General features: G+C 39.3%; 1 protein-coding gene across 1 annotated transcript; it reads left to right on the top strand.

Annotated features, from left to right (window-relative positions):
• The first annotated feature begins 7181 nt into the window (after nucleotides 1-7181).
• Nucleotides 7182-42598, top strand: LOC126281420 (uncharacterized). Its single transcript, XM_049980363.1, has 4 exons — nucleotides 7182-7381; nucleotides 14329-14481; nucleotides 27431-27584; nucleotides 37849-42598. Exons 1-4 carry the CDS (start codon nucleotides 7330-7332, stop codon nucleotides 37976-37978), a joined length of 489 nt encoding a protein of 162 aa, XP_049836320.1. The 5' UTR covers nucleotides 7182-7329; the 3' UTR covers nucleotides 37979-42598.
• The last annotated feature ends 23925 nt before the right edge of the window (nucleotides 42599-66523 follow it).

Here is a 66523-nt window from a genome sequence, read left to right as displayed (position 1 = left end):
GTTTAAAAATTGCTGCAGTGAGCATACAGTAATGTGTGCTTATTATGCATAGTGTATTGTGTTACAGTGCCTTATTTTGGAATAACTGTATAGTGGCAAAAAGCCCTTTTACTATTCAAAAACGAGTAATAATAATAATGAAACCAGCTACACTTAGGAGGCCTTGTAAGAAATTTTTCAAGGAATTTAAAGTTACAACTCTTCTATTTGTATATATCTACAAAAGTTTCCACTTTTTGAAATCTCATCTCCAGTTCTCTTTTTTTTAAGCACTGAGTTCCATGACTATTCAACAAGACACAAAAATGATTTTCATAGAGCAGTTGGTAAGAAAGCCCAGCATCACAAAAGTGTAATTTCTAATCCCACATTTTTCATTAATGCTCTTCCCTCAGGAACTGAAAGGATAACATAATTGCACATTTTTTTTAAAAATGAGCTTAATAATGACAATTAGTGAAAGTTTTTTTAGTGTTAAGGAGTACATGCATTTTCTGTATTTCAGTACTTCTATCTCACAATTTAAAATACTGTAGGTGTGTGTCGCTGTGCATACTGACTGGGATGAGACACTGAGTTGCTACAGAAGTTGGTTGTTCATAACTATCAATATTATTACCAAGTGCTGCTTAAGGCAGTGTCAATGATGTGATAAAGTATTCAGTGTAATTTTCTCATTTTAAGTACATACAAAAAATGAATTCATCTACCAATATAGTCCATTAAATAAGTAATTATTTAGTGGGAGAATCTATGATGTGATAAAACGTTCAGTGTAATTTACACATTTTATGTACATATAAAAATTAACTAATACAAGTATAGATTATTAAATAATTAACTATATATGGTTTCTTCTCATTACTGATTATATATATATATATATATATATATATATATATATAGGATTCACTGTTTTATTTCATTACTGTATCATATAAACTTTAATTTGTTTGTTGTTTGGTCTATATATTTGGTTTTTAAAATATGTACACTTACACTGTTATATAAGATACTTTTATTATTTTTTTCTGTATCAGCATATGACAAATAGCGTATTATTGTGTACAATAAAATGGATGCTCAACAAATAGTAATTTCTACAATAAATAATTATGATGTGAAGCAAGTCAATTTTTTCAGTACTTGCTTTGCTTTTAGTCCGTGTTTTATCGTAATTTTATTTTTTTCAGTTTTATTGGTATTAAACTGACAGCATTTATCAGGTTACCTTCCATTAGGAAAGTTGGTGCACTCAGCGACTGTGATATTATTTATAAATTATAGAGTGCAGCAATCAGTCGATTCTTTGTTTGCAAGTTTTATTTGGCAAATCTAGATGTAGGCTAGATCCTAGCCATTATCAATGAACTATTTCCTAATCTCGATTCATATCAGTTCCCTGTTGTTTGCGAGTCAGTCACAGTTCTGACTGTGACTTTGCAACAAGGGTTACCACAATGACTTCATCAGCAATTGACCATGTGGCCACAAATATGGACTGGGAAAAATGTGATGTAGCTGTAAAAGATCTCGGACTATCATACCATCTCTGCCAAATAACAATAGTAAAGTCAGGCATCGAATCATTCCCTAAACTACAAACCAAGACATGATATCTATGAGAAATCAAAATAAAAGATTTTTGAAAAGAACTAGAAAAACTTAGCTGGGATTAAATGTATAAGGAAACCAATGTGAATATGAAATTCTCTTAAATTCTCCACATTGTTTACATTGAACTATGAAAAGGAATTTCCAAAAGTATGTATCAACGTCTCACAAAAACAGATGGAAAACAGCGGGTGTTAAGAAGTCCTCCCAAACACTTAAACACGTCAGTTCCACGAAAAAGATTTGGAATTATCCAGAATTCTTACATTTCTGTCATAGATACAAAAAGATCTATGGGAAGGTGCCGATTGCAGTAAAAAAGACTTTTAATGGCAAAACAATATATAATACAGATAATAAAAGCAAAGCAGTCTGGAATGTTATAAAAAAGGAAATGAGGAAAGGCAAATAAATGCAGAATAGCATACGGCTGAGGGTGAGGGATAAAGTAATAAATGATCCAAGGCACTTATCAAACTATGTAAACGAGCATTTTTTAAATATTGCAGAGAAGTTACAGCAAAAATTCCCCCAAACAAATATAACACTTGTAAATAATGTTGCACTAAATACAATGATGTTACTTCTGGCCACAGAGAATGAAGTCAGTAAAGCAATTCAAAAACTAAAAAATAAAAAGTCAGTACACTTAGATGAAGTACCAATGTGTGTACTGAAACAAAGCATAGGGATTATACAAGGCCCCTTAACAGATATAGTACATGAATCCTTCACATCAGGGACATTTCCAGAGTAGTTAAAACAGGCCTTTGCTTAAGAAAGGTAATGCAGCAGACATACAAAATTACTGGCCCATTTCCCTGCTGTCAGCATTCTCAAAAATAATAGAAGCAATTATGAAAAACAGAGTAACGAATTACCTGAATAAATACAATAATTTAAGCGAATAACAGTTTGGTTTCCGAAGTGGCAAAAATATGGAGTCAGCCTTAGTAGAATTCACAAAAGTTGTACTTGATGCTCTTGATAAAGATGAGTGTGTCGCAGGCATATTTTTGGATCTTTCTAAGGCGTTTGATACAGTCGTCCACAACATTCTATTTAATAGATTAGAAGCATTAGGAATAAGAGGCATAGCTAATGACTGGTTTCGATCATAGCTGACAGATATGGTACAAAGAATAGAGATAACACACACTTCAAATAGATCCAAACATTTAGTAAAACACTTATCAGAACCAAAATACATTGATATAGGGGTTCCGCAAGGTATCTTATTATGACCAATACTGTTCCTGATATACATCAATGACTCTCCCAGTAGTGTTACTCATTGTGGAAAAATCGTCTTCGCTGGTGACAGCAATATTATAGTCACTGAGAAAACAAGAGAACTCCTAGCCAAGAAAGCAAATGAAACTCTCAAGGAAGTTTATGATTGGTCAATAAGTAATAAAGTGACATTGAACATAAAGAAAACTAATGCCAATAATTTCAATTTGCAGAGGAAAAATGACAATGGTAAATTAAATGTAGATGGCACCTCTATAGACTGTGTAGCAAATACAAAATTTCTAGGAATGAATATTGATTCTCAGTTGAAGTGGTGTGAACACACAAAGGTACTTGCAGACAGAACGTCATCAGCATGTTATGCCCTTAGAATGCTATCGTCAGTTTGTAACATGCATGTCTTTTAGTTACATATTATTCATATGTATACTCAGTTCTTAGAATTCGCATTCTTTTTTGGGGAACAAATGCACAAAATATGAACACAATTTTCAAACTCCAGAAAAGAGCTACAAGAATAATAACCAAAAATTCTAGTAGAGATCACTGTAAATATCTCTTCAGAACACTGGTGATTTTAACTGCTCCATGTGAATACATTTAACAGTCAGTTGTTCACATCAGAAAGAACATTGGCATTACTGCACAAACAGCTCTGTCCATGACCATACAACAAGAGATAGAATCAACTTACATTTACCAAGAAAAAAATAAACATAAAAGTACCTGTTATGCAATACATTTTATATATTGAAGAATTACTTAGCTAAAACAGAGTAGGGGTATGATAAAATTGTTATACAAATAAATAATAATAATAATGATTATAAAATATCCAAACTATTTATCATCCATGTTTCACTTCCATGCATGGCTGCACTCCATACAAATACTTTCAGAAACGACTTCCTGACACTTAAATCTATACTCAATGTTAGCAAATTTCTCTTCTTCAAAAACGCTTTCCTTGCCATTGCCAGTCTACATTTTATATCCTCTCTACTTCGGCCATCATCAGTTATTTTGCTCCCCAAATAGCAAAATTCCTTTACTACTTTAAGTGTCTCATTTCCTAATCTAATTCCCTCAGCATAAGCCGATTTAATTTGACTACATCCCATTACCCTCGTTTTGCTTCTGTTGATGATCATCTTATATCCTCCATTCAAGACACTGTCCATTTCGTTCAACTACTCTTACAGGTCCTTTGCTGTCTCTGACAGAATTACAATGTCATCGGCGAACCTCAAAGTTTTTACTTCTTCTCCATGAATTTTAATACCTACCCCGAATTTTCCGTTTGTTTCCTTTACTGCTTGCTCAATATACAGATTGAATAATATCGGGGAGAGGCTACAACTCTGTCTCACTCCTTTCCCAGCCACTGCTTCCCTTTCATGCCCCTCACCTCTTATGGATGCCATCTGGTTTCTGTACAAATTGTAAATACCCTTTCGCTTCCTACACTTTACCCCTGCCACTTTCAGAATTTGAAAGAGAGTATTCCAGTCAAGATTGTCAAAAGCTTTCTCTAAGTCTACAAATGCTAGAAACATAGGTTTGCCTTTCCTTAATTTTTCTTCTAAGATAAGTCGTAAGGTCAGTATTGCCTCACGTGTTCCAGTATTTTTACGAAATCCAAACTGGTCTTCCCCGAGGTCGGCTTCTACTAGTTTTTCCATTCATCTGTAAAGAATTCGTGTTAGTATTTTGCAGCTGTGGCTTATTAAACTGATTGTTCGGTAATTTTCACATCTGTCAGCACCTGCTTTCTTTGGGATTGGAATTATGATGTTCTTCTTGAAGTCTGAGGGTATTTCGCCTGTCTCATACATCTTGCTCACCAGCTGGTAGAGTTTTGTCATGACTGGCTCTCCCAAGGCCGTCAGTAGTTGTAATGGAATATTGTCTACTCCGGGGGCCTTGTTTCGACTCAGGTCTTTCAGTGCTCTCTCAAACTCTTCATGCAGTATCGTATCTCCCATTTCATCTTCATCTACATCCTCTTCCATTTCCATAATATTGTCCTCAAGTACATCGCCCTTGTATAGACCCTGTATATACTCCTTCCAACTTTCTGCTTTCCCTTCTTTGCTTAGAACTGGGTTACCATATGAGCTCTTGATGTTCATACAAGTGGTTCTCTTATCTTCAAAGGTCTCCTTGATTTTCCTGTAGGCAGTATCTATCTTACCCCTAGTGAGATAAGCCTCTACACCCTTACATTTGTCCTCTAGCCATCCCTACTTAGCCATTTTGCACTTCCCGTCGATCTCATTTTCGAGACGTTTGTATTCCCTTTTGCCTGCTTCATTTATTGCATTTTTATATTTTCTCCTTTCATCAGTTAAATTCAATATTTCTCCCTTTACCCAAGGATTTCTACTAACCCTCGTCTTTTTACCGACTTGATCCACTGCTGCCTTCACTACTTCATCCCTCAAAGCTACCCATTCTTCTTCTACTGTACTTCTTTTCGCCATTCCTGTCAATTGTTCCCTTATGCTCTCCCTGAAACCCTGTACAACCTCTGGTTTAGTCAGTTTATCCAGGTCCCATCTCCTTAAATTCCCACCTTTTTGCAGTTTCTTCAGTTTTAATCTACAGGTCATAACCAATAGATTGTGGTCAGAGGCCACATCCGCCCCTGGGAATGTCTTACAATTTAAAACCTGGTTCCTAAATCTCTGTCTTACCATTATATAATCTATCTGATACTTTTTAGTATCTCCAGGGTTCTTCCATGTATACAACCTTCTTTCATGATTCTTAAACCAAGTGTTAGCTATGATTAAGTTGTGCTCTGTGCAAAATTCTACCAGGCGGCTTCCTCTTTCATTTCTTAGCCCCAATCCATATTCACCAACTACGTTTCCTTCTCTCCCTTTTCCTACACTCGAATTCCAGTCATCTATGACTATTAAATTTTCATCTCCCTTCACTATCTGAATAATTTCTTTTATTTCATCGTACATTTCTTCAATTTCTTCGTCATCTGCAGAGCTAGTTGGCATATAAACTTGTACTACTGTAGTAGGTGTGGGCTTTGTGTTTATCTTGGCCACAATAATGCGTTCACTATACTGTTTGTAGTAGCTTACCCGCATTCCTATTTTCCTATTCATTATTAAACCTACTCCTGCATTACCCCTATTTGATTTTGTGTTTATAACCCTGTAGTCCCCTGACCAGAAGTTTTGTTCTTCCTGCCACTGAACTTAACTAAATCCCACTATATCAAACTGTAACATATACATTTCCCTTTTTAAATTCTCTAACCTACCTGCCCAATTAAGGGATCTGATATTCCATGGTCCGATCCGTAGAACGCCAGTTTTTTTCCTCCTGATAACGACATCCTTTTGAGTAGTCCCCGCCCGGAGATCCGAATGGGGGACTATTTTACCTCCGGAATATTTTACCCAAGAGGACGCCATCATCATTTAATCATGCCCTCGGGAAAATTTACGGCCGTAGTTTCCCCTTGCTTTCAGCCATTCGCAGTACAGTACCAGCACATCAAGGTCATTTTGGTTATTGTTACAAGGCCAGATCAGTCAATCATTGCCCTTGCAACTACTGAAAAGGCTGCTGCCCCTCTTCAGGAACCACACGTTTGTCTGGCCTCTCAACAGATACCCCTCCGTTGTGGTTGTGCCTACGGTACGGCTATCTGTATCGTTGAGGCACGCAAGCCTCCCCACCAACGGCAAGATCCATGGTTATCCTTGTAAAAAGAGATCCACTGATGAATAAAGCTACTACTACTGGACGTGAGCGACTCCCGCTCCTTCAAGATGATCTTCAGTCGCTCTTGGTCTTTCCATACTGTCCTCTTTGCGCAGAGGTGCACAAACAAAACTGTTTGAGTTGCTCTTTCATCTGATGTCTTATTTATAATGTACATTGACTGCGTGGAATACTAGAAAGCATTGTAACAGCTTGTATACTGAAAACGGTTGAGGACTCCATGCGAGTTGAGATTAAATGACTTGAATTGACATAACATATAGTATGAATACACCCTAACGTGACGGTGCCGTAAAGCCCAGTGTGAATTGGCCTTAAATAGATAGTGATAAAAGTGAGGTATTAACGACATATTTAACAATTGCTTTGCCTTAGTCATGCAATTTTACATGTTATGGTTGAGACTTCCTTAGCTTCACCGTACAGTATCAGAAAAACATCGTGAAAAACATAATATTTGTTGTATCCGTTCTCATCGATATTCTCGACTTGGTTAACGATTTTGCCGTTTCGATAGTTACAGATTAAAGTCGATAGAATTTGAATATTTCGATGCAGCGATTACAATAACTTTGGAGGACGCTTGTTGCTTGTCTCGTTGAGTCACAACGGGAGGGTGGAGATGTGTTTTGTTTATGTTTTGTAGGTAGGAAAAGACCAGGTGGATAATCACTCGAAGGATCGAATTGACGAGATATTCCACTAACAAAAATGCACAAGTTATACATATTTTACGCCGTTTTGGCTACCGTATTCTCTGTTGGTATGTTACGTTAAGTAAACATCTTTTATATGGGTGTGGTGTGTCACTAAAGTGTTTGTAGCATTTGGCGCTAGCGTTTGTATTCTTGTTAATGTGCATGACAGTCTTTAAAATAGTACATGTTAATAAAGCGAGTGATTAAATTTCAAAGAGTCGATGTTTTATTGGCTTGACATTTAGTTGTGTGTTATGATATTAAAAGACGGAGCGATAAACGAATATACCTTAATCTCATAGACATTTCTGATCTCATCGATGTATTATTTACAAATAATAACTTTTGAAAATGTAAACAGATAAATGTTTGAGGGTCTCATTCCATGGTTGCGAACATAAAGTGTTAGAGACGTGGCTACCCTCTCAATGTGAGATCGAATTTTACCTTCGTGGTCTTTTTGCGAGCTGTACATAGGAGGAAGTAATATATTGGATGACTCTTGGAAATCCTTATTCTACAGACCTCAAGCTGACAAGCAATATCCAAGTACTGATCAAACAATTGTTTTGTAAGCTGCCTCCGTTGTGGGCGAACAACATTTTCTTGAGGACTCTTCCAGTGAATGTCAGTCTGGCATCCGCCCCACCTACAATTAGTTTTATGTGATGGCTCGACGTTAATTCATTCCACATCCACACACCTATGATTTTTGCAGTGACTGCTTTCACTGATTGTTCTGGAATCATGTAAGCCTAAACATACACTAATGACTAATGGATTCTTCTGCCTACTTAGCTCAGTGTATTATATTTTGTTGTTGAGGGTCAACTAATAATCTACTCACCAAACATAAATCCTCTGCAGGTCTTCCTGAATTTGCTACAAGTTTTTAGTGTTGTGACTTCTCTGTTTACAACAGTATCATCTGAAAGCAGGTTCATAGAGCTTCTGGAACTCGCTGAGATCATAATGTTGGGCATAATGATCATTAACTGTTCCCTTTGGGTACACCCTAAGTTAATTTTACGTCTGAAGATGTCTTTCCATTGAGAATGACATGCTCTGTTACGTTTGCATGAAACTCATCAGACTAATCAAACAACTGGTCTAATATTTTGTACATTAGGTGGCAATGTAGAAATGTTTTTAATGCCTTTGGAGGTCAAGGAACCCTGCATCAACCTTGATGCTGGCATCTAATGCTTTCTGGGTCTCTTGGACGAACTGAATGAGTTAGGTTTCACATGATCATTGTCATTGTTTTTGGAACCCGTTTTGATAACAGTCTCCAGAAAAGTCATAATACACTAGCTTAAACTAAATGTATTGGGATCCCTTCAGGTCCAGTGGCCTTTCACTTATTGAACAGTTTCAGTTGACTTTCTATCCTATGGTAGCAGTTTTATTACTTGTCATTTTGACATTGATGCAGTAATTTTGAGGAGGAACCACAGTACAATTTTCATCGGTGGAATAGATTTGAAAAAAGACGTTTAGTATTTCAGCTTTCTCTTTGTTGTCGTCTGTATTGGTGTCTGTCATTATGGCCGGAGAGTGTCTGGACAGATTGGATTTGATCTGGTTATAGATTTAACACACAACCAAAACTTCTTACGATTTTCTGTCAATGTGGTAAATGGAATTATACCTTCAAATTCATCGAATGCTTCATGCATGCTCTCCTTATTTTAAATTTGGCTTCATTCAGTTTTTGTTTCTCCATGAAGTTTTGGCTACGTTTAAATTTGCCGTTAAGCTCTCCTTGCTTTTGTAGCAGCTTTTTAACATGATTTTCAAACCATGGTGTGTCTCTTGTCCCTCACAACTTTTTCCGGCACCTATCTGCTTAAAATGCCTACTTTTGAACTTTGTCCATTCATGCTTGATTTTTCATGTTAGCTGCTCAGGTATTCTGAAATCAGTTTCTTGTTGCTCTTTCAAAGGAGAAATATTATCCTACCTTTCTTTACAGCTGTATTCGTTGAGGCTGTAAGGGCCTTGTGATCACTGATTTCTTTTTCTGTGCTAACAGAATCAAAAAATTCAAGCCTGTCAGTTTCCATTTTCACGATCCCCTTTCCCTGCTACCAAAATATCTGCCAAGCACTGTAACACAACCATAAAATTTATGGGAAATCCTTTACAAATTTCCCCTCAAATGTTCCACCACTATTGCTCGTGAGGTAGAGGTTCTATAAAAGCATCCGATGGCAATGTTTGATCCATTCTTAATATATACCATGCCTGCTTTACCTGAATTATTTGATATTAATTCTTCTGCAATATATAGGAAATTATTAGCAGAAATACTTGCATTTCCTGCATCACACAGTACATTCATTCAGATGAATGGTGATTTATTTTGTGCAGTAAAAGATTACTGCTTTCACTTTAATCAGTGTACTTAATTTTATTGTAAGAATTACATATTCTAGTCATTACAGGAAAATTTATGGGCCACTTTGTATTTTCATAGTTTTTGTACAATGCAACATTTACGACTTTTTATCTGTTATGGTTATGACAATTTAGTATGCAACTTCATTTAACTGATTTAGTTATTTGCAGTTTTGCTTGTTATACTTATCTGGTTGTAGGAAATAATTTACAAATAATGGCAGACTTATATGCAAAAAGTGAATTGATTTGTGAATTAGTTCTTGGTCCTTATATATAATAACACATTCTCTCTCCTTCATATTTTTCTCAAGCCTCCCCCCCCCCCCCCCCTCCCTCCCTCCCTCCCCAATCAAGCCTTCTGACTGGTTTGATGTGGCCCACCACGGATTCCTCTCCTGTAGCATCATCATCTCACAGTAGGACTTGCATCCAAAGTCCTTGATTATTTGTTGAATATATTTCAATCTTTGCCTTCCTATACAGTTTTTAACCACTACAGCTTCCTCAAGTATCGTGGAAGTTATTCCTTGGTGTCTTAACACAATTTCTCTCTCTCTGTCGCTGCTTCTTGTCAACTTTTTCCACCTGTCCCTTCTGCACCATATATGTGGACAACATCCTTATCTCATATGTTATCAGTCCGCATCCTTCTAGTGCACCACATTTCAAGCCTTTTGATTCTCTTCTTCTTAGCTTCTCCCACAGTTCATGCTTCGCTTCCGACCAATGCTTCACTCCAGACACACACTCATAGAAATTTCTCCCCCAAATTAAGGCCAGTCTTTTACTGATGTCTGCTTTTTATATTCTCCTTGCTTTGTCCATTGTGTTATTTTGCTTCCACTTTGTGGTCACCAATTTTAATGTTGAGTTTATCGCTGCTCTTGTTTCTGATACACATTACTTTTGTTTTCCCATCCATAGTATGTGCTCATTAGACTGTTCATTCCATTCAGCGATGTCCTGTAATTCTTCCTTGAGCGATGTCCTGTAATTCTTCCTTGCTTTAACTGAGGATAAGAATGTCATCAGCAAATCTTATTGTGATATTATTTCACCCTGTATTTAAACCCACTCCTGAACAAATCATTATTTCCATCATTCTTCTTTGAAGTACATTTGTGGAAAAAAACTACATCCCTTTTGTACATCATATTTAACCCAAGAGCTTTGCTCTTTGGCTTCAATTCATATTGTTCCATCCTGGTTCTTACACATATCGTTTATAACCTGTCATTCCCTATAGTTTACACCTATTTTTGAGAGGTTTTCGAATATATTACTCCATTTTACTTTATAAAGCACTTTTTCTATGTTACAAATTCTGTGATCTTACTTCCATTATCAAGGGGAATACCAGAACCGCCTCTCTGGTGCTTTTACTATCCATATAGCTGAATTAATAGTCAAACAGTTTTCTTTTCCATTCTTCTCTATATATTTTATTCTTGACAGCAAGCTGGATGCATGAGATGCTAGGCTGATTGCATAATAGTTATTGCATTTATCTGCCTCTGCTATCTTCAGTATCATGTGGATATACATTTTTGAAGGCATGGTGGTATGTGCCTCCAGACTCGTAGATTCAACGAACCAACTTGAACAGTTGTATGATTGCCTCTTCCCCACAGTTATTTTAGAAATTCCAAAGGAATGTTATCTATACCTTCTGTCTTATTTAATCACACTACAGATTCTGACTCTAATATTGCATCCAATATGTCATCCATATCAACTCCCACTTATTCTTCTATCATTAGATCATTCCTTCAGCATGTAGCAGCCTTCAGTGTATTCCTTTCCACCTATCAACTCTCTCCTTTACATTTAATATGGAAATTCCTCTTGCAATCTTAATGTTGATATGTCTGCTTCTGTCTTCACCAAAGGTTGTTGTGACTTTCCTACATGCTGAATCATGTCCTTCTGGCAACCGTATATTTTTCAGTTTCTTCACATTTCCCCTGCTGCCATTTCATCTTGGCTTTCCAGCAGTTCCTATTTATTTCATTCCTAAGGGACTTATTGCTGTATTCTTATATTTTCCTAAATGTTTCTGTACTTTTCCTTCTTTAATCAGTTGTATGTTTTCTGTTACCCAAGATTTCTTTGCTGTTAATTTCTGTGTGAGTATATTGCTCCATCCAACTTCTCTGATTGCCCATTTTAGAGATGCCCATTCTTCTTCAGCTGTACTACCTGCTGTGGTATTCACCATTTTACTATCGTCTGCCTTGATAGTTGAGTGGTCAGTGCGGTGCAACACCAAACAAAGGAGACCGGGTTCGATTCCCTGCTGGGTCGGAGATTTTCTCCACTCAGGGACTGGGTGTTGTGTTGTCTTCATCATCATATCATCCCAGTTGACGTGCAAGTGAATTTAAGTGCTGTCTTCTTTAGTACTGCCGAAGTGGCATCAACTAAAAAGACCTGAAGCTGGTGACCGATCTACCTGACAGGGGGCCCTAGCTACACAACATTTCATTTCATTTTGTTGTACTATCTACAGCCTTGTTAAGCTTCAAATGCACCTCTTCATCACTCAGTACTTCACATTAATTATTCTGAGCGATTCTCTTAAACTTCAACCTACTCTTCAGCATCACTGTTTGTAGTCTGAGTCTACTCCCGGATATGCCATACAGTACAATATCTGGTTTTGGAATCTCTACCTATCCTTCCCCTACAACAGCATTCCAGTCCTCCAAAATTTTTAGATTTACACCTCCCTTTACATAATGAATTATATGTTCTGTATCCTCATATACTTTCTTTGTTTCTCTGTGTTTTGTTTGTGACACCGGCATGTGTATCTGGACTATTGTTGTTGGTCCTGATGAGAGTAATCCTATCGCAGTATTGTTCAACGTATTTCTCTCTCTCTCTCTCTCTCTCTCTCTCTCTCTCTCTCTCTCTCTCTCTCTCTCTCTCTCTCACCTGCCTTTTTTTATTCATAACAAATCCTACTCCTGTTATAGTATTTTCTGCTGCGGTTGATATTAGCCTATATTTCACTGACCGGAAATCCTTATCTTCTTCCACCGACCCACCACTATGTCTATATTAGGCTTTTGAGTTTCCATTTTCAGACATTCTAACTTCCCTACCACATTACACGCTGACTCTTAAAATATTACCCATTTGTTGGTTAGAATGGGGGGCTATGTGAAATCATTTGCCAGTGAAGAGGTCATCATGACACTTTTTCAGTTACATTCCACATGTCCTGTGGTACACATTGTGTCACTTCAACCCAATGGTTTCCAATGTGTTGTGCATCATCGTGCCATTGACCATTGGTGATTCTTGCTGCTTTTAGAAGCAATTTCCCATCCCAAGGAGGAGAGGAAGCCCGTAACCTCCTTCCGTACCTCCACCATCTTTGACAAGGCCATTGGCAGAAGATTGGTATTTTCACTTGTGATGGTATTAATAAGCTCACAGTTTTACATGGTTAAATCTGTAAGATGCTGCAATATTCAGTTTCACTAGTTGTTCCTCGTGGTCATACAGCGCATTGACAGTGGATCACAGTTTAATATTTTATCAGGGACTGTCCATGAGTGTATATAGATTTTGATTTCTTCCTTACTTACGTAGCTCAACAAAATAACTTTGATCCAAATGTAGGAGAAGACTATACGAGAAAATTCTTAAACCTGAATCCACTTAGATCCACAACAACATGAAATTAGCGAAAGAAATACCCACAAAAAAAGTTCAAATACATACCACAAACTTAGACTACATGGGACACATGTCCATTGAACTAAACACTGTACTAAAGAAGACAGCAGTTAAATTCACTTACAAAACCAGACACAATCTCAACACATTAATCCATTCTGATAAAGCAAAACCATCACTACACACACAATCAGGCATATATAAAATAAATCATAAAAACTGTGATAAATTCTAAGTTGGAAAGACAGACAGAAATTTTGAAATTAGCAACAGAAAACACACAAGAATTAGTGACAGAAATCAATCCACATTCTTCAACCATTTAAAAACAGAAAACCACGAAGCTGATCAAATAACAAATGCAATGAAAATCTTACGTATAAAACCAATGGGGTTTAAAATGAACGAATTGGAAGAAATAGATCACAGTTTGTTTGAAGCGAGAGGAATGGGATAGATAGCCATGCACTCTTGATCATACATATAGGAATTGGATTTTTAAGGAATGGCATAAGTCCTACTGTTGTTAGTGTTGCAGTTGTTGCCCCCATAATTTGAGGGAACAATCAACTTTTGCAACATTGTGCACTCTCTTTCATATTTCTTAAAGGTCCCAAATCCCATTATCAAGTATCTTGATTGAGATTGGTTTGCATACTGCAATACTGGACTTGCATTCAGAGCACAGGACTGCAAATCCCTATCTGACCATTAGGTTTTTTTTGTGGTTTCCCAAATGGGGAGGTCCCTATAAAAATATTTCCTTCCCCTATCTAAGCTTGCGTTCCATCTCTAACCGTTGATGGACACCAAGGCCTAATCTGCCTTCTTTCCTGACTTACAAATTGCATAGTTTTATTTTGAATATGATTTAGAATTACACATAATTTTAAATTATTGTGATTTTTTATTCTTTTTGCAGGTAGTGGAGGTTGGAATCCTTTCAAGCTCTATTGTTATCGTTGTGTTTCTACTCACCCAGGTTGTGGTGACAAATTTAATTGGTTGTGGTACTGGGGTGAAATTTGCCCAGAACCTAATGATGTGTGTGTAAAGCTAATAGAAAGAAAAGGAGGTTAGTAATTAAAATAATTTATTTATTTTGTAATGTGCAGTATACTTTAAACGTAATTTATCATTACAATGGCCTCGTAGGTATAAATTTGTTGCAGTGTGGTTCACTTTTGTATGGAAAGTTCAAAATATCTGAACACACAATTTTTTTGTGTATGTTTAAACATTGAAAGTCCAGGATGCAATAACAACAATATTATGAGAAGGGAGGATTGCTAATCACTAATTAAAGGAGATGTTGAGCGTCACAGACAACCACAACAAAAAAAGAGTGCTATATATTTTAGCTATTGGCCAGAAGGCCTTCTTCTGAAGTAGCAAGCACACCACATTCACCCAAGCACAACTTGCGCGTGCGCGGACACACACACACACACACACACACACACACACACACACACACACACACACACACACACACACCTCTGGCTGCTACAGCTGGACTGTGTGTGTGGTGTGTGCGTGCGTTCGTGCATGCATGCGTTCGTGCGCCCACGCGCGTTTTGTTGCTGCACATGATGGGAGCCGCAATCCAGTGGTGGTTGTGTGGGTGTCTTGCTTTTTTAAATTTGTGTGCGCTTCCTACTTCAGAAACAGACATTTGGTTGAAACCCAAAATGTATGGCAGTCTTTTTGTTGTGACTGTCTGTAACTCAACACTGCCTTTTTGTGTGGTAAGCGATTTGTAACATACAACAAGTACTAACACAGTAATGCACTCTGTTTGTACAAGTCTTTTGTTCAAAGTAAATCGTACATCAAGTTAACTTCCATTAAGAATGTGTAATGCACTCAACAACTCTGATTTGACTTTCAAAATGATGGAGCACAGCAATCAGTCGTTCTTTCCTTGCACTTTTTATCAAAGCTAATCTAGATTTCAGCTAGTGCCTAGCCATTATCAATGCACTATTTCACAGTTTCACTACTTGTCCTAGTATGTCAGTCCCCTGTTGTTTGGACATCTGTTACAGTTCATTCAAGGCTCTTCAATTCTTTCAAGTGTCTTGAATGAACTGTGACAGACTCCCCAGCGGGTCCAGGGGTTAGAATAGGCCCAAAGTATTCCTGCCTGTCGTAAGAGGTGACTAAAAGGAATCTCACACGTTTCGGCTTTATGTGATGGTTTGACCTCCATTTTACAAAATTTTCCCGAAGAGCGAGCAAATTGGAGAAGGTTGCCTTATGTGGTGCATTGTGTCCATTGTGCGTTGAGATCTTTAGCCCACTTTCTCATTGTCGCATTGCAGTCCCGCCCATTCTCCATCTCTTGGGCGAGTACACCTTCCTGGGTGCATTTTCCACCATGCACTATGCAGTGTCACTTTCTGTGCCGATGATGACCAGGGACTTGTTTGCAACTCATATCCAGCTCGGTAACCATCACATTGTGGTAGGGCCGCCATGTACCCTATTAGTTGTAGACCCCTGACAACACAGGGATCGCTCTGCTGCTGCCTGTGCCATTAACTCCCCATGTATTCCAAGGAGTTGCTGCCCGTCACCCTGGGGCATCAGGACTCCCGGCAGTGGCCATCCTGCCAGGTGGCGTTTGCTGCGGCTGGGTGGCACCTGTGGGTAGGTCCCCTGATTGGAGGGGGTGGCATCAGGCCAGATGACATGTCATAAAGCATAGTACGTCATCTCTTGTTGGTGGTCTGCCACCAGCAGTCTCTAAGCAGGTGAAGTCTAACTTTAATGGTAAGAAATATGACCCCAAGTCACTCCCCTCCCTGGCCGCACCATGGGAGGAATGCCAGGCTAAGGATGGCAGTGAAGCTTATTCACCCCAGTACCTCTTATGTACGAGAGTTGATGGGGGATCTTTCATGTTCGTAAAGCCTCAGTTTTTTGTGGAGCCTTTGAAGGACAAGTTTGGAGAGGTCGAGGGCTTGTTCAAAATGCACACTGGATCAGTTCTGATAAAAACAGCATCCTCTGCCCAGTCATGGACATTACTTGCTTGTGGCAAGTTGAGGGATTTTCTGTTACCATCACACCTCATAAGAGCTTAAATATGCTCCAGGGTATTGTATTCCACAGGGACCTTCTTTTGCAGTCTGACAATGAGCTGCACACCAATTAAGAGTGGCGCAGTGTTTATTTCATCTGGTGCAGCCATTGGGGTCCGAGGGAAAACCAGGTTACCACCGGTGCCTTCATCTTGGCCTTCATGGGTGACACATTGCCCAAGATGGTCAAGGTGATGGTCTACTGCTGCAACATCAAGCCATATATCCCTCCCCCGATGTGGTGCTTTAAGTGTTGGAAGTTCAGCCATATGTCTTCCTGCTGTACTTCCAGCCCCGCCTGTCGAGATTGTGGATGTCCATACTCCATGTGCTCCGCCTCCCATCTGTGTCAACTGCGGAGAGCATCATTCACCTTTCTTGTCAGGCTGCAGGATTTTACAGAAAGAGAGGAAAATCATGGAATATAAGACCCTGGATCGACTGACCTACACTGAGACTAAGAGGAAATTTGGTCACCTACATCCTGTGGCTGTGACTTCCTCATATGCCGCCACTACGAGAATAGTTGTAGCACCATCAGTTCCATGAATTCCAGATGGCTTTAGAGCCAGAAGGCTACACCTACCCCCTTGATGGTGGGGGGCTCTTCCCCTCCTGTTGCTCCCGCACCGCCTACCTCAGGAGCACTGCTCCCCCTCCCAACCATCAGGGACACCAATCCCCACTTCTCAGCCAGAGAAGCACAAGTCTTCTTCGCCTCCTCTCATCAGGAAGGGCTCCCTTGGGTCACTCCCTACCCAGGTTTCTGCTAATGAGAAAGATGACACCCACCAGTGGCTGAAGAGGTCGAAAGCAGCTGGTCAATGGGCTTCTCCTCGGTCACTGGTTCAGTGAAGTCCTCCCAGCCAGAGAAACCCAAGGAACAGCACGAGAAATCAAAAAAGAAGACCCTTGAGAACAAGGAACTTGTAGTGGGACCCACACCACTGGTACCTACAAGCTCTGTGTTTGAGTATGGGGTGAAAATTCTGGCATCTGATGAGGATGTGGGTCTCGCTGGACCCTCAGACACAATGAATATAGACTGCTCAGGTGAAAAGTCAGTGGCAACAGGTGAAGCTGAGGCATAAACTGCCTCATTGAATGTTCCATGCCTTCCCAGTCTCACGAAGATGTCATCCTCCAGTGGAATTGCGGTGGTTTTGTCCACCGCCTGGTTAAGCTACGGCAACCTGCTTTATGCATTGCCCTCCAAGAAATCTGGTTCCCAGCAATGTGGACCCCTGCCGTCCGCGGCTATAAGGGATATTACAGGAATCATAGCGACTATAATCGAGTGTCAGCTGGAGTTTGTGTTTATGTCCTAAACTCGGTCTGTAATGAAACTGTCCCCCTTCAAACCTGTCTTGAAGCTGTGGCTGTCAGAATATGGACGACGCAGTAAGTAACTGTCGGCAATGTATACCTTCCTCCAGATGGTGCAATACCCCTGAATGTATTAGCTGCGCTAATTGATCAACTCCCTTTCCTACGTTTGTGAGATTTTAACACCCATAGCCCCTTGTGGAGTGACAGCGTGCTTACTGGCCGAGGCAAAGATGTCGAAACTTTACTGTCTCAGTTCAACTCTGCCTCTTAAATACTGAGGCCACCACACATTTCATTGTGGCTCAAGCTAGTTACTCGGCCATTGATTTATCAATTTGCAGTCCAGGACTTCTCCCATCTATCCACTGGAGACCTGTATGGTAGTGACCACTTCCCCATCTTCCTGTCACTGCCCCGGCATCAGGCCTACATACACTTGCGCAGATGGGCTTTAAACAAGGTGGGCTGGGAATCTTTCACCTCTGCTGTCACCATTGACTCTCCCCCACATGCTAATACCGATGTGATGGTTGAGCATGTGGCTACCACAATTGTTTCTGTGGCAGAAAACTTGATCCCTCACTCTTTAGGGTGCCCCAGTGAAAGTCACTCTCTTGGTGGCCGCCGCAAGTTGCTGAGGCAATTACAGAGCGTCGGTGAGCTCTATAGTGACAGAAGCGACACCCTTCCCTGTAGCATTTGATAGCCATTAAGCGGCTCCATGCCCTTGTACGCCAACTTATAAAATGACGGAAACAGGAGTGTTCGGACCATTGGGTGCCATACGTCACCTTCTCAAATCTGGACAAAGATCAGACGTCTTTTTGGGTACCAGACTCCAACAGGTGTCCCTGGTGTTACCACAAAAGCTTGCTATATATCAACACAAATGTGATTACTGAGCACTATGCTCGAGCCTGTGCGTCAGAGTACATCCGCACCCTCAAATGGTGGATGGAAAGGAAAGTCCTCTTGTTCACTACACGCCACAGTGAACGCTATAACGCCCCATTTACAAAATGGGATCTCCTTAGTGCACTTGCACATTGCCCTGACACAGCTCCTGGGTAGACTGGATCCACAGTCAGATGATTAAACATCTCTCATCTGACTACAAGTGCCATCTCCTCGTGATCTTCTACTGGGTCTGGTGCAATGATGTCTTTCCATTGCTATGGCGGGAGAGCGCCATCGTTCCAGTGCTCAAACCTGGCAGAAACCCGCTTCATGTGGATAGCTATCAGCCTCACCAATGTTCTCTGTAAGCTGCTGGAATGTATGGTGTGTTGGCAACTGGGTCCTGGAGTCACGTGGCCTACTGGCTCCGTTTCAGGGCAGCTTCCACCAGGTGTGCTCTACCACTGATAATCTTGTGTCCCTCAAGTCTGCCATCCGAACAGTCTTTTTCAGACGCCAACACCTTGTTGCTGTCTTTTTTTATCTATGCAAAGCGTATGACACCATCTGGCAACATCATATCCGTGCCGCATTATACAGGTGGGGTCTCCAAGGCCCGCTCCTTATTTTTATCCAGAATTTCCTGTTGCTCCATACTTTCCATGTCCAAGTTGGTGCCTCCTATATTTCCCCCCAATATCCAGGAGAATGTGGTTCTGCCGGGCTCTGTATAGAGTGTATCTCTATTTTTAGTGGCCATTGATGGTCTAGCAGTAGCTACAGGGCCACAGTCTCACCCTCTCTGTATGCAGATGACTTCTGCATTTCGTACTGCTCCACCAGTACTGGTGTTGCTGAGCGGCGCCTACCCCCAAGGCGCAGTCATAGGCTCTCGCCCACGGCTTCCAGTTTTTGGCCGCTAAGTAATGTGTCGTGCACTTCTGTTGGTGTTGTACCATTCATGTGGAACCAGAACTTTACCTTCATGATGATCCACTCACAGTAGTGGAGACATATTGATTCTTAGGACTGGTTTTCGATGCCTGATTGACTCGGTTACCCCACCTTTGTCAGCTTAAGTGGCAATGCTGGCACCACCTCAAAGCCAACTCTGCTGCAGCTCTTCAACACCCTTGTTCAATCCCACCTTGACTATGGGACCCTGATTTATGGTTCGGCAGCACCCTCAGCGTTGCACGTACTCGACCCAGTGCACCACCTAGCGACGGGAGCTTTTAGAACAAGTCCAGTGACCAGCGTCCTGGTGGAGGTCGGAGTCCCTCATTGGAGATCCGACTTGCACAACTGCTCGCCAGTTACGTTGCACACATTCATAGTTCTCCTGAGCATCCGAATTACCGTATGCTTTTTCCACCTGCGGCAGTTCCTCTCCTGCATCGGCAGCCCCGGTCAGGGCTAACGATCGCAATTCGTGTGCGATCCCTTATGTGTAAACTGGGGTCCTTTCCTTAACCACTTCCCATCCAGGTCTGTCTGCATACACCTCCATGGTGTACACCTAGGCAACACATTCATCTGGACCTTTTGCATGATCCTAAGGACTCGGTTACTACTCCTGCTGCTCTCCATTGTCACTTCCTCTCAATTCTTTGTGTCTTCGGGGGCTCTGAAGTGGTTTACACCGGCGGCTCGATGACTGATGGTCATGTTGGCTTCACTTACATCCACAGAGGCCATTTTGAACAGCATTCCTTGCCCGATGGTTGCAGTGTATTCACTGCAGAGCTGGTGGCCATCTCTTGTGCACTTCAGTGTATCCTTTCATGCCCCAGGGAATCGTTCCTTCTGTGTACTGACTCCTTGGGCAGTCTACAAGGTATCGACCAGTGCTACCCTCGCCATCCTTTGATAGCGTCCATCCAGGAGCCCACTTATGCCCAGGGCCAGTCCCGTCATTCAGTGGTGTCGGCATTCCAGGCAACGAACTTGCTGACAGGCTGGCCAAACAGGCTACGCAGAAACTGCTTCTGGAGATGGACATCCCTGAACCTGAACTGCATTCAGACTTATGCCATAGGGTTTTTTGGCTTTGGGAGACAGCATGGCATAACAGTACATACAATAAACTGTGTTTCATTAAGGAGGCTATGAATGTGTGACAGTCTTCCATGCGAGCCTCTCGCAGGGAATCAGTTGTCCTCTGCTGGCTCCGCATTGGCCATGCTTGGGCGACCCACGGTGACCTCCTGCTCCGTGAAGACCTGCCTGAATGTTAGTGCGGTGCCCGGTAGACAGTGGCTCATATTCTGGTGCACTGTCCCACTTTGGCTGGCCAGCGACGAAATCTTGGGTTATTTGGATTCGTTCTCACTAATTTTATCTGACAACGCCTCATCGGCTGATTTCGTTTTACATTTTATTCGTGAGGGTGGGTTTTATCATTTGATCTATGTTTTAGCTCAAGTCCTTTGTCCCTCCATGTCCTCCACCCTAGTGCTTGTAGGGTGGAGGTTTTAATGTGTTGCAGAGTGGCTGGCTTCTCCTTTTTTATTCTCATGGTCAGCTCACCATGGTAATCTGCTTTGTTTGTTTGATCTCTTCATCCTGTTTCTTGCATTTCTGTGGTTTTCTTGTCCTCGTCTGTCCATTTACATGTTTGTTGCCCTTCATCATTCTTGTGATTTTTCCTTTCATTCCATTTTGAGTTGTCAATTTCATTTGTTTCATTCTCACACTTGTGGCATTGCTTTATTCAGAATAAGAGACTGATGTCCTCACAGTTTGGTCCCTTTCCCCCTCCTTTAATTGAACCAACCAACCAATCGTGACAGAAGCCCAAACAACAGGGGACTGACGTGCTAGGACATGTATTGAAACTATGAAATTGTGTATTGATAGTTACTAGGCACCAACAAGAATCTAGATTTATTTAATAAAGCCTGCAAGGAAAGGAGATCTGATTGCTGTGCTCAATTATTTTATAAGTTAATCATACATATTTCTATAACACTGTTACTGTTGAATTAATTTGAGATATGTGCTGTTTAGGCCACACTTAAGGATCTTTTCTACATAATTGTCACTAACTTTCTAATTTATGGGTCTGAGTATGAAGTTTTCCTTAATAATAACGTAAGTACTTGTAGGTTCCTTTAATTTTAATATCATCGGAGTAGCCCAGTGCTCGCTGAGAGTGAATGCTTCTTGAATTCGTTGCCTGCAAAAGTCTTTCCATCCAGAAATGTCTTCAAATTTTGTTATAACTGTAAATCACTCATTGCAAGCCCTGGATTATATGATAGATGTGCCAAAATATCCCAAAGAACTTTGGCCTGCCAGTGCACTATGCACAGTATATGTCATGTATTTTAAAGAGCTCACAGATTTTACATTGTTTGACAGTAAGCATCAGCTGTGATAGTGCATCCTCATTGCAAAAGATGAACAGGGAGTGGTCCTTTCTCTTCCAATAAACTGTGACCTCAGTTACTCAATTTGAAATTTAAGATATGAATTTTCTTCGAGGCTTGTTATTTTTATCACTGATTGTTACTTATTTTCAAGGTTGTGGTAAGCTACAAAAGTTTCATCAGCATCACAGTGGATGCAGGAAATTCTTTCATCATTAAAAACATCATCATCTATGGCAATAGATTACATCATTTACAAATTATTATTCTTCAGCATTTTTACTTCATTGCCAGGATCTTCTACAGAAGTTCAAACAGAATGATTTTTTTTTTTTTTTTTTTTTTTTTTTTTTTTTTTCTTACTATGTCATGAAATCTTGTAGAGCTACATACATTGTTTTCTTGTTTTTCATGGTGTGTTATAGCCATTGAATTTCATAATGATAATCAGTCAGCATTTTCACTACTCTACCACTGCTGAACCACCCCCACCCCCCTTCATCCTCTCCTCCCAGTTATTGTCATCAGTGGTTACAGATAACCCACCTTCTTTCATCATCATTAATGTCACTTCTATACCTACATCTACATATATAGTCTGCAAACCACTATGAGATGCATGGCAGAGGGTACATTGTACCACTTATTATAGTTTCTTATCATTCCATTCACGTATTCATTGCGGGAAGAATGATTGTTTGAATGCCTCTGTGTGTGTGCACTAATTATTCTAATCTTATCCTCATGCTCCCTGTATAAGCAGTATGTAGGGGCTTGCCTGGAGTCGTCACTTATAGCCGGTTCTTGAAACTTTGGTAACAGGCTTTCATGGGCTAGCTTACATATTTCTTAGAGAGTCTTCCAGTTCAGTTCCTTCAGTACCCTTGTGACACTCTCCCAAGTATCAACCAAACTTGTGACCATTAGTACTGTCCTCAGTATACATTCAATGCCATCTGTTAATCCTGTACAGGTCCCACACAACTGACCAATATTCTAGAACCAGTTGCAGGAGTGATTTGTAAGCAGTCTCCTTTGTAGACTGATTGCACTTCCGCAGTATTCTACCACCAAACTGAAGTCCACCACCTGCTTTACCCACAGTTATATTAAAATAATTGGCACTATCTCATTAAAATTTTGCCTGGTCCTAATGCAGAATATGAATGGAAATTAGTGTCGTATTTATTTACTGTAATTACTGAAATTACAAATTTTGCGTAACACAGTGGTATGGTGCCAAAGTATTTAATAGTCTTTATCCAACTGACCATTTTTTTAAAACAAGAGACATATTTTTGTGTTAGGTGCTTAACTTTCTCTTTTTATCTGGAACATTTATTCTCTGCTTCTCCTGGAAATAAAGCATCATAATTTTATGACTTTGTGAGTAATTCCATGATTCAATCTTTCTATACAAGTAGAACCTTGGCTTTTATTTAGCCAGGCACTGGAGTCCTACCCTTCTACTCTGGTATTATTGCATTAACTACTACGTAGATTTTCATCTCTCATTTTTTCTTATTCTCACAATTATTGCCATTCACTTTGAAAGTCCTAATGAATTTTCTCATCTTGTCATGATGCAACTTCCTTTTCTCACAGTGTACAAGACTTGAAAATATCACGTTTTCTGTCTGCAGTTTTTTAAAGTGTTCCTTAAGAGTTGTTGTTATGGGCTTTTTATCTTTCATCCCTCATTTATGTCAGTGGTTTTTTGTATTTTTGTTTGTTGTTCCCATAAATTTATATTCACTTCCTAATTTCTACAGTAGCTACACTTCCGAATTTCTACAGCAGCTATCATTATGCGATACAATTTTCTCTCTTATTTAGTTTTTGTGTCTCAGTTTCAGTGGATTTTCACCTCGTACAGCCTTTGGTCTTTCAGGGCTGTGAGGATAACAGTAGTGTAAACTCTAGTGCTCTTGTAAGTGGAATGCTGTGACATGCTGAACATTTTTAACTGCCCCTGAATGAAGTGGCCAAGTAGATCAAGAACAGAAATAGAAGATGCAATATTTTGTACATTAGCTGTTCACAATATTTCTCTGGCAGTGTTCGTAAAACTACGTTCCCCATTCCCCTTGGTGTTGTTATTTTCTACAGCAGTGACAGTTGATTTATTGTCTGCTGTTTCATTCCCAGATGATAATTCTTATTTTTGGTTGAAATCTGTGCTGTTTCCTTACTCGTCACAGTATCTCTTCTCTAGTGGTCCTCAAACGCTTTTTGATCTTAATAGATGGCTTGAAAAACCTTCTAATGCTACGGTACTAAAATCTAATAACATATCTGAAGAATCAAGTTGCCCATTTGGTATAGTGTTTACGTCTAATAACACTGATGTTCTGCATTTGATTCCAGGCAACCACATCTCTCTCTCTCTCTCTCTCTCTCTCTCTCTCTCTCTCTCTCTCTCTCTCTCTCTCTCTCCTGGTGGAGTTGTCTGGAAAGAAGTCCACTCAGTCTTGCGAGGCCAACTGAAAAGCCACTAGACAATAAAAATATCATAATTGGTGTGCAAGTCACATAAGTAATGTTACATTGAAAGGCTCACTCCAGGCAAGGAAACACGTGACCTTTATTTATTGAAGCAAAAGCATCAGCTTTTATTTTTTCAAGTTAGAGAGTAAGGTGCTTGATGTATTATGACTGCGGATCTTATTCTTTGGATGATTTCAGATCAGTACTGTAGGATTTATGGGAGAAGGTTGGTGCTCCTTAATTAATGCCAGAAGTTAAGCTTTCCTTGTCTTTTATTTATTTATTTTGTATATTTCTACATGATAGTCTGAAGTTTGCCTGTTATAGTCATAGATGAAAAGTGACCATGAAACGAAACTCTGCATTCACAACAAGGAATTGTTACCTGTGCTGCTGTTTGACAGTACTCATCAGACATGTCACTTTGCAAACATATTCATAGCACATTGTGTATGAAAAATAAATAAACCACTGGTCAGTTTAATTATTATGCTTCATTGTTTTGTAAAAAAAAATGTGTGTTTTCTCATCCAAATATAATAAGTCATTCAATTAGGGTTAAAGAAGAAGAAGTCAAATATCATAATGGAACAGTTTCTCTCAGAGTGTCTTTGCTAACCTGTTAAGTCCAGTTCTGTGCAACAATATAGTGGTGAAGTTTTTGCAGAAGCTGTTTTCTTTGTATTGCTCATAGTATCACAGAAACTGCTTACTAATAATTCATTAGCTGTATCACCTGTAAAATATATATTGTGTGAATTTTACTTGTTCTGCATTGGGGTAGGTACTTGAATCCTACTCCACTCAGCTGTTGCTTTTGCTGCTAATAAATAAATGTCATTTGTTACCTTGCCTGGTGCAAACCTTTCAGCATAATGCTAATTCAGAGACTTGTGTGTCAGTTTCACTGCTTTTACATTAGAGTAGCTTTTCAATTGGTCTCTTAAGGCTGACAGGACCTCCTTCCAGAAAAAAACTGAAGTGGTCATCAAATTCACTAACCCCTAGATCCTGTGGCAAGTTTCAATTTGTCATTGAGATACTAGCATTTACTGTTGTGGCATTAGAGGACTTCGAAAGTCATGTAACAAGTCCAAAAATTGTGTGACGGCTACTGCAGGAGAGATACTGACAGATGAGGAAAATGAAAATATAATAAAATTGGTCAATGTCATGTTCCTTGTTCTGTAGTTTGCATACCATTGACTTAAGTTTTGCTTCCCAGTATTTGTTTGCACATTCAATCACCTATAACACCTTTCTTGTTCTTATCGCCAGTAAAATGTTAACAGCAACTTGTTGCAGCATCCCGCAAAAGTATTTTCCCTGGTCACTTTTCAAGATCACTTTTCACACTCACGCTGCAGTAATCCATTTTGACTTCCTGAATAATACACCCTCCTATTGTTTACTACCATTCTCTTCATGGGGCTTGTCTCCAATATGTAATGTAATGTTGGCTTTGGCTTTTGACTTGTTTTGGAGATATGTCTTTTTCCCTTTCAAACTAATCTTTGTTGATTGCTCACTACAGATTTTACTCCTCTAAGGTCACTATCAATTCTCCTCTCCTTTGTGACAACAAGAAGAAGGGTTGCACTTTGTCAGTGGCTTATGTTTTGAGATTTTCTTTACTATCATGTTTTCCTCAATCTTGTTACTATCTGCCTCACTGGGTGCTTCAACAGTGAGAACAGTGTTCACTTTCCTTGTACGTGTGTCATACCTCAGTTCTCAAGCCATACAAGTTTGATTCTTTTAATCTCTGCTTGATTACCTTGCTGTGTTTGTTATCTTTATGTTTAAGTAATAAAATTACATTTTTTATTTTTATCTGAGTGGCGATTTGTTTACACTTCTACAGTTCAGGGAATAATCATTCTTGAGTTCTATTGCTCTAACCACAATAGGAGCAATAGGATGCAACAGACCACTGTCACTCTGGAACACTGGAGTACACATTATTGCACTGTTATTTGTAGAGTTGTTCTGATTAATTTATACCACGTCATGCTTAGTATTCTCTCTCTCTCTCTCTCTCTCTCTCTCTCTCTCTCTCTCTCTCTCTCTCTCTCTCTCTCTCTGTGTGTGTGTGTGTGTGTGTGTGTGTGTGTGTGTGTGTGTGTGTGTGTTATTTATTTATTTATTTCGGTTTCTTATAGCTATTAATTGTTTGAAAATTTCACAGACTGAGACAATATTGCTGCTCATCTCACATTGTAGTATTATGGTCTAACATCATAAATGTTAAATATCAAGATTTGCAGCCACAGTGCAGATAAAGAGTGGTGATGGCTCACATTTTTCAACTCGAATTTGTGGCTTTGAGTACAGCGAACAGTTCTTCTTCTTCTTATAAGCAGAAATTACTAGTTTCTGGCACTCACTCATACTGAGATATAATTTCAATTAAATAATGTTTATTTACCATAATACTCAGGTAGTTGATTGTATGTGTGGCTATCTTGTGAATGTGAGATTCACACTTTGTGAGATTTTACCACATTGTGGTATCTACCTCTTGTAAGACAGGAAATAGCAGTGGTGCTAAGTATGAAAAAATAATTTAACTTGCCATTTTTACTTTCTTTGTAACAGTCAGCTCCCATTCTCCAGAAATTAGAGAGAAAAGTTTGTTACTAACACTGCTTGCCACTTACTGTAACTATAGTTTGTGGTTGTTCACAGGCCGTCTGTAGTTGGTATATGGGCACTGCTTTGACAATGTTGCTTTAGATTGTGACATGTTTTTATGATGTCAGTTAGTAGTCCCTACCTGTTTTCATTTCTATCTGTGTTTCTATTTTTAATGCAAAATAGCAATAATGTTTATTTGAAATCTGTGCTTTCACAGTCGAGACTGTAATCACAAGAGATTGCCTTAGCTCACTGCGAAGTTTTCGAACTGACATTCCTGCTGATCATTATGAAGGGTGCCGTCCAGCTACAGTGGATGTCCGCTTGGCAAATTATGTCAACAACTCCATAAAAGAACTTGATGTCAAACGGTAAGTAAGTGCATTGTCAAATGCTGTTTCTGACTGTACTGTCTGTTAATAGTCAGGCACATTAATTTCTCTTGCACTAGAAAACATTATACATCTTACATAAAAGTTTTAGACCACTAACATAACTTGCATACTTTGTGTTTTTTAGATAAGAAAATAATATTTCTCAATACTCTTTTGACCACAGGAAGCTGCCATGCACAGCAGCCTGTGTAGTGGAGGTAGTAGTAAACATGGGTTCTCACTGAACTTCAGTAGAGCTCATTATGAGCGAGTGGAAGACTACTGCTTGTACACACAATGTTCGGTCTGTCTTGAAGGTCGTAGCAACTTAGACTAGGCACACAAACTCACTATATGGCAAGAAGAGTTATCTATGAGGGAAGTTGTCTGCTGAATTGGTATGTGTCACTGTGACACCAGTTGAACATCAAGCACCATCATGAGACCCAAAAGATTGAAGATTTGCCTTGTATGGCTGTTAAGAACCTCAAAGAGAACTGCATATTGTCTCTTGGAAGGATGTGTTGACCCAGACATTACCCAACCATCTCCAAACAAACCTCTTTGGTCTTTAGGTACCCATTACGAATGACAGTACAATCTCGAAACCCCCCAGCGTGTGATCTACGAAAAAAGTTTGTAAGGGAATTCCTGGAATGGAACTTGGATCAGTGAGTTGTTGGGTTTCACTTGACAAATGAGTGCAGGATTACTCTGACACCTGGATGTGATTATAGAAAAGAGTGGAGATGATCAGGTACCAGTGCACTTTTCAGGTATTCCACAGGTTTCACCAGGAAGAGGGCCAGTGTTATGTACAGTCAGCAGATGCCTCTCATCTCCCTCAAGCCTAATTTGAGTGCTGTGCAGTATTGGGAAGGTATCATCCATCCTGTTGTCTAGCTCTACAGTCAGCACTTAGGCAGTGGGTTTCTCTTTCAAGTCAATAACACTTGAGCATGCTTTGCCCAATATGTGAACCTTTTCCTCCAGGGGGCATTAATTAACCAAATGGAATAACCTTCAGTATCTGCTGACATGAACCCATTTAAGAATGCTTGGGACTAGTTGATACTTGCAGAGTGCCAGTGTAGGAATGCTGCTCACATTGGATGTCCTCAGGAAGGCTTCTATCAAAGAGTGGGGCAGATTCAAGCAGCAATGCGTCAACCACCTTATGAGCAAGATGCCAAGAAGGATCCAAGGACAGTACAGAGCACAAGATGGAGCAACACCGTGTTAAATGTTACCCATTGGATTACGATTTCATAGACATGCGACGGTGTGCAGTTTTATAAAAAGTACTTTTTTTTTCTTTCTCAATTTTCCCTCCTATTTAATCTAAGCCCACACATGTTCGTAGGTACCGGTGTGCAAATGATGCAAAACCTTTTGAGCACAAGCATTATGACCAAATTTACTTCGCATGTGTCACATATGTAAGAAATAGTTTCATTTTATATTGTAGATAGTATTTTACAGTCTGTTGTTTCAATCAAGTCAAACCACCCAGCTGTCTTTACAATTTTTCTACGTTTCATGGTACTAGTTGCTACGATAGCATCTAGCAAATCTTGTAGTTTTCTTAACAGTACCCACGTTGTGAAACAAATTTGTTGTCTGCTTGCACTTCTGGCACTCCATTCACAACAAAATTGCTTAGGTTATCTGCATCTTACTGCTGAAGAGCTGTGATTAAATTTGTGGCTTATGAAATCAACATTGGAGATGAAATAAAGCCATACCTACTACACACAGTAGGCATGCCAGCTTCCCATATACACTTCTCACCATGCTTTTCTGTACTGGCAGACAAGTTAGGTGATTCATTACTATTTCAAAACCTTGTGGTGAATTTTAAGTTTCTTGCCCATTGGTTCAGTAAGCATTCTGTGACACATAACAAGCTTTTCCTAGTTATTGATTAATGTTGATGATGATATGATCTTACTACAAATAAAAATATATTGAGGCACACAGATTAATGACAGCAAACTTAATAAACTCCATATTTGTTTTGTAAGATGCCCATCTCGATTTCAACTCTTCATTATTCCTCTCCACTGAATGCATCAATTCTTCCATGAAAATGTTATAATTTTTTATTACAGCCTAAAATTTTAATCCTTGGATCGCCATTGTAGAGTTTTCATCACAGAAGGCAGCACTTGTAGTTTCCAGTATTATTTACAAAATGGTCTATGAAAGGAAATGTGTGTGTGTGTGTGAGAGAGAGAGAGAGAGAGAGAGAGAGAGAGAGAGAGAGAGAGAGAGAGAGTTCACACTGCAGCAGTCCATACCCGAAAGTGTGAATTGCATAGGCCTGAAAATCATTCAGTGAAGATAACCTATTGCACTTTACATTTGATAAGTGTTAATCGTATGTGTTTAGGATTAATTATTGATTGTTCATTATTGTATGCATAAGTTCAGAATATCTTTGCTGCCCAGTACTACAGAAAAAGTTTGTAAGTACTGATATCACATTGTTGGTCATTAGGTTTATGCACAGGAAGCACTGCTCATTTTAGTAATATTATGGAAGGATCTCAGTGATACAGCCAAAAAATCTTGATAATAATTCATGTTTGTGTGTACTGTGAGTAAACAACACTTTTCACTTTTTAGCAAATACAGTAACTTTCTATAAAAATATTTTCATCAGTTCTCCACAATACTGAAACCTCACTGCAATAAGACATTAGTAGAAACATTAACTATTTCTGCATAACTGTCCAACTGCTCACACTTTTCCTGACTCAAGCTGATTGCCCAGCATCTGTGCTGGCGACAGTAACTAACTACAGCAACAGTGTCTCTAATCATATTGCCAGCACCAGCATGCTACTTAAATATTTGAATACTGCATAAGGTGCAGTGATGATACACTCATGATGTTAGTTTGAAGTAAGTATTTTCAAAGTGTGTTGATCATTTCACATCCAGTTGTCTTCAGTTCTGGTATACAGCTGCATTGCCATTTGTTCACATCTGAGACAGTTGTTTTTCTTTAAATGTTTATGCAGGTATGGGTAACTGTTTCCTTGTAAATAATTTAAATAGTTAGGGTAACAACTCACCAATTAGTTGAGATGCCAAGATATTGATAGGATCCTAAACAAGACTGAGAATGTCCTGCTTTCAGATGAATTCTTCTTAGAGCTACAGAGTACATGCGCGAACACTTTTATGACTACACTGTCCTGGCTGAATGATTAGTGCCGGCACTGCAGTTCAATTGAAGTGAGGGTATGTATTGTGAAGGCAAAACAAAGTCCCAAGTGTGGAAGGAAAGGTTGGCGAGGTGTTGTTGATGGCAGGGAGGGAGAGGCAGCAGCTGTATCAATTATGTATAAGGCACTGGTGAACTCATTCTAGCTGCAGGCAGGGTAGATATGTGCATCAAACTGTGACATGGAGTCTTGGAATGAGAGAGTGAAATAGAACAGAGAAAGAGGGAGACTGAAGAGGAGAACATGATGGCAGGATAAGTGAAGACCACAAGGAAATGACCCACAAGGAGCAGGATTCAAATAGTGATGAACAAGGATATTCTGCAGGTTGGGCAAACCCCAGATCACTACTTTGAGTGATGTACACTATGTGAACAAAAGTATCTGGACACCTGGCTGAAAATGATTTACAAGTTCGTGGCGCCCTCCATCAGGATACTGAAATTCAATATGGTGTTTGGCCCATCCTTAGCCTTGATGGCAGCTTCCACTCTCACAGGCATACATTCAGTCAGGTGCTGGAAGGTGTCTTGGGGAATGCCAGCCCATTCTTCATGGAGTACTGCACTGAGGTGAGGTATCAATGTCAGTTGGTGAGGCCCGGCATGAATTCGGTGTTCCAAAACAACCCAGAGGTGTTGTATAGGATTCAGGTGAGGACCCATAAAGACCAGTCCATTGCAGGATCTTATTGGCGTGTAACCACTCCCCCACAGACCGTGCGTTATGAACAGTTGCTCGATCATGTTGAAAGATGCAATCAATAACACCAAAGCCTCCGAATTTTACTGTTGACACTATACACGCTGACAGATAACGTTCACCGAGCATTCGCCGTACCCACACCCTGCCATCGGATCTCCACATTGTGTACCGTGATTAGTCATTCCACACAACGTTTTTCCACTGTTCAATCGTCCAATGTTTATGCTTCTTACACCAAGTGAGGCATCATTTTGCATTTACCAGCATGATGTGTGCCTCCTGAGCAGCCACTCAACCATGAAATCCAAGCTTTACACCTCCTGCCTAACTGTCATAATACTTGCAGTGGATCCTGATGCAGTTTGAAATTCCGGGGTGATGGTCTGGATTGATGTCTACTAATTGCACATTACGACTCTCTCTCTTCAACTGTTGGCGGTCTCTGTCAGTCAACAGACGAGGTCGGCCTGTACGCTTTTGTTCTGTAAGTGTCCCTTCACATTTCCACTTCACTAACACATCGGAACAGTGGACCTAGGGGTGTTTAGGATTATGGATATCTCATATGACCCAAGTGACACCAAATCACCTGACCATTTTCGAAGTCCATCAGTTCTGCAGAGCACCCCATTCTGCTCTCTCACGATGTCTGATGGCAACAGAGGTCGCTGATATGGAGTACGTGGCAGTAGCTGGCAGCACAAAATACCTAATGTGAAAAACATATTTTTCAGGGGGTGTGTGGATACTTTTGATCACATATTGTATGTAGGTATTCGGATAAGATATCCCTCATCTCAGGCCATGTCAATAGGTAATCATAGTGCTGGTGAAGTATTTGGTTAGCGTTCCAAGGTCAGGGTGATACTGGGTGATGGGAGATGTGCTGGTCGATGGCAGGTTAATAGTTTTATTGGTGTCAAGACGAGGAAATGGCACAGGATATTTGTTTATGGATAAGCTGGATAGGATACTATCTATCAGTAAAGGTTCTGGTAAGCTGACATGTATATTTCGACAACTCCTGCTTTCTGCTGCAGATGTGTCATCCATTCATGAGGCTGTAAGGAAAAGACTTTGTGATATGGAACAGGTGACAGCTGTCAAATTAGAGGTACTATTAGTGGGTGGTGAACTTGGTATGGACGAACATATTTATGGAGCTATCTGAGAGGTGGAGATCAATGTCTGGGAAGGCGGACTGTTGTGTTGAGAAGCACCCTGTGAAACAGATTTGAGAGCAAGTGTTGGGGTTATGGAGCAAAGAGCGAAAGTTGCCTCTGCCATGAGATCCTGTGACTGGACAGGTGGCTGCTTCTTGAACAGGGTCGGAGCAGGCACACGGGGTGAGGGGTTTACTAGTATTGGGAGTTCCAGTTTTAGGCATGTTATGAGCCACATGTGCAAATAGCGTCCAGGGCTAGAAAGAAAGCGGATATGCACTCTGTATGTCTACTGGTGTTCCTCATCAGAGATGTGGAGGCAGCCTTGCCTGTGGCTATTGAGCGTGCAGGGTGCCGTCGTCTACATGTTGGGGCTCACATTGGCACCAGCAATGTATGTAGCATGGGTTCTGAGGCAATACTCAGTTCATATAGACAACCAGCAGAGGTGGTGAAGACTGCTGGAGCCAAGTGGAGGGTCTCAACCAAAGGCTTCATCGACTCTGTGACGGTCTTAGCTGCGGATTTCTAGACCTGCCTTATCATGAGGGGATTTGTATGACTCAGCTTGATAGGTCAGGGAGTACTTATAGAGTGCACATGAGGGTTTTTTAGGCTAGACAGTAGCTTGAAGTGTTCTGATGAACACTCGCCAGTTGATATGCAGCAAGGTAAGTCAAACATCGTTCAGACTTAGACTGTGTCAGACTTAGACTTAGACTGTCTGACTTAAACATTCAAAGTATTCATAAAAAAGTTCCCAAATTTACTGCCCTCCAAGAAAGTTCTTACGCTCTGATTATTCTAGGGACCGAGAGCTGGATGAAACCCAAATTGGAAAGCTGTGAGGTATTTAGTGAATCGTGGAACATATATCGAAAAGACAGATTAGAGGACATAGAAAGGGTAGTATTCATTGCAGTTGACTAAAATATTGTCTCTATTGAGGTCGAAGTTGATTGTGACAGGGAAGTCATCTGGTCACATATAACAGGTGTAGGTAAAACCGTGTTAATTGTTGGATGTTTTTACTGACCACCCAAGTCAGCTGTGGCAGTTCTAGAATCATTCAAAGAAAGTCTATGATCAGTAGTGCATAAATACCCAGATCATACTAATCGAAGACGACTTTAACCTGCCGCGTATAGACTGGGATGTCTATGGAGTCATTGCAGAGGGAAGGTGGGGGGAGGGGTGTAGGGTACAGACACAGTCATGCGAAATAACTTGGAGCATGTTTTCTGAAAACTGCCTTGAGCAGCTGGCTCAGCAGCCCACACACAATGTTTGACATTGTAGCTACAAATAGGCCAGACCTAATCGACAATGTCGGGTTAGCAATAAAGATATCATTATAGCAACTATGTTTACAAAAGGTAATAAATCAATCAATAAGGCTAGGAGAGTGTTTCTGCTAGATAGAGCAGATAAGCAGTTATTAACATCTCACTTAAACAGGAATCGGTGTCACTTAGTTCCAATAAGATGGATGTAGAGGAATTAGGGGCAGAGTTTAAGCAGATTTTAAATCGTATTCTGGAGGGTTATGTGCATAATAAGTGGATGCAGGATGGAAAAGACCCACCATGGCTTAATAACAAAATTCAGTGGATGCTGAGGAAGTAGAGGTGGTTGCACTCTCGGTTCAAAAGGAAATGCATAAATGACAACAAGCAAAGGTTAATAGAGATTCATACATCTGTGAAAAGATCTATGTGCAAAGCATACAACAACTACCACCATCACACCTTAGCAAAAGATTTGGCAGAGAACCTGAGAAAATTCTGCTTGTACGTAAAATCACTAAGTTGGTTAAGGCTTCCATTCAGTCCCGTGTTGACCAGTTTGGTGTGGCAGTTGAAGGTAGCAAAACGAAAGCCAAAGTTTTAAATTTCGCATTCAAGAATTCGTTCGCACAGGAGTATCATATAAATATACCGTCATTTGACAATAGGACAACCTCCCATTTGGACGACATAGCAATAAGTGTACCTAGCATAGGATTTGAAAGCAAATAAGTCACCAGGTCCGGATGGCATCCCACGTCGATTTTGCAAAGAGTACTCTACGACATTGGCCCCTTACCTAGCTTGCATTTATTGTGACTCTCTCACCCATTGCAAAGTCCCAAGCAACTGGAAAAAAGCACAGGTGACTCCGGTATACAATGGAAGTAAAAGAACAGCCCCACAAAATTACAGACCAACATTCCTAACTTCTGTTTGGTGCAGAATACTTAAACATATTGTGAGTTCGAATATAATAAACTTTCAGGAGACTGAGAAGCTTATGTGTACAAATCAGCATGGTTTAAGAAACTGTCACTCATGTGAAACTCGGCTTACTTTTTTATACTGAGAACTATGGGTGAAAGTCAACAGGCAGAGTCCATATTTCTCGATTTCCGGAAAGCATTTGACATGGTACCCCATTGCAGGTTGCTATTGAAGGTACGAGCATATGGAATAAGTTTACAGATATGTGAGTGGCTCAAAGACTTCTTAACTAATGGAACCCAGTATGTTGTCTATGATGGCAAGTGTTCATCAGAGACAAGGGTATTGTCAGGAGTGCCCCAAGGAAGTGTGATAGGACCGCTGTTGTTCTCTATCTATATAAATGATTTGGCTGACAGGGTGGGCAGCAATCTGCAGTTGTTTATGGATGATGCCTTGGTGTGCAGTAAGGCGCCAACATTGAGTGACTGTAGGAAGATACAAGACAACATAGATAAAATTTCCAGTTGGTGTGATGAATGGTAGCTACCGCAAAATGTGGAAAAATGTAAGCTAATCAGATGATCTGGCCATGATGTTTCAAAGTGATCTGAGGTGAAGCGAGCATGTGAGAACTGTGGTAGGGAAGGCGAATGGTAGACTTCAGTTTATTGGAAGAATTATAGGAAAGAGAGATTCACCTGTGAAGGTGCCCGCATATAGGACGCTGGTGCCACCATTTCTTGATTATTGCTTGAGTGTTTGAGATCCAAACCAGGTCAGACTGTAGGAAGACATTGAAGCAGTTCAGAGGCAGGCTGCTAGATTTGTTACCGGTAGGTTTGAATAACACGTAAGTGTTATGGAGATTCTTTGGGAACTCAAATGGGAATCCCTGGAGGGAATGTGAGGTTCTTTTTGAGAAACAGTATTAAGAAAATTTAGAGAACCAGCATTTGAAGCTGACTGCCAAATGATTCTAATTCCGCCAACATACATTGCACGTAAGGACCACGAAGATAAGGTGCGAGAAATTAGGGCTCATACGGTGGCATACAGACAGTTTTTTTTCCCTCACTTTATTTGTGAATGGAACAGGAAATAAAATGACAAGTAGTGGTACAGGGTACCCTCTACCATGCACTGTATGGTGACCTGTGGAGGATCTGTGTAGATGTAAATGTGTCGTCAATGAATCTGAACTGGCCAAGGGGTTCTGTGTGTTGACTGGATAGGAAAGATTCCTCCAGATGGCCCATAAATAAGTTAGCAATGGTGTCATGCGAATACTCATAGCAGTACCACATATTTGTTTATAGATTTTGCCTTCAAAAGTTAATTGTCGGTCAGAATGTTGTTCTCTAGGATGATCCGGAAAGATGTGACGGACTTTGTCTGAGGAGGATGTTGGGGAAGGTAGCATGCCGTGGCCGCAAGGCCATGGATATGAGGGATGTTGGTGCATAAGGGCTTTGCAGCCACAGTGACCAACAAGGAATCTGGTGGTAACGGAACATCTCCGAAAGTAGTATTTCCCACCCACCCAACCTACAGAATACCCGTGGCCATTCCTATTCCGATCCTACACCCCATGGGCTATTCCCTTTAGACTGACACAGATGCAAGACCTGTCCCATACACTCATCCACCACCTCCTACAGCAGACCAGTTGCAGGCATTTCCCACCCTATAAAAGGCAGGGCCATGTCTGAACGCAACCATGTTATACATCATAATATTTCCAGTGGGAAAAATACGTAAAATAAGGGAGCACAACCACTTGCCTATAGAGAATTGGTGTGTGACACACAGAAACACGTAGTAGAAACATCTAACACTAACTTTCAAGCTCTTGCTCTTCTTTTAGTAGGAGTACTCATGCAAACATCCATGCTCATGGTAGCAGCAAAACTGCTTCTGGAGTGTGTCAAATCAGAAACCTGTCCATCTAATCACCAAACAAGCTCACACCACAATACAAACAACTTCAACAGCTGCTTCACTATGCTAGCTATTTGGATACTTCCTTTGAGCTCCAGTTTCTCTGAGTTACACAGGTGGCAATCATCTCTCAAGCATATCTTACAGGAATCTTCCAACCCTAAACCCCTGCTAACCTGTTGCCGAGTACCTCGCCCTGATCTTTTCCATTCCCTCTTCTGTCCAGACCATTCCTTCCCCATGAATATCATGAACTGGCATTGCCTACCACTCTTCTTCCCCGAGCTCACATGGGCATTCTCTTCCCTCCTCCCCCTCCTCCTTTCCTCGCTGCTCTCCCTCCCCTTTCCCACCCCACTCCCTCTCTCTCTTCCTTCCCTATCTACCCCTTCATTTTTGCCATCTTCTCCTTTGCTTCCCCCTTGATCTCTCCTCCTCACTCTCTCTGTATCTTGTATACTCTGTCCTCTAATCTCTTTTCATCTTGTTGTGTAGACGTTGAGTCACCTGTCGAAAAACCTGCCTTACACTATCCTGCTATGCCTTCCTTGCCTCATCATCATTCCCAGTCCCCTCTCAACCTCCATCAACTCAGGCAACTACTCTTGATAATTGATAATCAATACTCAGTCTTGCTGCAGCCATGGGTGTTTACTTTTGGGTGTCTGTGTGGTTGTATGTGAATGTGTGTACTTTTCTGTTAGAGAAAGGGCTAGTGCTCGAAAGCTAGTGTAGATACTGTTTCGTCTTGCACATTTATATGCAGCACACATCAGTCAGCAATAGGTGAGTGGTTGCCTTTTCTTTATTTTATACACTATTCCATATAGGTATTCTCATTGTTATTATACTAAGTATAGTACAATTTAAAAGTGGTGATAAGAACACAGTGCTTTTTACACAGTACAGCACTTTGTAGATGAAATAAAAATTGTCTGCTATGATTGCAGCATGTGCTATACAATGTTGTAGGCAAGAGTTTGTGAATCTTGTTGTTTTACAGGAACTATTATGACGAGACAACTTGGTGCTTCTGTTACTTTGACAACAGATGCAATGGGGCCCCAGCAGCTACATCTTCGTGCACTACAATCCTGTTTCTCAGCGCTTTCATCTTTTGGCTGCTTCACTGACGTAGTAAATTCTAATGCTTTTCTGAAAGCATCTTTTGTACATTTTTTTTTTTATTGTACATGCTCATATACCTAAGAGTATTATGTATCTGACATTGTTCTGTGTTGTGTGTAGAAATGAATATCAAATATTGAAGAAAAGACATAATTTTTAGATATATAACAAACCATTATGTATTGGTTTTAGAACTAAGATAACGCCCTAAGTATTCTTAGTGGCTAATGTTAACATATTGTGAAATATGGTATTAAAGAATCTCAGAATTTGCAATGGTACCTTCCACCTGGAGAAGTGAAATAAAATATTAAAGTATATTGCAACATTCCTGCAAAACATATCATTCTGAAGTAAACTTGTAAAAGAATTACATGTGATTGTTGAAGGTGTAGTCCTTGTTGCATCAGTGCATATTGTGCCTGAAAATGAATGCTCAGGAGACCAGTATGAGTGGTTAAGGTATTTGTATGAAAAGTGGTACATCATAAATGTTTATTACAGTTAGATAATGAATAATGTACGTTGTTATTAATATTGCTTATGTATCCGTCCATTTTTAATTCTGTATTATACATATCAGATCATATTTATTGTCCTTTTATAAGATGATGATGATGATGATGATGATGATGATGATGATGATGATGATGTACATGTTTGGATGTATGGGCAGTGTTTTGTACTCTATAACAAATTCCAAAAAATAAAGGTAAGAGTTGATACACTGTCATGAAACAGAGACAGATTTAGTATATTGTCATAGTGCACTGCAGCCTGCATAGGTAGTGTAACTGAATTTGCATCACGTATTTGCACAGTTTGAAAGGAAGAAGGGTTCTCTATCTTAGAATAGATATAAATTTAGTGAACAGAAGGGATCACATTTAACTTACAGGTGTGAACTGAAGATGACAATAATGTTAGCAGTGTTATTGAGAAGAAAATAAAAGTTATTTAGCTTCTAAAATAGTTCAGTTTTTAAAGATTAAAGTAGAGTAGAATTAAATTTACATCAGTTCTTTCTCAGTAAATAAGTGTCCTCCTTGACATAGAATATCAGTTTGCAGGTTTGTGATCTCTTTTGTGTTTTTCTGCTAAAGATCGGAGTTATCAGCATTGTTTATTGTGGAACATGTTTCCATGTTTTATTTATAAATTTTGTTGAAATCAAACCCAGTTGTAAAATTATGATGTGCATATACCTGTAAAAAAATGAATTTATTTGAATTTCAAGGACTTTGTTCTTAATCACCATATTTTGATTCTATACAAAAATTATCATTTTTATTGTTACAAAGATTTTAGTGTTTTTCATCATAATGTAAAAATATTACTACCATTTTTACAGAGACATGGTTTTTTATGAACAATGGATTTGATATAAGCTTTTGATACTCCCTTTGACCATATTGTTGAAACTGTGAAACATTGTTTGCAAAGTTGACATTTTAGTGTAATGGCCTCCAGCAATTGAAGTCAAATCAAGTTGTTGCTGTGTACATTCAGAAAAATAGTGCAATGAAGGTAACAGTTGCAGGCATTGTTAATGTTAAACTACACTTTGAAAATGTATGACTTTGCATTTAGATCCCTACTTTATACTTGTCTCCGTCCATTATATATAATACAAATTTTATGAACTGACTACTTGCATACTTCTATATATTGTTATCATTATATTGTATGTAATCCTCCAGGTACCAAACTTTTTGAATTATTAGAGGTTGTTATTTGCCTATTGCAAAATTTGTAGAGTGTTGTGGTGATTAATATACAGATAACATGGAGCTTCAGCTTTTGTTAGTGTTATAGGTAGTGTGTGCATGTAGGAGTCCAAATGACACTGCACCACAAATTTGTTAGAAAGTAACTGTTGAAATTACTATGTGAATGAACTGATAATTTATTTGTAATTAAAATAGAAAGAAACTTCCACATGGGAAAAATATATTACAAACAAAGATTCCAAGACTTACCAAGCGGGAAAGCGCCGGCAGACAGGCACATGAACAAAACACACAAACACACACACAGAATTACTAGCTTTCGCAACCGATGGTTGCTTCTTCAGGAAGGAGAGGGAAAGACGAAAGGATGTGGGTTTTAAGGGAGAGGGTAAGGAGTCATTCCAATCCCGGGAGCGGAAAGACTTCCCTTAGGGGAAAAAAAGGACAAGTGTACACTCGCGCGCGCACACACACACACACACACACACACACACATATCCATCCGCACATACACAGACACAAGCAGACATATTTAAAGGCCTATTTGTGTTGTCATTCTCTTAATATCTTGTGACATTGATGCTACTTTCTCCATCAGGTAATATAAAACTCCCTCCATGCGATCGAGGGTGATGGGCAAATGTTCACTCGTGAATCTGGAATACTCGTGGTCCAGGGGGCACCGGAACCCTTTTATGCATTTGGTTGGATAGAGGGGGCACTTCGGAGCCTCTTTCTGTTGTCGTATTATCAGGGGCTTTGCAGGTTTTCTCCTGCGAGTAGGCTCACATGAGGTGCTGGCCCCGATATCATCTCTGTCAGGACTAAGCTGGTCAGGAAGGTTTTGAATGCTGGAGGCCAAGTATCCAACCCCTCTGTGTTCAAATGCAACAGCATGAGTCTCCGGTTGCTGGAGAACCGAATGTATGTCTGAATCTTCTTGCTCAAGAATTACCCCTCTCTCCCCTTTAAATATGTCTGCTTGTGTCTGTGTATGTGCGGATGGATATGTGTGTGTGTGTGTGTGTGTGTGTGTGTGTGTGTGTGTGTGTGTGTGTGTGTGTGTGTGAGTGCGCGCGCGCGCGCGCGCGCGCGAGTGTACACTTGTCCTTTTTTTCCCCTAAGGGAAGTCTTTCCGCTCCCGGGATTGGAATGACTCCTTACCCTCTCCCTTAAAACCCACATCCTTTCGTCTTTCCCTCTCCTTCCTGAAGAAGCAACCATCGGTTGCGAAAGCTAGTAATTCTGTGTGTGTGTTTGTGTGTTTTGTTCATGTGCCTGTCTGCCGGCGCTTTCCCGCTTGGTAAGTCTTGGAATCTTTGTTTTTGATAATTTATTTGTGTTGTCATTTGTGAAATTTGTATGATCATGCAGTTGTCTTCAATTTTACTTACAGAATTGATTATTTAGTTTTGTATTTTTCTGGCTGTGAAAATCACTACTCACAAACAAGTTACTGGAACAGTCATCACAAATTCTCATAGTAGGCTACCACTAAATTATTTTTTAGAAAAGCTTATTTATTAGAACTATCTTCGATTTTACGTCCTGTCTTTATTTGTTTGCTATTGCCCTTCAACTCATGATGTTATCTTCCATTTCTTCCTCTTGGGTATTAATCATTGCATGCCTTTTACATGTAGTGCCACCAGTAGCCTTCGTTACATACAAAAATCCTTTTCGGCTTTTGCTCTTTGACCCTTGAAATATTCTGACTGTGAAAACTGACTGCAATGCACACACAGTTTTAGGTCCATTTTAAAGGCTACTTTGAAGAACTGAAGGAGAAAGCTTCACACCACATGCAAACTTCCATTGGAAGTTGTGTAGAGAAATAACTTCCGCCCATGCAGTGTAGTTGTGAGGTAAAAGGATACCTTAGTACAAAGGTGAAAGTGACAAAAAGGCACTCATTTGACAACACAAACAGTTGGAATACAGAGTAACTAAACACATGATTGATTAGTGGTTACTACTGCTCTACAGAATTGTAGTAAAGATTAGGGGCCCAAGAGTCTTCCATCAGTTGAAACCTAGAGAGTGGTTGCATCAAGAAAAAGGGCATGCAATGTAGTTGTGAAAGCCTCCCTTATACTAATGGTATATTGTTTCTTTTCTCTCGTATCCTTTCTGTCTAATAGTTCTTCGTTCTGTGTATTGTCAAAGCACATAAATTTTAACACCTGCACATTGTGCCACTTTTGAATAAATGAACAGTTTAGAAACTTCTAATTAAAATGCTGTTTGATAAGTTTCCTTTCCAGGAGGTTGGTTTTTTCCCCTGTACACAACCCCTTATTTCAGCCATCTGCTGTAAATTTGTTATTTCATTGCAGAATCCTTGGACTACTAGGGATCACCTTGGCTCCTGTTCCTCATATTTATTTGTTTATTATTATTTTTATTACATTTAGCACATTATATTATTATCTATTGGAAAAAAAATCTGTTGAAGTAAAATATTTGCACATGTCAACAAAACAGTTTTTAATTATACTTAAAAGTGTGAAGTAAAAAGAAGTCATCATTACATAAGGTGACAGGCTAACAAATTGAAGCAGCTGTCAAATTTTGAACTATCAAATTACATATTTTCTAACCACATCCATCACAGAAGTCAGTCTCACATAGACAGGTCAGGAGAAATATATTCTTGGTGACTGGTAACTTGTTTTTCACAGCCAGATTATTTGTGTTTACAGATAACTCAGGTATATGTAGAAATACCTTTTGTAGTATTTTTTTATTATTTTTATAAAATATGTACCTGGTGATTAGGCAAATGTATGTTCTGCTTGTGGAATGAAGTGCCTTATCTGGAACACTGTCCATAAAAATTAACTTTTGGTCCACATTTTGGGTATTTTGTGAATAATAAAACTTATGTTTTCAACATTCTTTTGTTTTATTTGTTTTGCCCTTACTTGTAAATAAGTTTTTCTTGTCTTTATATGGTTGTAAGTATTTACTGCACTTCAAACTAAATTCAGTAAGCCTTACTCTAGTTTCACATTTTGGTACAAGGTTGTTACAAATTCCATATCATACTTTTGTGCAATATTTGATAATAACTGATTGATTGTAAATACAAAATATAGAGCTTTCAGTGAAATGAATGTTAAATGATAAGTATTTTCCCTCTACAAGGGTCATTCGAAATTAATAAATTCTATTTATTTTCATGAGACAGTGTAGTGACATGGTAAATAGAGTAATATTTCAGCTGCATGCTGTCATTTTTTTTCCCCAGATAGTCACCACCATTTGTTATGCACTTATACCATTGTGCTAGCAATTGACAAGAGTGTAAACCACACTCACAAAAACCTGAACCAGCTAAGGCTAGTTACTATCTTTCCCCTTTTATGACATTATCAGAGTCTGGAAAATGTTGGCAACATAATCCGTGTTTCATAGGTTCAAGGAGATTTGTGTTGATGCTAAATCAGCATTGTATGTGATAAGATATTCCAGCCAAGTTTGGCAGTGAATCCCATGGTCACAAAACTATTGTGAGCTTTTGCATTATTGAGCTGCAAGTACAAATGTATCTTCTTCTGTGGCCTGATTCTGGAAATTTGGGCTTCCACCCTTGGAAATGGTGTCCTTTAGTTCTTTAGGCTCCAAGACAACCACACCTTGCCTGTCCCAAAAGATTCTGCAACACAATTTTGCCTGCAGATTGCTGCATCTTGAACTATTTCTTTGTTGGAGAATTCAAATATTCTCACTTGCAAGTGCTCTCTATCAAAATTTAATTAATTTTTGGCAGTTGGACTTAAATTAATAGCAGAGCTCACATCTGTATTCACATCCAACAATAACCACATTCCCTTAACCAGTACAACCATAGTAAAGTCATTATTACAAGTATACGCATATACCATTTATGACTGGGAAAGTACTGAATAACAACAGCACAAGTTAAGATTTATGAGACACTGAAATTTACCATCAAATACCAGTCATACAATTCCTAGCTGTTACATACATACAAGTACATTCTTTCTTTCTTTTCCTAAGTGTTTGTTCCATCTTGATATGGGGTCAGCTTTTTCCAGCATTTGTCAAATTTTATTTTATTACTTTAATTTCCAGAGTCTCTTCTTGGCACCACATTGGCTAGGTAATCAAAAATGTGGAATGTGTGTTCACCATCTTTTTATGAATCACATAAACTATGTTCATTGTGTTATCAATTTTTTTACTGTGTGTGTATTATACTTTGTGGCAGAATTTGGGGACCAGCCCAGTATTTGTGTAAAAGAGCATGGGAAACTGCCTAAAAACAACAGTCAAGCTGACCAGTGTACCAACATACAGATTCAGTTTGGGTCTGACTCTCCTGCCTACCTCACAAGCTATCATGCTGAGTGTTACACTGCATAGCAGGTCGTACTTGTAAGTCCATTACCAGAAATATTTCTTCCAGTTATATGAAAGGATCAATGTAAGACTCATTCTGTGTAAATCAAGTGCATTATCATTTTGTCTCTTGCTGTTTACAAACTGTGTTATATTCACATTCATGTCTGCAATGTGACCATGCACCTTGTGTCCACATTCCAAACTCAAGAGACTCCTCACTATTGACTCAATACTATCACCTGCAGCAGCCATGCTGCAGTCAAAAGAGAACCAATGGTGTAAGAAAGGGTACACCATCTCTGGATTAGGTGAATGGTGTGCTTTCACACTGCTTGGACTGTCTTGTGAATTCTTACTCATGGAGTGGCACCATGTCTTGTCTCCAGTGAGGATGGTTTTAAAAAATTAGTCACCTTCAACCTCATATTGGTCCAACAGGTCTCAACAAATATCCATTCAGTGATATTTTTGGTCTTCTGTAACTACTCATGCAACCATTTTCCACATGTTTTGCTGTAATCACGATTGCTTAACCTCTTGTCTAAGTCATTATAGCCAATATTCAGCTGTGTGCTCAATTTCATGCTTGTAATTTGCCGATCATCGTGACTGAGTTCGTTGAAATGCTGTTCATTGTGAAGGGTGGCAGTTGAGCTAGGACAACTGTGGCATGATCTTCCACACACGACCTTTTCAGTACCCAACACCTGTCATTGCTCATTCATATTACCAAGTGAGTATCCTGGGATACAGAACCCAGAACCTGTTGCAGGTTTTTATCTAACAGCTTCTGGAGGCAACTAAAAATCTGATTTTCAGTAATTCACATAAGTAGTGGCCAAATTAAAAAATATATAATGCTGACGTTATCTACTCATTAAGATACATAATCTTACGCGAAAGGCTGAACACACTAAGACAAGTATTGCACTTATAACAGGGTGTCTACGACCTGGGAGATCCGGGAAAAACCCAGGATTTTTTTTGAATTCCAGGAATTTTTCGTCGTTTTTGTTCTCAGTTAATTTTTTGTAATTTTTACTGGTAAGAATCAATACTCTGACAAAGGATGTTACTGTATCCTGCTACTGCAGAATAATACTGCAGCAATAAAACATGAACAAGAGAAAAAACGAAAATAAAACTTAAATTCCAAAGGAAATGCGCCATTTACAGCAACAAAACACAGTGCTCATACAAGCGTCTTCCAACAGCAAAATGTGTCAAAGACTTCAGGAAGACTATGCAATGCTTCATAACAACAAATTGCCTCCGATGAGCATGACATCACAACTGTTAACATTAGATTTATTTTAGCAGTTACGAGTGGGATCAAGCTCGTGCGCAGTTGAGTAGTATCTTCTTACGCTTCTGGCTACAGAAACGTGGATGTTGGCTGTATAAGCAGTCGGAGCAAAAAAGGGGGGGGGGGGGGGGGCAGCTAGGTGCTACCGGGAAAAATTTTACTGGCACGCCCAAGGGTCTATCAATTATTCGTATGACTTTGAAATGTGTCCCTGTCAGTTTTTGAACATTGTTGAACACATTCTAAGTTGATTTCTGAATGAATGATAAGTTGATTTGTGAATGCGTGCATAGTGTACATGATGTATCTGTCAGTAGAATCCTCGTCACATGTAGAAATAAACTTTCCTGCAGACAAAAGGGGCTATACGAGCTGAGCAGAGTATAGCCCAAAGAAAGAAAGCCAACCACTGTCTGATTATTTGGTTGATTGGGTTTGTAAATGATGAGCGTTGTTACGATTACCAGCGAAATCCATTGATTCAGACTACCAGAGTGCGAATAAACGATTAACAGGTAAGAAAGATTACATAGTATCTTCTCGGTGTATGCAAGAAAATGAAATTTCGACAGAAAATTTTTGGCGAGATCGCTATACTAGCAAGGGCCAGTTGTAGGGTCTCCGGCTAGCAGCCACTTTAAGGTCTATCCTGGAAGTAGCGCGGAAAATGCATTGTACGAACACATAACAATGCCTGACCGGAGAATAATTGCAGTATAACTAAACTGGTGATTCTGGCAGAGTGAAGTTAACCAGCAAATAAACTTTGACATCGGCAGGAATAGATACAGAATTAGTGATGATAACATTGTTTGTTTGAACGAGGAAGGAGAAGAAACGGGGACATCACACAAATTATGGAAGAATAAGACGATTTCAAATTTATATACAAATTTTGCACTTCTACTTTTGATCTCGTGTTTGAGAAACTGGAGCATATGAATGAAGTGTAAACCTTTTTCCTAATGTAAAGCTTTTTATTCGTAGTAGGCCTAATAGGCATTTGATATTGGTACGTTGTGAATTATATTCTGGCATGTTATAAAAATGACCATTTCTGCCAAACAGTTTCATTTAGTTGGCGTGTGTTACAATTGCTGCAGTATTATAAAGGCCTATTTTGTTTTAGCTCGCAGACAGTTAAAAAATATAGGTAATCAGGTCGAGAAACCACACCAGTCTTGGGCCTATTTGTAATTACAGCTTTTTCAGTATTAGACAACAACATTTCGATTTTTCATGTAGCAAAACATTTGACGAACTTTGATGAGGTAACAGATCCTTTCGCAGAAAGGAAAGCATGCCATGTAAAGCTGTAGCAAGATTAGAGAGAGAAAACATTCTAGGAGCTAAGGATTGCAGAAATGTGTGCTGTCTTGCTTGTCTCTTCTCTTTACTGGTTTTATATATCCTATACTTAATTTTATGTCACAAAAGCAGTACGTTGTTATCTAATAGGGAATAAAGAGTCCAAATTTTCTGAAGAGGTTTTTTAAGGAGGGGGGCAGGATGTCAAACTGGCTGACTGGAAGAGAGGCACCATAGGACATTTTAATTTCCACTGTCCTGAATGTAATTTGATGGCATCCAATACAAAATATACATGTTTCAATTCCACATACTGAAAAACAGTGATGTGCAATAGAAGAATGCTGTGTGAAGAGGTGTGGCACTGCACTTTGGCACACTTAAGATCAGATAACATGTCTTACAATTCCTTGGACACATGTGCTTTATGTATCAGAGTCTTCAGAAAAATGTGCGCTATAAAATGAAAATATTTTTGAAAATTCGATTTTTTTCTTAATTTTTGACGTCCTATCTCAAACACTCGAGGGATGCAACTATCTACTATTGCGCCGGTTCGGAAATATCGTAGTTACGTGTCTGATGCTCAGAGCAGTCTGAGTTATAATAGTGAAGCGGGTAGTCTCCACGTGACCCGTGTTTACATTTAGTGATTTTGCTATTTCGTCTTTGTCTACTGCACTCGTGTCAAATGAAAACAAAATTGATTTCTTTGGCCGGGAGCTATCATGTGAATTAAAATACATTCACATAATTATGGAACGCTAAAATATGTTATTAGTTTCAGATTTTATTTTATTTCCACCTTTCTGACAGTCAAGCATTAATTGCCATGCAGAACGATGAAGTTATTTTTATTGGTTTGCTGAAGAAATTTTCTTTTATTAATCTTTTCTGCTGAAGCAGTCAATATATTTGAAACAAAGGGTTTAATTTCAAACTATTGGCTAGTTTCAACTGTTCGGTGCATTTCAAGTGTACCTTTTCATCCTCTAGCACTTATGGCATTATGCCATAACAAAGAACCAGACATGAGATAACAAAGTACTGGACCCAAGGAAATTTACATCCTGAAACCACATTGAAAAGCATATCAGGTCGATGCCTACTTCACTGGGAATCAGGGACTCATTTAAAAATCATCTCTTTGATGACAAGCCACTTAGAAGAATTTATAGCCCAGGAGATCACACTTTTATGTCGTTATTAAAAAATTTACTGGCACATTTGTGTGATATATCTTAAAATGTAATATGTGCATAAAAGACCAACATTATATGTGGAAGCATAGCTTCTCTTCCAGTGTGTTGGCCTTAGAGACCAATATTATATGTGAAAGCTTTGTTTTTCTTGTAGCAACATTATATATATTAATTTAAAACTTTAACTTTTTCTGTTCATGTGTCCTGCTACTTAACACTGAAGTTGCTATTGGCTGGCTACACCACGTGCCTAAAGCTCTAAATGTTCGCCGTCATCAGCTGGCGAGATCACGTAACGTGAGCAATCTCGATTTCAATGCTTCGGAAAGTAACATGCAGTGTTTGGTGGAATTCGAATTTATACTTTCCTAATACAAAAATACCCAGCGTACATGTTACTGCACATCAAACATCTTTCCAAAAGGTGTTTCATTTTCTAAAGCGCTGGGAAATTCTACGCCCATGTATAAAACCATAACCATTAAAAGAACTGATAAGTTATACAGTTCCGAGAGAAAATATATTGTCAATGAACAGGGAAAAACTATGTTTCCTCCCGGGAGAAAGTGTATTTTTAACCAGGAGAAATCCGGGAATTTTTTTCCTTGTCCGCTTGTATACCCTGTTATAAACAGTGTAAGGAAAAAGTTTATTGTTTACTACACTTTCACTGTTCATGCATTAAAACTGCCACATTATGCATGACATTTTAATTTGTTACTTTTTTACTACTAACTTTATTTGCAATGCATTTTGGAAACAGTGGCCACATATGCCAGTGAATCTACCTGCAAAATTATATTGTTGTACAACATGTAATGCCATAAATATTTAGATGTATGAACAATTAGCTTTTGCTGAAAAGAGTGCAAATTATCCAGACTATACTCATCTGGTGTTCGATAATGAAAGCACTTGACTTCTAACAAACTTCAAATGTAATTTCAAACCTTTTCTAATTTACATGCATTGTGTCAAATATTCTAAACATTAACCCATTTGTAAATTTATCAGCAGTTTGAGGCTGTTTTGTCCATTGGAGTTCAATTCTTTAAAGAACCAGGGCTTTATTGGTGTGTATTATATTGTTTCTATACAACTTTATCAATCATCAATGGATTTCAATTGATGCAATTTGTTCAGCATTGAAGAATTCAATGACACATCTCTCTTTAATATGCACCTCGATACTGAATGCCATTTTGGAACTCTTCGCTACTCTGCTTCTATCTGTCACAGAACAAAAGAACCAACAGAATATTGTAGTAATATTCAAAAATTACTACTGCTTCTACATAATCTGACTTGGACACTCAGTCAGCACCAAAAATAGGAGGTATTAATTTCGGAATGACCTTTTTTGTCTTATTACACAAGGTGGATTATCAATTATGATGGTGCTGGAGATCAATCAGCATTATACAGTAAAACAGCTTATTTTTCATGTCAGTGAATTCTGCTGAAAAATAGGCTTAAGAGCACACATTCATTAGCACACAGTGTTTCATAAATCCTGTCATGAGGTAGAGCCTTCCAGGATGTAAAATGGATCATTAACAGACAGAAACAGCCACTGCATGCTACTTCAGTAGAGTATACTAATGACCAGTCGCAACTAGTGCTAATCTACTAACATTGTTAATTATGGGAATTACTTCCAGATTCCTTTTTAGTCCATTATAAATCAGGATGATATGTATATTAGTCAAAAAGCATCTACTTAAAAACCAGTTTCTGCTCTTCTCTCTTCCGCTACTCAGATGCTGTTTCTATCTACTATTTCATACTAAGCATTTATATAACTCAAATGATTTCATAGGACACCATCACCTATACATATACTGAAAAGTTAAAACCTGCTGGTATTAAATATTAGTGTTAACAAGGATTTTCATTCCTTATTCCAAATATTCTGACATATATACTAATATCTGGAAGTTTACAATTTCTGTTTAATATCTACTGATAAGCTGTTGCAGCCTTTTGTATCAGAAAGTAAATCTCCATTCCGGATTGTGGACAGGGACACAGTCTATATGTAAATTGATATTTCTGTTCTTCTTCTTATTTCGTATAGGCCAACTAAGGACCACGACATTCAACTATTGAATTTGGTGTGGGCTTTGACATTTGCCCAGTAGTTACACATCCTTTGGCTGTGTTGTTCCTCCCTCTTCTGTGTCCAGAGGACACCAGTCTTCTTTCTTGGTAGGCTGTCCTGGAATCTCTTTTGTCTAAGCTTCTTCCTGAGTATTGTCCGATCCTTCAAGTTTCCTTCTGTTATTCCCAGTTCCTGAAGTTCTTTCTCTGCTTCGATCAACCATGGTGACTTGGTCTTCCTCTTTTGCCAGTAACAGAGAAGCTGGTTGGCCAATCTGTCACAATGAATCCTATAAACGTGTCCATAAAATGATAGATGTCTTTTCCTAGCTACATCTGTGATTCTTTCACAGTACTCTTAGAGCTCTCAGTTGGGTCGCATTTTATAATTGTCACCTTCCTTGGCTGGCCCCAGTATCTTCCTCATTATCTTTCTCTCCTGGATTTTGAGCTTTTCAGTAAGTCCCTTCCTATTGAGTATTAAACATTCTGAAGCATATAAGGCTTCAAGACAGGCGACTGTCTGGTAGTGCTTCAGTTTAGTGTTACAGAGAGACATTTTTTATTATAAGTATTCTTCGTCAGCTGATATGCCAGCTCTAGCTTGTTAACTTGAGTTGATAGTGTTGTTCCTTCAGATAGATTAGGTTCCAACCATTCTCCCAAGTACTTAAACCTGTTGTTTTTCTTGATCTCTCCCTGGTCTAGATGCAGTGTATTACGAGATTCACCTATGTTCGTGATGTACTGCGTTTCTTCAGGTGATACATGAAGCACAACCTTTGCTGCTTGCTGTCTGAGAACATTGAGTTGTTTCACTGAAGTTTCTATTGAATCTGATAGAAGTACTAGGCCATCGGCAAATGCCAGGCAATCAACATTGAGCCCATTGCACTTATGTCCCAGAGAGATACCATTTGGAATCCCCTCTTGAGCTAACTCCTTCTGCCACTCTCTTATTACCTTTTCCATGGCACAGTTGGAGATGGGACAGACCATCTCTCTGTCTTACTCTCGATTTGATTTCAAAACTTTCTGAGAGGGTTCCTCTGAACTTTACCCGTGACCTTTTGCTGCTTAAAGTCTGTTGGATAAGGCTGTGGGTCTTCTCATCTAGCCCTAGTTCTTGCAGGATCTTCGTGAAGTTATGTCTATCAACTGAGTCATATGCCTTCTTGAAATCAACGAAGATGATGACATACTTCTTACCAGCCATTTTTACGTGTCGTAGCACTGACTTCAGATTCAGTATCTATTCAGTACAAGAGTGTCCTTTTATAACTCCTGCCCGGTATTCCCCTAGTTGTGGGTCCAGTTGAGGTTCGCCTCTGTTTAGTAAAGCCTTGGAGAAAATCTTGTATGTGACAAGTACCAATGTGATTCCTCAATAATTATTGATGCCAGTCAAGTCCCCTTTCTTGTGTAAGGGATGAATCAAGGCAGAGGTCCAGTCACTAGTAATGTTTCAGTCACCTAAATGCTTTTTATGATTTCCGTCAACTTGCTTACAGTCTTGTCTCCCACCTGCTTCCATAGTTTGGTCACTATTGAGTGTTCTCCTGGTGGTCAAGGACTGGATAATTTCTATTACTTCTTCTTTCGTCAGTGGTTGCGAGTTTGGATGCTTGGTGCTGTCCTGGTAATCAAAGAATGTGTCAGGTGATTCACAGTTCAGGAGATTCTCGAAGTACATCACTAGAAGATGGCAGTTGTCAGTATCGTTGTAGGCTAGCCACCCATCTGGACCTCTGAAGTGGAGGATAGGTGGGCTGTAGTGGCTTAGGTTCCGTTTAAAGCTTCTGTAGAAATTCCTGGTGTTGTTTTTCTTGAAGTCGTTATCCAGTTGTGTCGATTGGTCATTTGTGAACTGCCATTTTACTTGTCTGATGGTTCTGGCAGTTAACTTTCATTGTTCTATGAACTTATCTCTGTTCTCTTGTGTCTTCTGCAAATTCCACTTCAGCAAAGCCATGTGTCTCAGCATCACTGCTTCCCCACAGGTAGTTGTCCACCAAACATGTTTCTTTTGTTTCAGTAATGGGTCAGTCTCCGTGGCAACTTTCACTATGTTCTTCGTCAATTCATCCCAATCTCTTCTTTCCAGTGATTCCAATTGCTCTGTGAATTGGTTGCAAGTTGAAAGTTTTCCTATTATTATTGTGAATTTTGAAGTTCATCCTATATTCACTGTAACCACTAACCACAAATATTACAGAGTAAATGCACGTTGTCACCAGATTGTTAAACACTCAAGGTTTCTGCAAGATGCTCAGTTATAAACTTTACAGATATACTTACTGCACACATCTACAAAATAAATGCTTTTTTGACTTTAGCAGTGTTGCTCCAGGAGATTACGCCATACAACAAAATGAGCAAAGGTAAATAAAGTATTATACCAATACTGTCTGCAAGGCAAAATAGTGAAAGAGACTTCTAAGTGAAAAGCACGGAGAACTGAGCTGTTTGGCTAAAATCACCCATGTCGTGGTTTCACTTCAGTTTCTTGTTCATCTCAATGTATTATTTAGTAACCAATTTCCTCTTTCTAGTAGCTGTAAGTCATTTTTTATTTGTTAATAATTGATATGGCTTTTTGTAAGCTTAAGAGAGAAGCTTTGGTAAATCATGTAGGTCAAGAATAAAAGAGTACTAACTACCAGGCACAATTATTATTATTATTTTTGTTGTTGTTGTTGTTGTTGTGAGTACCCACACTGAATTTAATTTTGTGTCAATAATTTCACTTTTTTAATGTGACTTTGTTTCCCGTAGTTGTATGACTTCATCCATACATTTGGGATGCATTTAACACTACACTCCTTTAGTTTTATTGATGCAGAACCAAAGTCAACAGGCCAATTTTTCTTGTTTATTTCTGCAAGAACTAAGTTTGTGAGTCAAATTGTGTCTGAGAACATGGTAACACAAAAGTTTTGAAGTCACTCAGTAGCATTACAACTGGACTACTGCTGGCCGGTAATTTCCAATGGGGAACATTCTCTAAAGAGTAAAATTTTGTTTCATGGGACAGATAAACATAAGGATGTCTGATCTGATGAAAAGCTCTCTGCAACCAGTGTCAGGAGTGCATAGGCTGAGATAATTATGTTGTGATTGGGAAATGTTTAATAGAAGTCTCTGGGCTGATAATCCTCATGATAGGCACTCTTGGCTGATTTGGTCACAAATCCATCATGGGAGATTATATTCACACATATGTGGCAATTGTCTCTGAGGGGGGAAGATGAAATCTTACAACAAGGTAATGTGTATTACCAAATGATTAGAAACGCATGGAAGAACACAGCTCAGATTTTAACCTGTACTTATTATTCACGAGAGCAAGGGAAAGTGATACAGGAAGAAAGGCTCCAGGCACCTGTGTGAATTTAACTGAGTCACTTGTGGTCATTGTGATTAATCAGCAGTATATATATTGAAATAAAAGTTTTAGATATTTGGTCCCAGTTTAAAAGAGTACCTTTAATTACTTAAGGACACTGAAAAAGAACCTGAAAGCTTTCTTCATTGTGCATATTTTAGTTAAACTGAGTTCTTAACATCATAATCTAGTCATCAAAATTAATTACTAAGAGTAGGAGAAATACAACTACAATGTATGTAAACATAATACTTTCAAGGGATAAATAAAAACAAGTCACTCTGGACTTGGGGGCTAAATAGAAAGCAGTAATGGAATTCTAACAGACAACATTTGAAAATTGATGGGTACAGAGTGGCAGGGAGGGCAAATGATATGTCAGAGACAAAGGAGGGGATGGCTGAAGGATAGATATGTGAAAATTCTGCAGCAAAAAAAGAAATGCATATTTTCCAAACTTCTCATGAGCTCTCCAGCATATTTGTTGCACTAGCAAATCAGGAGCAAATAGATGGCAGTGAAATTGTTTAGACATTCTACTCACAGAGGTTCTAGTCCAACGAGGTATTAAGGACTCCGTGTGGGAGATTTGGAAAGTAGGAGATATGAACTAACAGATCAGATTCAATGAGTGATCAGTCAAAAAGAATACTGCCTTTGTAGGTCAAGGAACCAGGTTCAGGTCCCAGTATGCCACACAGTTTTAATTTGTTAAGAAATATTGTGCAGTGTGAAAGATTCATTCATGAAATAACCCTAGGCTGTGCTATAACATTCCTCTACCACTACCTTTCAAATGACTATTTCTGAAATCTGACTGTTCTGCCTGGGTCACATGAAGTGTGTTAAACCTGCACATAATTCTAATTATGTTTTACCTATGTAATCCCATTATTATTGATCTAACGTTTTACTTGCAGTACATGTGCAAGATAGAGGACAAGCCCAAAGTATTTCTGTACATAACAAGAAACATGCAAGTTACATATCGGTACATAATATAGCTAATATCAGTTTAATAGCAAATTAAACAACTGTTAATTCCAAGATGAGATAATAACACTATTATGAAAAGAATATACTGCTACTCACAATATAGAGGAGATGTTGAGTCACAGACAGCCACAACAAAAAGATATTACACATTTTGCTGTCAGCCGAATGGCCTTCTTCTAAAGTACAAAATACACACACATCCACACAAGCACAGCTCACACACACACATGATCACTGTCTCTAGGTGCTATGGACATAGCACTAGAGACAGTGGTCGTGCATGTGAGATTTGTGCTTGTGTACATGTCTGTGTTCGTTTTCTACTTTAGAAGAAGGCCTTGTGGCTGAAAAGTCAAAAGTACAACAATCTTTTCAATGTGCCTGACTGCAACTCAACATCTTCTCTATTTGTTGAGTAGCAATCTATTCTTTTAACAATAATGTTAAATGTATCCAGTGTGTCCAAGTTTAAAGACAATGATTTCATAGTCATCACTGTAGTATGACAAAATTATTTAATTGGACAGATAAAAAATCTACTCACCAAGTGGTGGCAGAACACACACATAAGACAGCTGTAATTGGTAAGCTTTCAGAGACAGTGGTTCCTACTTCAGGCAGAAGGGTCCAAGGGGAAGGGAGAAAGGAAGAGGGGTGAAGGAAAAGGACTGGAGAGGTCTAGGAAAAGGGGTAGATTTTGGGAAGATAATCCAGAACCGCAGATGAGATTTGAAAACCTGAGAGCTTAAAGGTGGAAGACTGGGTAATATGTTTATGGAGATTACTGCTTAAACATCCTGCACGAGTTAATAAGAGTGGAAAGCTAAGTGCATTGTATGTAAAAGAGGTGGGAGGGGGGGGGGGGGGGCAGTGAAAAATAAACTGGTAAGACAATGAAATAAGTAGAAAACTAAAACAGAGTGAAGCAAAGAGTAGTTACTGTGAAGAAATGCTGAGACAGAAGAAATTAACGTAAATTAAGGCCAGATGGGTGGTGAGAACCAAGGATATGTTGTAGTGTTAGTTCCCACCTACAGAGCTCTGAGAAACGTGTCTGGAGGAAGAATCCAAATGGCGCGTATGGTGAAACAGGCGCTGAGGTAATGAATGTGATGATGTAGAGCACTCTCTGCAATAGAATATTGTGAGTTGCCAGTATGCACCCTCTGCCTATGCCCATTCATCCTAATTGATAATTTGGTTGGTGGGCATGCCGATGTAGGAGGCCGAACAGTGTTTACATAGCAGCTGGTATATGACGTGTCGTTTCGCAGGTGGCTCTCCCTTTGATAGTATCTGTTTTGAAACTACCTGGCAGATTACAACTGTGTGCCGGACCAAGGCTCAATCTCAGGACCTTTGCCTTTCGCGGGCAAGTGCTCTACCAACTGATCTACCCAAGCACGACTCACGCCCCGTCCTCACAGCTTTACTTCTGCCAGTACCTCGCCTCCTGCCTTCCAAACTTACAAAAGCTCTTCTGCGAACCTTGCAGTACTAGCACTCCTGAAAGAAAGGATATTGTGGAGACATGACTTAGCCACAGCCTGGGGGATGTTTCCAGAATGAGATTTCCACTCTGCAGCAGAGTGTGCACTGATATGAAACTTCCTGGCAGATTCTGTTTTGCCAGTTACAGGGCTGTTATAGGTGGTAGTAGGGGTGTGTAGGGCAAGTCTTGCAGTGGGGATGGTTACTGCAGTATGAATAAGACAAAAACAAAGCAAAATTTGTAATACTAGTATAGCAGACAACTCCCACAAATATATTAGAGCGAGAAACATTTTTCAGTAAAGTGTTACAGCATCATGGGCCATGATTTTTAAGAAGTATTTCATCATACTGTGTGAGGAAGAAAGTGAGGTTATATACCCTATGTAAGGTTTTTTTTTCAGATATTCATCAACACAGTTTTCAAAAGTATGTCGTATAAATATTCTTGCTGTAAGCATTTCTTGTTTTACAACTTGTGTGATTCTTGCTTCATCTTTTAATTAATAGATAAATGTTTTGTATGTGGTCTGAAGAAGAAGATATCTGTAGTAATATGCTCATTCACTGACACTGAGTTAATTGATATTGAAGAAACATCAGAGTTTAAAAACAATCCACCCCCGTCTCCTCCTGCAGTATCAGCATACCCTCATTTAGTTCAAACCAATATTGTTCATACTAAGCAAAAGACATTATTTCAAAAATGTAAATGACCAGTTTGTACATCTTTAATGTAAAAATATGAATGTTGTATGGTACTGTTGGCTGAGAGATTCCACTGGGTGTTGTTTTTATGTCCAACACAAGACACGGAAGCTAGACTGAATCAACTAATTGTTTATTCATACAATTTTGATTATTTGAACAAACAACTTAAATGTAGTAGGAGAGTTTTCCAGATTAAATACCAACTAAACAAACACTTTTCACATAACTGTTAGACAGCGTGAAAGGCTATTCTTGCTACTGCTAAGAATGAAGTCACTTGCTAGACTGTATAGTGGAAACAAAAGTTAAACTCTGAAATGGTACTAGTCCACTCGTCTTGAATGCCAAGTTCTTTTATAAGTATGAGTGACGTCAAGTTAAATTTCTTCACTAAAATCTCCTAAATGATGTCCTAGTCCAGACCCACTCAGCTGGCAGTGTCCGGTCCCTGGTAATGCAACATCTCAGTCAGAAGAGCAGTGGTGAATGGTGGACTGGGTGGCAACAACTGCAGTGGCGGCAGCTTTGGTGATGATTATGAGTTTCACTCAGGCAATGTCATGCCTTTCTGCTGCTTCAGTGAGAGCTTAAATCCTTGCATCATGGAGGATTACTTTGTTTTGATTGGCTGCAGGGCTGCGTTGCAGAAGCAGAACACAGTGCTGATCTGCGCACGCTGATTCTAGCTGCATGTGACGATCATAGTGTCGGTGCAACTACCAGAGTCATCCTCTGCTGGCCTTCCTGCCAACTTCCTCGCCTTGTCATGGCATGAGTGGAGCCATGGGCATTTGAATATTGCAGCCAGCAGACATTCAGCCACTGGCACTCAATCATAGGTGCACCATAGCAGGGTGGGTTCAGCGGCTTAGGAAGAAGGTGTTCATCCTCTGCGATTGGCCCTTTTCCTTGCAAATATGTGAGAGTTGTGTCACATGTGTATTTATGGAGTTTACTATAATGAGAGTGTATAGTGTAGTTTTATGCTTGTGCTGTTTAATAATAATTATGATGATGATATAATGGAGAGAGTGAAACCCAGTGCCAGCACATAACCTACTACTCTCTAATAACACCAAGCTTAACATCCCCATCTGACAGATGGATCATCATCAAGTGTCACATGCCCTCTATTTGTCAGACACTGCAGAGAGGTTTGAAATTTAATCCAGGACCTTGGTGCACAGACAGATGATGAAGAACTTTAAATCACCACCTCTCCTCTCCTTGCTGGCTGTTTACTGGCAGTGAAAATTTCCTCCGCCACCAGGATTCAACTCTGCTTATCTCCAAGTCAAGTGTTGTTTTTGAATATATTTGATAGTTCATCATATTGTTACTTGATTGTGATTTTTAGGCACATTGTATGCATTAACCACCAGAAAGCTATCTTATATGCAATGATGGAATGTTCAAATCCATAATATTAAAGGAAAATTCAACTGTGAAAAACTAATACATTATGAGACAGATTTGCTGCTCACTACTTGCCTTCAGGATGAGAAATGTATAGTACTGTCAGATGCATATAAATGTAAAAGGGTGTGAAGATCCTACTCATTGCTCACTTTGTTGATCGTTATATCTCTCCTTGCTGATGATGGGTTGTTTCATCCTTAGTGCATTATTTGATGGTTAGTTAGGTGAAGTTCATTAAGCACAAATGATTGAGTGCTAATATTAGTTTATAATATCGTTTTTTGAAAGGTATTATTGAATTATACAGTGTGGAGCATGGTAAATTGCTTTTTTTTAGAATTCACTTTGTGGCTTCACTGTTGGTCGAATAAAGGGGAGAGTGAGCATGGTTTATAGTGAGCGATGGGAGGTTTGTATTCAATTGTTGTTCAGTTGCAATAATGCAGTGGACATGTGAGGAATGCTCGTTTTGTGTTGGAGTATATTTCTTGAATTCCCATTCGATCATTGCAGTGCAGCGTCCTTTTCGTTTGTGATTTACAGTACACCCACACGGATGTGTTCCTGGATGGCAATTAATTTTAAGTTGGGTAAATGCATTCAGAACAACAGGATGTGTCATGTGTATGAAGAGAACCTGAAAGAAGCAGTACAACTTCACAAAATGTCAGACAAGTCGCAGCAGCAATACTGCAATCTCCAAAACACTCGGCTCAGAAACACACACTTGCTCTTAGCATTTCAAGACATTCTCGCCGCTGGATTCTTCACAATGAACTGAATTTACACACATTAAAAATGTGTGTGGTCCAGCAATTGTCAGAACAGGATTGTGTAACATGAAGAACATCTTGTGAAGACGATAACCCATGGGGCAAATGTGTTTGTTTCTGATGAGGTGCATTTTCACCTCAGTGGGCGTGAAAACAAAGAGAATATGCGGTACTGGAATGATACAAACCACAGGAAAATTTCTGAGAAACCACTGCACTCAGGCTGTGTCACTGTGTGATGTGCCTTATCATGAGTAGGCATCATTGGCGCTTACTTTTTCCAGGAAAATTGTCATGCTGTAACTGTGAATTCGGATTGTGACTTATCTATGCAGCAAGAGTTTCTGCAGCCAGCTTCTGAGGTAATGCAATTACAGGATACCTCGTGTCAACAAGACAGTGCCACCGCACACACAGTGGGCATTACCATGAATTTTTTAAGGCAAATGTTTCCTGGAAGGCTTATCTCTTGGATGGGGGATCTCAACTGGCCCACACGATTACCTGACTTAGCCCCATGTGATTTTTTTTTTTTTTTCCTTTTGGGACACTTGAAGTCAAAGGTGTATTGCAAATGTCCCAACACCATGGAAGACCTACAAACAGTATTGAGGCTGAAATGGCAAGAATACCAGAAGACATGCTTGAAAGAGTGCATGAAAATTTCAGAAAATGACTGTGGCAGTGTGTGGATTGTGGAGGTAGACAGTTCTCAGGTACACTGTTTAAACCATGTAATTGGAAAGTTCCATTATTGTCCAATCTGAGAAAAATAAAAATGTAAGTTTCTAAATGATCATTATTCTTTTTAATTTCATTCCCAGAGATGCTTAACCGTAGATCGCCACACCCCACACAGAGGTTGTCTTTGTTCTCATATTGATCTAGATGCAACAACAATGCTCTCCCAAGGGACACACTATCTACTTTTCAGAGCAAATAATTCCCTCCACTCTAAATTTTTTTTCTTTTTAGTCATCAGGCTTCTGGCTGCTTTGATGTGGTCCACAATGAATTCCCCTCCTGTGCCAACCTTTTCATTTTAGAGTAGCACTTGCAGCCTATGTCCTCAATAATTTTCCGGATGTATTCCTGTACAGTTTTTGCCATCTACAGCTCCCTCTAGTACCATGGAAGTCATTCCCTGATGTGTTAACAGATGCCCTACCATTGTGTCCCTTCTCCTTGTCAGTGTTTTCCACATATTCATTTCCTCTCCAATTCTGCACTGGACCACCTCATTCCTTACCTCACCAGTCCATCTAATTTTCAATATTCCTCTATATCGCCACATTTCAAATGCTTCGATTCTCTTCTGTTCTGGTTTTCTCACAGTCCATATTTCACTACCACATAATGCTGTGCTCCAAATGCACATTCTCAGAAATTTCTTCCTCAAATTAAGGCCTATGTTTGATACTATTAGACTTCTCTTGGCCCGAAATGCCCTTTCTGCCAGTGCTAGTCTGCTTTTGATGTCCTCCTTGCTCCATCTGTCATTGGTTATTTTGCTGCTGGGGCATTAGAATTCCTTAACTTCAGCTACTTCGCAACCATCAATCCTGACGTTAAGTTTCTCACTGTTCGTATTTTGGTTACTTCTCATTGTTTTTGTCTTTCTTCGATTTACTCTCAATACCTATTCACTACTCATTATCCTGTTCATGCCATTCAGCAGGTCATGTAACTCTTCTTCACTTTCACTCCAGACAGCTATGTCGTTAGTGAATCGTATCATTGATATTCATTCACACTGAATTTTAATTCAAATCCTGAACCTTTATGTTATTTCCATCATTGCTTCTCTGACATATAGATTGAACAGTAGGGGCGAAAGACTACATCCCTGTTTTACCCCTTTTTAATTGGAGCCCTTTGTTTGTGATTGTCCACTCTTATTAGTCCCTCTTGGTTCTTGTATGTTTTGTATATTACCCATCTCTCCCATTTTTCTCAGAATTTCGAAGATCTTGCACCATTTCAGCTCTTGCAGTCTTGGGAATTGTGTGGATGATATTTTTTCAAAAGTCAGATGGTATGTCACCAGACATATGCACTCTACATAGCAACGTGAATAGTCATTTTCTTGCCACTTCCCCCAACTATTTCAGGAGCTCTGACGGAATCTTATCTATCTCTTCTGCTTTATTTGATCGTAAGTTCTCCAAAGCTCTCTTAAGTTCTGATTCTAATACTGGTTCCCCTATCTCTTCTAAATCGACTCCTGGTTCTTCTTCTATCACGTCAGACAAATCTCCCACTTCATGGAGGCCTTCAATGCACTTTTTCCAGCTAACCACACTTTCATCTGCATTTAACAGTGGAATTGCCATCAGTTTCTTAATGTTACCACCCTTGCTTTTAACTTCACTGTAGCTTATTTTGATTTTCCTGCATGCTGGGTCAGTCCTTCTGACAATCATTTCTTTTTTGATTTCTATGTTCATTCCTCTTTGACTGTGCTGCCTACTGAGCTCTTCCTTATTGCTATATCTATAGCCTTAGAGAACTTCAAGTGTATCTCATCATTAATTAGAATTTCCGTATCCCTCTTCTTTGTGTATTGATTCTTCCTGACTAATCTCTTAAGCTTCAGCCTACTCTTCATTACTCCTATATTGTGATCTGATTCTATATCTGTTCCTGGGTTCACCTTACAATCCAGTATCTGATTTCAGAATCTCTTTCTGACAATGACATAATCTAAATGAAATTTTCGTGTATCATTCAGCCTTTTCTAAGTATAACACCTCCTCTTGTGATTCTCGAACTTAGGCTTTCTCCTCTCTCATTCCTTGTCCCAAGCCTATATTCTCCTGTAACCTTTTCTTATACTCCTTCTCCTACAACTGCATTCCAGTCCCCCATGGCTGTTAGATTTTCACCTCCCTTTACATACTGTATTACCCTTTCAGTATCCTCATATACTTTATCTGTCTCTTCATCTTCAGTTTGTGATGTCGGCATGTATTCCTGAACTATCATTGTCAGTGTTGGTTTGCTGTTGATTCTGATAAGAACAACTGTAACACTGAACTGTTCACTGTAACACAGTCTCTGCTCTATCATCCTACTCATAAAAAATCCAAGTCCTGTTATACCATTTTCTATTGCTGTTGATTTACCCTCTACTCATCTGACCAGAAATCCTTGTCTTCTTTCCATTTCACTTCACTGACCCGTACTATATCTAGACTGAGCCTTTGCATTTCCCTACCACATTCAGGCACCCGACATTCCACACCCCGACTTGTAGAATGTTATCCTATCATTGGTTCTTCAATCTTTTTCTCATGGTCACCTCCACCTTGACAGTCCCCTCTCGGAGGTCTGAATGGAGAACTATTCCAGAATCTTTTGCCAATGGTGAGATCGTCATGACACTTTTCAGTCACAGGCCATATGTCCTATGGATGCACGTTACGTGTCTTTAATGCAGTCGTTTCCATTGCCTTCTGCATCCTCATGCCATTGATCATTTCTGACTCTTCCATTCTTAGGGGCAGTTTCCCACCCCAAGGACAAGAGAGTGTCCTGAACCTCTATCTGCTGCTCCGTCCTCTTTGACAAGGCCATTGGCAGAATGAGGGTGACTTCTTATGCCAGAAGTTTTGGCTGCCAGTGCTAATTTAAGCGGTGGTGGGTTTCGAACTCGAGACCAGGGATACAAAGAGACTACCCCTAGACCATGGTGTACCTGATATCCATAAAGGATATGTTAAGGAAGGTTAAAAAGAAAAAAAAAATACAGGCCACTCAGACTCCAGGATGAGAGAGACCTCAATGTACCCCACCCCCTCACTCCTCTTGTAAAAGTTTACCCTTTTGCTTTTACATGTGTATCAGCATAGTTATACATTTATTCTGAAGGTAAGTACTGCCCAGCAATTCTCTCTTTCACATTACAAATCCATAATAAATCATTCTCACATTTAATGTACAGTTAAGTGTGAAGGCGCTATTTGTGTAGAAGAGATTGTTCAGTTTTCTTAGCATTTCCTCTCTAGTATTATCAATACACTTTCAGAAATATTTTGGCACTGTTACAAGTCTTATATCCTTATATCACTATTTTTAACTTTTGTAGTCTCAATATGAGGGTGATGTTTTCTGGATGTGCAGAAAAGTATTCGAGCAATCTTGTCTGTGACACTTTCTGGCTGATTAATGTCATGGATGACACCTGGAGAAGGTAAGGTTGTGTGCTCAAGTCTCAATCCAACACAAGTTTAATCTGCCAGGAGGTTTCAAAACAGCACACATGCCGCTGCAGATTGGGAACATTGTTTTGAAGTCTTGGTTATATTCTGAAGTAGTTCACTCACTGCCAGGATGGAAGCCTACTGGTTGTGTCTATGATCTGTTCCTCCACTTGCAAACTGAGAGAAAGTGCAAGAACAAAACACAGGAGGGGCATCTGGGTAGTTGAGAAAAAGGAGCAAAGAAGTATTAGTATGAGACCTTTCAGGATTCTGCTATTGTATAGGATTTTGACTTTCTTCCAATTTTCCTACTCATTGACAGATCTTGAGATTTTTATCATTTGCCTATCTCAGAAATATATGATTGAAACAAAGAGTGCAAAGTACCCCTGACCAGGGGCACCGACTTATAAAAAATATTGGGGGGGGGGCATACTGGGGGTCTTGCCCTGCGAAAATTTCTAAATTTTTGGTGAAAAATAGTTAGTTTTAAAGCTTTTTTAACCATTTAAGAGTTTTATGATCAACATTAGAACCCCAAAAACTGGATTCTTGATAACTCAACACTCCAGGAAACTCAACAAGCCTGACACACTTTTTGGCTTTGAAAAAAGAAAGAAAACATAAACACGTGCGGTATTTTCATAAAAAGGTAATTTAATTTACAGTAATAATCACGGGCTATTACAGAGCAGTGAATATAGAGCTCTGAAAAGATTGAAATTATATTTAAATAAATCATAAACTATCATTAAAAGTATAAATATAAAATATTACTGTCGCACAGTAATAGCACTTTGATTAATAGCTTATTTCTCAAATTAATGCTTCAATACAGTTAGTAAAATTAATACAGTATGATTAATAGCTTTCAGTCAAGAAGTATGTAAATGGAGGGTTTTCATTAGGTTTCACACCTTAAAAATATTTAAGTATTTGAAAATAACTAAAACAGTACTATAGTAGTATAGTAATACAGAACTAAACTAGTAGTAATATTTCGAAACAAAATTTAGCATTATGTATGTATTTAATTCTCTATTTTATGATTTTTAATATTACTCTAAATGCCGTTATTAGGGCTAGAGTGTCTTCAGAAAGGTGCAAATGTCGACTGCCTGGCTGGATTATTGAAGATGAAGTCATTAATGAGTGGTCGGATATCCGATTCATCCAAAACGTCTCAGTGGGCATGAAGAACAGCCAAGTTGTTCAATCGCTTCCGTCCCATTGTTGATAGGAGATATGAAGTCAGATATCTGAGGACACTAAATGACCATTCTGCTGTTGCTGCCGTGATTGGAACTACTTGCATAAGCTTAATGCACTTCACTACTTCACATAACATTTCTCCAACTGCAGGCTCTTGTGTAATGTACTTTCTTACATCACGCATGTTTTTTAAGACCAGTTGTTTTTTATTAGCCATATCGGCTAACATATTCAAGTGTAAGCACAGTCTCTGAATGTCTAGGTCATTTTTTTAAAAACTCAGTTGATTTTTCCAAATTTGTTTCACTTCTGTTTACTAAAAGCAAGCACTTTTGTTCAACTGCAATGACCTGTGTGAGTCCAGTTGAAGCAAATCAGTCAGTAATGCAAGATTGCACCATTTCACAAACTTCAATGTAAATAGCTTTGTAGTATTTCTTTGGGGTTTTAAAAGTGTGCGGTGAGCTAGCTTCATTGTTTTCGTACTTCTTTGGTATACTTTGATTCTGAGCAAGCAAAGGATCATCAACTCGTGAAGGTTTTTCTTTTAAACACAATTCTCAAAAGTGTTCAAAACTATCGTGCCTTCCATTCGATATACAAATCAAGCCCTCATATATTTTTTCCAGATCAGTAACACTTACATGAGGGCACTGAATTTTTTCATTGACATCCTCTCATGTATTCATTGCATGACAATAAAGAAGTAAAAAAAAATAAGTCCTGAATTGTAATATTGACTCAAGGTAGCCTGCACATTTGTAACATGCCTCTGTTTTGTCCTCTGCAGAAAATGTTTCAAAAAACTCTAGAAGTGCTTCAAAGTTTTTCAATATTCTCAAGATACTAGCAGCTCGCATAGTCCATCAAGTTGGACAAAGTGGTCATAGACCAGCTTGTCATTGGCACTCTCATGGCGTAAGCTTCTGAAAAGGCTGATCCTCTTGTTGGATTCCCTTATGGTGTTTATTAAGTCCTTAGCTAAAGCCATAATATCCCTCATAGACGTAAGATGCTAGAGATTGTCTACAACAGCCAAGTCAAAACTGTGAGCAGTGCACACAACAAGCTTTTGATTGTATATCCAAAACTAACTTTTTTAGCCCTTTGAACTTACCTCTCATTTTTGAGGCACCATCATAGCACTGTCCTCTAGTTATCCATTGACAAGTCAAGATGAGCAAGCACATCTTTTAAAATACTAAACAGAGTTTCTGATTCAGTGTTGGGGGTCTCGTATAAGCCAAAAAAGTCTTCATTGATGATTAAGGAATCATTGACAGTACAAATTCAAAATGACAATTATCTGTGAATCGAAGATCACTTGTTTCATCAACCATAATAGAAAAATGTTCAGTCTTCGTGATTAAAGCCAATACCTTTCTCAACACAGACTTTCCTAGCAGATCAATTATCTCATTTTGAATATCATGAGACATCCACTTATACCCCGAAAGCGCTAACCAATCTTTAAACTCAGGCATGTCATTCTTTTGGAGTTCCAACAATTGAAAAAAATTTGAGTTTACATCTTTGTACCCGCTAATTGCTAGTCCTTGTTGGCATAGAAATTGTGCAGTAGTAAAAATTGTCTCAAGAGCTAAATGGTCTTTCTTCATATCACTAACTAACTATTCATTCAATTGGGAGGCCACACTTCGGTTAAAGATAGAATTTAGTTTCAGAATGCCTTGTTTATGCGTAAACATATTTTCCTGAAGACAGAATTTTTCCAAAGCCTTTTTCTAGTCAGAAAACCCTATGGAAGTAAATGCATCTTCGTTTTTTGAAGAAAATTGTAATAGATTTTTAGCATCTGCCTCTTTTTCAGGTTTTGCAAAAAACTTTTTTGGTTGATGCTTCATATTCTAGCCGTGTATATTTGATCAACCAAGACTTCTGAAATGATCTTCCCTTATCTCATTGTCCTGGTTTTGGCTGTGAACAGTTCTGGCCTGAAGACGACAAAGCAATTGATGACACAGTAATTGTTGGAGATTGACTTGCAGTATCATCAACTTCCAAGAATGAATTTTTAGCAACAAAGTTATCCATTGCAAACTTAATTCACAATACACTAAGAGACTAAAATAAACAAATAAAATATAGTCATGTAAAATAGTCCACTAGACACTAAAGTCGGAACACAAAACATGTCTGCAGCATGCAATGGACGAAACTATCCACACTGACTGACTACGACAGCAGGGTGAGCTTTGTATGGCAGTGGCGTTGTAATGTCTCAAAGCGCCAAGGCGATGCGAGGCGGATGGCTCCAAGCACTTCTGCTCTGGTTCTTTTGATGTCACCACAGCCGCAGCACTGGCCCCCTGGCACCAGGTTTCAC

The sequence above is a fragment of the Schistocerca gregaria genome, chromosome 7, assembly GCF_023897955.1.
Source record: "Schistocerca gregaria isolate iqSchGreg1 chromosome 7, iqSchGreg1.2, whole genome shotgun sequence".
Lineage (NCBI taxonomy): Eukaryota > Metazoa > Arthropoda > Insecta > Orthoptera > Acrididae > Schistocerca > Schistocerca gregaria.
Note: the sequence above shows the minus strand (reverse complement) of the source record. Positions and strands in the feature narration are given on the sequence as shown.

Excerpts from the sequence above, each read along its gene's own strand:
- LOC126281420 (XM_049980363.1), top strand. The coding sequence starts at position 7,330 with ATGCACAAGTTATACATATTTTACGCCGTTTTGGCTACCGTATTCTCT. Across the intron at positions 7,382-14,328 it reads GGCTACCGTATTCTCTGTTG|GTAGTGGAGGTTGGAATCCT; the intron begins GTATGTTACGTT and ends TTCTTTTTGCAG. Across the intron at positions 27,585-37,848 it reads AAAGAACTTGATGTCAAACG|GAACTATTATGACGAGACAA; the intron begins GTAAGTAAGTGC and ends GTTGTTTTACAG.